This window comes from Musca domestica, unplaced genomic scaffold, assembly GCF_030504385.1.
Source record: "Musca domestica strain aabys unplaced genomic scaffold, Musca_domestica.polishedcontigs.V.1.1 39, whole genome shotgun sequence".
Taxonomy (NCBI): Eukaryota; Metazoa; Arthropoda; class Insecta; order Diptera; family Muscidae; genus Musca; species Musca domestica.
Window position 1 is genome coordinate 4,097,195 of NW_026712326.1, and position 60,948 is coordinate 4,158,142.

Consider the following 60,948-nt stretch of genomic DNA (forward strand, 5'->3'; position numbering starts at 1 on the left):
ACACTTCGGATTGTTTTTCGGGCTACCTTTCTATATCCCGTTAGCACTCTTTTCGGTTCGCCTCATATACGTTGTCTTCACTCTGGCCGTCGGTGTAGAACTCTTAATTCGTGATCATAATTCATTTCTGGTCGTTTAAAAACACTAACAACTTTTCGTCTATAAATACACCCATAAGAACGCATATAAAGGTTTATCCCTTTCCCCTTATACTCAGCTTTTAGGACTCGGCTCGTCCATAATTCCATCATTCCGCTCGACTACAAGGTCTTCTTCGGCTCGTCTATAAAGACTTCCTTTGGCTCGCCTAAAAGGACTGTCATTTACTCGTATATAAGGAATGCCAATTACATCTTGTTGTCTGCAAAGGCTTTCGTTTTTCAGAGACAACATAATTTAATGTTTTGCCTATCTAATATTGGAATTTTAATGCCACACTTTATATACTTTCAAATATCGGTTACATCCATTTTTATTCGAAAATTTCCTTCTCAACCACAATACGCTCCAAAAATTTGCGACATTTACTAAGTCAATGTATGTATTTTTCCGCTGTTTTTTTCTCCTTTTTTTTCATTTTTTATTATTTCTAATACCGTCTGGCTGTTTGTCTAGCAAACAAAATCATCATCATCATCATCAATGCCACCGCCATCATCACCACCACGATATATTCATGGAATTATAAAATAAAAGTATAGCAGAAAAAAAAAACAACACAATAAACAAACACAACCACATCGTGATCGCAGAATCACACAGACAGCCAGTACACATATTAGAAGGACGACCACATTCACTTGCACAATACCATTTTTTTTTTATTCGAGTCAAGCTATTTGTTCATCTGTCTGTCTGTCTAGCTGTTGTGGAATGCCAAATGCCGGTATAAACATCATATGGTCTAGCGAGACTACTCCCCGACAATTTATTTGCTTCAATACCCCACCCCCTCCTCTCCTAATGCAATAAAATAAATTTAGAAAAAATCTAATCGAACTGTTGATTTTCCAGTAGCTTTCACTGTCTGTTGGTGTTTTTCTCTTTTTTTTTTTGGTTGTTGTTGCTATTTGTCCTCCACATTTCAGGGAAAAAAAAGGAAAACAATTTTTTTTTCGTGATAAACAACATTAGGATTTTACTATGTCAGCGGTGGCATTTTTGGCGATTCTTTTTTTATTTTATTTAGTTGTTGTGTTATGGTATTGGAGTTATGGGGATTCCTGCGATTAGAATGTTAGGAAATTGAAATATATTTATGAATGAGGAAAACGTTTAGAAATTTTATTTGATTGAAATATAATAAAAAAATATGTTATATTAAAGATTACGACTAAAGGGGACTAGAAAAAGGGAAAAGGGAAAAGAAATATTTCGAATCGTACATGACTGGGAAACCTTTCTATAAAAAATATAAAAAGGAATTGTTTATATTCTCAAGCAAAAGTGCGAAAAGGTGCCTTGGAATAACCTCTGTGACCTCTAATTTGTTTTCAGAGGAAGGACGGAAAATGTTATGACCTAGAAATTAATGAGGCCTTCTGAGATATATAAAATAGAGATTATATTTGAGGAAGGGAAAATGATTTTAGATTTTCATGTCTATAACCAACAAATCATTGTAGTTTCTTGGGCGGACATCCTTATGTCCTTATGTCATGCTTATGTAGGAGAAACTATATCTACAGAGAAGTGGAACTTTCATATCACAGGCAAGTGGGAAAATCTCAGCTTGAAATACTTTTGATGTTAGGAAGCAGGAACCGATAAAGGAATCAGAGCGATTCAATGTTTATTGCTGGTATGGGGAGTCGAGCCATTTTTGTTAAGCCTCCGGCTCTTTCAAAATACCAAAATAATGGAGATTGCTATTTCTATTGCATATACCGAACTACAATCCAAACATTTTGCGGAAATGAATCCTGAATCCTCGGAGATACTTAGTTTCCATAATAACGATGCTACTACAAATAATTGACCTATATTGACAATTTTCATAAAAAATAATAGCTTACCTACTAAAATCCCATCCGCTTAGAAGGTCACCTGAAGTTACAATTATATAAGGGTTTAGCGGAACGTGGGCCGATGCAGCATTATTTCAATACCAAACATCCCATACAATACGAATTGCTAACCCAAATTTCAAAGCTCCACATAAAATAAATCCAATAGTACAAAGACTGTCGATTAACCGATTTAAGCTGATCAAAAATGTGCACATATACAGGGTGATATAAAAAAACTGCAACAAAGTCAAATGCCATAATTCCTACATTTTTTAAACTTTATTGAATGAAAGCAAAAAATGTCGGAAATATCATCAAATTATAGAATATATTTAGATTTGTGCCATTTGGTCACCTTTGGCACGAATTATGGCCTTCAAATGGCCAATGAAACCGTCACACGCTGCGATATTTTGGTCCATTCCCGGCGAAGCGCTTGCTTGAAGTGATCGACACTTTGGTATTTTCTGGTGCCAACCTTGCTTTCCAAACTACTCCAGACACAATAGTCCAACGGATTGGTATCCGGAGATTTTGATGGCCATTGTTCGCTGGAAATGAAGCGAGGAACCTCATTTTGTAACCATTCTAGGGTGGCGCCTGCTGAGTGCGATGGTGCTGAGTCCTGTTGGAATATCCAAGGTCTGCGGCCAAAATGTTTGCTTACCCATGGCTTTAATACACCCTCCAGAATATTTTCGCGATAATTTCGGCATTTATTCTGATGCCACGGTCGCTTAAAACGAGCGGAGATCGACCATCGGCTGTTATGACCTCCCACACCATCTCCATGGCCGGCGCTTGAGTTCTGGTGGCCAGCTGAAGGTGCACATTTTCAGCTGACCTCTTTGGCAAGTAAACACGATCATTCTGTTTGTTTACAAACTGCTGGACAACTAATGTTTTCTCATCGGAGAAAACCAAATTAGGCAGTTCAACACTTTCCGCCAAGCGAAGCAACTCTTTAGCTCTTTTGAGTCTATTTGCTTTCTGTTGCGGTGTAAGCTCTTCTTGCACTTTTCTGGAATTTCAATGGCTTTACCCCGAGCTCTTTTTTTCAATATTTGCCGAATGGAATATTGCGGCCACTGCGATGCGGGTTTCAATCAAGTCGCTTCTTTACTTTTCGAACCATTTCTGCTGATGTTGCTGTTTTCTTCCGTCCACTTCATTGACGTCGGGCTACGCTACCAGTATCACGGTAACGAGTGATGTACGAGACAAAAAAGATTTATTCACATTTAAATGCTGGAGTGCCCTAACGATAGCCACTTGCGGTTTTCCAGCCAAATTTGAAGAAATCACACTACCACGCTTGCATACCATCACAAATACCTTTTTTTCTGGAAAATTCTCACTAAAATGCTTTTGTACGCTTGTAAACAATATAATGAGCTGTCACTGGAACGATTTTAACAGCTGGCGGACGAGTGGCTTAGAAATGACAGCAGTTTGAAGTTGGTTGCAGTTTTCTCATCTCACCCTGTATGATACTCTACACCACTATGCGTATTTAGTTCCTTTTTTGAAAGCATATTCCTTTAAGCAGTTACAATATGAAGACAGAGGGATGAAATGTCGTCGAGAAGGATTATATTAAAATAGTAAGGTGAGGTCAAAAGCCGAGCTGTTCCGACTATATGATACCCTACACCACTATGCATATTTAGCAGAATTCCCGTAACAAAAAAGTTTATATCGGGAATTTATGTGAAACTGTGCACCTTCGGTTGGCCACCAGAACTCAATCGCCGGCCAGGATGATTGTGTGGACAGTCGCTCTCCGCTCGTAATAATCGGCCGTGGCATAAAAATAAATGCTGAATGTTATCGCGAAAATATTCTGGAGGGTGTATTATAGCCTTGGGCATGCAAACATTTTGGCCGCAGGTCTTGGACATTCCTACAACACTCAGCACCATCGCACTCAGCACACTCCACCCAAGAATGATTACAAAATGAGGTTCCTCGCTTCATTTCCATCGCACAATGGCCACCAAAATCTTCGGATACCAATCCATTGGACTATTGTATCTGGAGTATTCTGGAAAGCAAGGTTGGCACTAAAAACTACCAAAGTGTCGATCACCTAAAGCAAGCGCTTCGCCGGGAACCTCTTGTTACCTCTTTTTACTGGTTTCCTGTTTAAGAAGATCATCCCTTTGCTAGTTTCTGGTTCGAGAGGAATAATAGATTCCCTAAGGCGCGAAGTCACACTAATTTCTTCCCGCCTGGCCTGGATATCGACAGGAGTCTAAAAACTCTTATAAAATTTGAAACTGTTTCTATGGTCTCTTCATTATTCATATCAATTGTGGTATCTCATCAAGAAAGCTTAAAAGATCTTAAACTTTAATAAGTGACCCTGATGCAATTTCAAATCAAACCTTTTTTTTTCATTTTTAAATAAAAATTCAGAAAAATTAAATTCATAGAGAAAATCACAAAGCATAGCCGAAAGAAGAGTGGAAATTAAAATAATGTTTTTTCGTCTGCTATCACATAACCCCTGAGTTTTTCCTAAGTTCAATGCAAGTGTAGTTGATTTTCTTCACAACACCAACCCATCCATACACAGAGACAGCAACTCCTTCCGGGTAGTTGTTGCTGGAGTCGCTCCACCATGTCTCACATCTAGTTTGCTATGGAATTTTGGTTTAACTGTATTTCATCCATACGGCATCCATTCATGTATGGATGAGTATCTAAATCGACGAAAAGAAAGCGGAAATATTTACTGAAATCGTGACTTTTTTTTGGTCCGCAAATGGTTCTCTCTTTCTCTCAGTTTCGGTCACTCAAATTCTCTCTGTTACTCTTTCTCTCTTTTGGCATAACTTTAGGCGATTTTTGTTTGAAGAGGAAGAAGGAATTCAAAACTAAACTAAAAAAAAATATCTCAAAATTCAGGCAAAAGGATGAGAAAGCGAGAGAGCCGTTTACAAATCAAGTAGAGTGGAGTAGATGAAGTCTGAACAGGGACGAACGAACGAACGAACGAACGAAAAAAATCCTGTACATTTTTTGATTTACTTTGCTTTTTTGCGATGTTTTTTTTTCAATTGCCATCTGGAGGTGTGGGGGTTAGTCGTAGTTGTAGGTGGGTTTGGTTGTTTTGGTGATGAGGTTGACGATAATGACGTTGCTAGAGTTGTGTGTGTGGTTGACTGCCTGTTTCATTGTCTGCTGTTGATGTTAGTGTTGGCGACAGCGGCGGCAGTGTTGTTGGTGGTGATTCTGTCTGTTGTTTTGTCTAAAACATGCTTTTTTAGTTATTTTTTACCCCAAAATCGTACGTATTTTTCGATGATGACGCGGAATTTATATCAAAAACAGACTAAAAAATACCAAATACATTTGCAAAGTATTTTTTTTTTTTTGTTCGTTACGTTTTGTTTCCTTTGTTGTTGCGTCTGTTGCCAGCGATAGATGAAATGTCAGAATAACGTAAAATTTCCGAGAGGGTTGAATTTTTTTCGCGAAATTTTGTCCATTCGTTGTGAATTTTCAATAAAAGAAAATTTGTCCAACCCTTGCCGTACATTTGCATAACAACAGTCGTTGTGTGTGTGTGTGTGCGTGTCTGCTCATCTGTCTAAGCGTTTTTGGCGTTTTGGCCTTTAAGGTTAGGGCTATTTATTTATTTCGGTTTCCGCCTTTGTAATTACATACACACACACACACTTAGCCAAAAGTAATTAAACATAAATTCAATGATTTTTGAGGCAATTTCTAAGGATATTTTTACATGAGCCAGAGCTGATTTAAGCATTTGGAGAAAGAATATTTATTTGATAAATCGAAAATTTTGATTTTTTAGATTGCCAAATTACATTTTGGATTCAGAGTCATCGTTTTTAACTTCTTTCATATTTTCAAAATCTTGGGTTTTTGGCATAAATTTTTATATTTTTTTATAAAAACTTTGCCAAGATCAGAGGTGCTTGTAATGTTTGATAGAGAATTTTGATATTTTGCAGAGGCATTAAAATAGCCTTTTGAAATTTTGGTATAGGTTAAAGGCACCAGGCATATGGACTAAACTGAGCAACAATCAGGAATAATTTTAAAAATATTAGAAACAGGCTTTTTGACCGACCATCTGCTAATTGTTTCGGAACTCACTGCACACAAATTCTGAGATTTTTTCATAGGTTTTTTAGAAATTATTTTCGATGACCCGCTGAACAGAAATTTTAAGATATATTTTAGAACATTTCCTGACCACTTGTCATGAATCGTTTGTAGAAAACTTTTTTCAATTACTCCCTAACGAAAAATCCTAGAAATTTTCAATAATTTTTTCTGAATATTATAGATTGTTTTTAAGAGCTTTCTTCTTAAAAAATATTTAATATAAAGAATAACTTTCCGCAAAGAAAATCGCGAATATCTTAAAAAATATCAAGGATGTCCTTATAATAGCAGATATTTAAAAAAATAAAAATATATTTTATCCTGACAAAACTTATTGAAAATCAATTTTATCAAGGACTTCTTGACGAGAATTATGGATTCATAATGAATTTTTTAGTGTTCTTCTGACCAAAAAATCTATAAAAATTTAAGAAAAACTTTCAAATATGCAAATCTAGTATATGTTTAAAGTAATTCTTTCTATGGCCTTCTGATTTCAATGATTTCCTGACTAGAGATCTTAGATTTTTAAAGAACACTTGTAAGGACCTCTGACCAAAAATCCTGTATTTTTAAAGGTTTTAAAGGATTTTTCACGAAACTATTTTCAAGGACAACCTGGACCAATTTAAAAAACATCTTAAAATCCTTGCTAATTCCTGTATTTTTAGGAAAACTTTTCTACAATTTTTTTGATCAAAAATTTTGGACTTCTTAAAAAAAAGAACCGCTTGGACTTTTCAAAAAAAAAAAAAAAAAAAAAATCAAGTAAAAAAGCGGCTGAGTACGGCCGGGCCTAACATTTAATACCCTCCACCATTTGGAAGGAACTTGAAATTTTTCAAAAAAAAAAATCCGGGGTCAATACAAAGACCTGCATATGATTTTTTTGTAATAGGCTGTAGTACCCATTACGAACTTCAAATATGAAATTTGTTAGAATTATGGCGAATAATGTCGCAAAAATCATGAAAATACTGAGTATAGGGTGGTATCGTCATATGGGGGCTATACGAACACGTGGACCTGCATACGAATTTTTTCTCCATAGGCTGTAGTAACCATTAAGATCTCCCAATACAAAATATAAAATAGTTCCGGTAAATAATGTCGTTGAAATCATGAAAATACCGAATATCGGGAGGTTCCGTTATAGTAGTACCCATTATGAACTTAGATATGAAATTTTGAAATTATTCCGGTAAATAATGTCGCTAAAATCATCAAAATGCCGAATATAGGGAGGTACCGTTGTATGGTGGCTATACGAAAACGTGGACCGACATGGTCCACAGGGGCAACCCTGTATATATATATATATATATATATATATATATATATATATATATACAGGGTTGCCCATATTCGACGGACCCATCTAGCAACGCCATAACTTTTGACAGAGATGACACATCGCTTAATGACATACAGCGTTTGAAGCGTCAGTCCAAGCTGATTTTTTTTGAAATAGTTGAAATTTACATTCAACAGAAGAAGTAAATTGTGAAAACTCAACGTGCTTTTAAAACATTAAAAAGTGTGAGAAGTGCGCCTTCTAAGAACACCACTAAGCTCTTTCTAATCCGAAGAGGCCATATAAAAGTCGACCAAGGCGATCGGCCGAGAATATCGCTGCGGTACGAGCCAGTCTTGAATATGTCCGTCCGTCGAATATGAGCAACCCTGTAGGATCTATTATGAATATTTCGAGAAGTAACAAACAACATTTTCAAAGCTAATATACCCTTCATAGAATGTTGGAGGGTATAATTAAAGAAGCACCTGGTAATTTTTTATCATGGGCGTCGAAAAAAGGATCTTAATTTTTTTTTTAATTTTTATGGATTGTTTTCAATTATCTATAATCCAAAATCGTGAGATTTTTATAGAAAAATTTCAAGGACATTCTCATCTAAACTCGTAGTTCTTTAAGGAAATGCATTCGACGTCTTTTTAGTAAAACTAAATAAATTAAAACTAACTAATTTTTAATAAAAAAAAAATAAAGCGCATATCTCGTTCAATTTTATTAATTTTTTTACAAATCCTTCTGGATTTTTAGGAAAACCTTTTATAGGATATTCTAACAAAAAGTCGTGGGTTTTGAACAAACTCGTTACAAGGATCCCTGACCACTACTAGTGAATATATTTAAGATTTTTCATGAATATGCATACCACAAACCATGTTTTTTAGAGAAATATTTTCAAGGACCTCTTGACCAAAAGTTTTGAGAAAATCTCCACCAAAACTGGTTGACTTAAAAAATTACAGAAAACGTGTTAAAGGACCTTCGGACAAAAAATCCAGGTGTTTACAAGAAAAAAAATTTGGAGGGCCTCATCTGAAACTCCTTAAAAAACAAGAACTTTCCGACTAATATTTATTGATTTTTTAAAGGATTTTTCCAAGGACCACAGATATTGGGTGAAAATTGCCAGATGCGTTCGTTCTAGGGTCAAACAAATGATCCAAGCTAAATTTAATCTTAATCGAACAAATAATGCAATCTGTATTTTACCAACAAAAATACATGAAGAGAAGGATGGACGAACATGTATACATTAACTTAGAATGTGATCCTATAGGGATCGTCAAGAGAAACTATGGTTCTATAACATTTCTTTTTGTCTGTTACAAAAAATATACACAAAGACACAAGTATGATGTCGGATTTAATTACTAATATTTTTAAGTAGATTTTAAAGGGCTTTTGTTCAACGCAGTTTTAACCGAAACTAGTCACTTAACAAAATATGGTGAATTTTTTACGAATTTTTATCGAGGACCTCCAGATCAAGAACCGTGGAGTTTTCTCAAGGATTCTCATACAAAAATCGTGTATTTCTTTAAAAAATATATTTGGAAAATGTTGGATTTTTTAGAGACCTCCTCAAAAAAAAAAAATGTGGAACTCTTAACTTTTTTTTTCGACTTCATACCCTAAAAATGGCCCAGATAGGACTTCCTGGGAAGAAAACATCCACCCTCTGGATTTCGATAAATAACGTTTCTCGTCTAGATACAATAACTTATTGTAGCTTACATGACTTAGTTCTCGTAATTTATACCGTAAAAATTTGTACGCCGCATGATACCATGGCGGATGATTGACGGCAGCAGTTATACGCTCTGTAAAACGGATGTTGAATATATGACTGCCGCAATTATAACTGTCTATTCTACATTTTCACTAAACAAAATATTAATTAATTTAAATTTCTTGTGATAAAACTATTATTTTCCAACTTCCACCTAGTGTTCCTTAAGCAAAAAAAATGAAAACTTAAAAACCGAAATCAAAACTATATAAGACTTTTAAATTTAAATAAAACTACAACAACAACAAAAAAATAAAAAAAGCAAAAATGAATGGCAACAACTTTGTGTCAAATCAAAATAAATAACAACAACAATAAATTTCCCACTGAAAATTACGAATTTAAAACAAAAGAAAATAAACAACAATAAATCCAACTAAAACCATGGAAGGACGTCTCATCGAATACCGTCCAATTGGCGGTGGTCTTGACTATCATCACAATTCACCATTGATTGGTGAAATACCACCGGGTGGTGAGTACTCACAGGCCGTGCACCGATCCATAGATCAGCTAAGAAATACCCTAAACGAACGTGTTACCTTAGGACCATTGAGCGTGTTTTCGAATACCGCCGATTTGAGAACCTCTGTTCTCAACTACACTCAACAGCCGGCACATCAGCAGCAGCAACAACAACAGCAGCAGCATCAACAGCAACAACATCAGCAGCAGCAACAACATCAGGCGCATTATCAAATCCAGGGGGCAGTATCGACCACCACCACACCGAATGGTTCAGTGGCCGAGGCGGTGTTGTTGCATCAAAAGTCCTTGTGTTTGGACACCAAATTGGCCGACTCGACTACTGGAGTGGTCAGTTCGACGGTCAGTTCTGGCGGTGGTGGTCGTGGTCGTAAATCGCGTATCTATCCGCCGAATCCTAATCAGCACATTGTTGTTACCAGCAATAGTGTGGACAATGGTGGAACACGCCACCACAATCGCCAGCAACAACAACAGCAGCAACAGACGAATGACAGCAACAATGGTATTTCCTCGTCCACATCGTCGCCGCATCATCCGATGCAATTGCAGGATATTAAGGATACCAAGGTATTGAGAAAAGAACTTTCAGTGTAGAAAGAGAGACAGAGAGAAGGGAGAGTAAGAATTTTCTCTCTCCCAAACATGTTACCAAAAGTTTTCATTTTCTTTTGAAGCTTAAATTAATTTTTTGATTAATTCCCAAATTTCTTCTCCCCCTCTTCTCATCCTTCCAGATCTTCACATCCAAAGCCGACCTGCAGCTGCACACCCAGATGCACATGCGCGAATCGAAACCCTACAAATGCACCCAATGCTCCAAGGCATTCGCCAATTCGTCATATCTGTCGCAGCACACGCGAATACATTTGGGCATCAAGCCGTATCGCTGTGAGATCTGCCAGCGCAAGTTCACCCAGCTGTCGCATCTGCAGCAGCACATTCGGACGCACACGGGTGACAAACCCTACAAGTGTCGACATCCCGGCTGTCAGAAGGCATTCTCCCAGCTCTCCAATCTTCAATCACACTCACGTTGCCACCAAACTGACAAACCATTCAAATGTAATTCGTGCTACAAATGCTTCTCCGACGAACCCTCACTCCTCGACCATATACCCAAGCACAAGGAGTCCAAGCATCTGAAGACGCACATCTGTCAGTACTGCGGGAAGTCGTACACCCAGGAGACATATCTGAATAAACATATGCAAAAGCATGCGGAGAGGACCGACAAGCGACCGCCCATTGTGGTCACAAATGCTGGCAACAATCCGGCTGGGGGAACCACACCGGCTGCCGGTGCTGCGGCAGGTGGAGCAGCTTCAACAACAACCAACAGCACCACCACCAACAACAACACAGGTAATAGTAATCCTGCAGTAGGTTCCAATCTCTCGTCTACTAATACTGGTTCGGTTACAACAGGTGTAGGCTCGGGCGGAGCGGCCAGCACAACCGCAGCAGCAGCAGGCATTGTTGCCGGGGTCCACAATCAACATAATCGCAACAACTTGACCTTACCTCCGGTAACAATAGCACCCACCGACAATTCGTATTGGCCCAAAGTTAGCCCTGACTCGGCAGCCAACTTGAATGATGTTATGCATCAACAGCAACAGCAGCAACAACAATCGCAGCAACATCACAACCAACATCCCCATCAGCAGCAGCAACAACAGCATCACAGCGGCCAACAGGGCGGTTCGTCACAACATCATCCGCAACAGCAAACAAATCCCCAACAACAGCAACCCTCCTCTCAGCAACAAGGTCACATGGACTATGGCAATCACCAGCAGCAGCAACAACAACAGCAGGCCGGCAATGCGGGACAATCGAATAATCCTCACAACGATCTGCAGGCTCATCATCGCATGAATGATAATGGTCGGGAGGACATTGGTAAGTATAGAGGTTTGATTCTTAAGCTATACGGTCGTACATAGTAAGGGGGTTTGAAAGATAAGTGTTACGGGCAAGTATAAGGCTGAGGTTGATTTTGATTTTTTTCGTGGTTCGATGAGAACTCCATTTTTCCAGCCAGGACTGCGGAGGCCATCCGTTTTTGACTCACATCGAATTATTATCTTTCTGAACGGTTCCGACTCCGGCTCATCTTCTCAAACAGAATCCTATTTATTATACAATTTGAAATATACATTAAAATGGTTATTCCGACTGAACTCTTTGGTCCGGCAGGTCTACGAATATATCGAATATGTGTCTTTCAATGCACCAACAGTTGGAGGCTAGCGTTTTAGTTTCACATCCTTCAACTACAGCCAAAGTACTTTGTGAGGATGTGATTAAATTATAAAGAATTGCATATTGCAAGAATCCGTCTAAGATATTGAAAGGTTTGGCAGGACGAATTTAATTTAACGAATATCAATTCAGTCGATAACTGGTGTCAAAATCTATATATTTTTAAAACCCCGAAATGTTTACAGCTTTCTGAAACAGTCAGAACACCGAAAATCAGGAGGCATTGATACTTAAAGTAAAACCTTAACATCGACCGATGTAGCCAATTTTCAACAACAATCATCCCAGACAGTACAAAGAAGGCCTTGTAGATTTTAATTGACAATTGGTTTTATCGACTCAGTGATTGGCATGATTTTCTGAATCATCAATGCGCATTTCGAGATGACAATTTATATTTTTCCTACAAATCTTGTCTTATTTTTCTATCTAATTTTTATGCCTAGGTCTGTAGAACTCAAGGAGTTACAGCTGTTTATACCCTCAGCCATATGGCTACAGATTTGATACGGCCAAAACGTGCCTCATCGAAATAACGGTTTTATACCCTAAGTCTCGTTGGACCAAATCCGTTTCAGGACAATTGGAGTCGATCTAGGAACCTATCTGGCTGGCTTGTCTGTCTGCCTAACTTGGTACATCGTAATGTTATTGTTAACCTTAGATCGAGTTCGGAGACTGCACATATCGGTCTACCTCTTCTGGTACAAATATTTTGTGCAAACTTTTCATATCCCAATATTTTTGTCAGTTCTAGGAAATTCTGATTGTATTTAAATTTCACACATCCCATTACATAGTACGAAGAGTATATACACAGGGTGAGATAAAAAAATGCAAAAAGTCAAACGCCACATTTTTTCATTTTTTTAATGTTATTGAATGAGAGCAAAAAATGTCGGAAATAGCATCAAATTTTAGAATAAGTTTAGATTTGATCGAATTGATCATGTTTGGCACGAATTATGGCCTTCAATGGCCAATGAAACCGTCACTCGCTACCAGAATATTGTTCTGGGATATTTTGATCCATTCCCGGCGAAGCGCTGCTTGAGATGATCGACACTTAGGTATTTTTAGTGAAAACCTTGTTTTCCAAAATACTCCAGACACAATGGTCCAAGGATTGGTATCCGGAGATTTTAGTGTGGTCATTTTGCGCTGGAAATGAACCGAGGAACCTCATTTTGTAACCATTCTTGGGTAACGCGTGCAGAGTGCGATAGTGCTGAGTCCTGTTGGAATATCAGAGGTGTGCGGACAAAATTTTTGCGTACCCAAGGCTTTCTTACACCTTCAGAATATTGTCGCGAAAATATTCGGCATTTATTCTCTTGCCACGGTTGATTAATACGAGCGGAGAGCGACCATCGGCTATTAGGGCGGCCCATACCATCACCATGACCGGCGCTTGAGTTCTGGTGGCCAATCGAAGGTGCATACTTTCAGCTGATCTCTTTGGCAATTAAACAAGATCACTTGTTTGTGTACAAACTGCTGGACAACGAAAGTTTTCTCGTCAAATTCTCATCGGAGAAAACCACTTTCGGCCAAGCGAATCAACTCATTAGCTCTTTTGAGTCTAATTTATTTCTGTTCTGTAACGGTGTCAGTTCTTGCACTTTTTGGAAACCCAATGGCTTTACCCCGAGCTCATTTTTTCAATATTAGCCGAATGAAATATTGCGATATTTTCAGCTCACGAGCCATTTTTCGGCCACTGCGACGTGGGTTTCGATCAAGTCGCTTCTTTACTTTTCAAACCATTGCTGCTGATGTTGCTGTTTTCTTCCGTCCACTTCCTTAACGTCGGGCGACGCTACCAGCATCACGGTAACGAGCGATGGCACGGGACACAATAGATTTATTCACATTTAAGTGCTCACTACCCACATTGGAGTGCTCTAACGATAGTCACTTGTGGTTTTCCAGCCAAATATAAAGAAATCACACTATCACGCTTGAATTACATCACGAATAACTTTGTTCTGAAAAATTCTCACCAAAATGCTTTTATGCGCTTGTAAACAATATAATGAGCTGTCAGTGGAATAATTTGAGCAGCTGCTGCGGCCTTAGAAATGACAGCAGTCTGAAGTTGGTTGCAGTTATTCATCTCACCCTGTACGTCTAAGTTCTAAGTTCGGAATTGTTTCGTATTATATGCTCGCAACAGGTATTACCGTCTGTTACAGAAATTTATTTATGCTGGTTCACGTCGGAAACGGTATCTCAGTGCAATCGGTATTTTGATGATTTTAGCGACATTATTCACCCGAATTGTCTCAAATTTCGTATTTTGAATATCGTAATAGATTATGACAAAAACTCCCAATATAATAACGGCAACTTCCTATATTCGGTTATGTATGATTATAGCAATGTTTTTCCTGCCAAATTATTGCTTTTCCACTTTTTATGTATCACTTAATATGCCTATCTGAACACATGATAACTCTCGAATGGAGTATTCCACTTATATTATTTTGCAGATCTAAATATTTGAATCAACCTTAGAGCCCATGAGAAAATGGAACCAATAAGTTCATTATTTCTGGTACCGCAGTTCTTATTGGAATCCCTGGTTAAAAGATTTGATTGACAAAAGGGGGCTTCGAAGTTTATGCTGACAATTAATGGACTCCGGATGAATATTTCGAGATTTTGCAAACGAAAGAACAAAATTAATACTCCCGAGTTTATGGTCAAGAGTTGTTGTTGACCGGGTCAATATTAACCTCCCCTGAGTTTTTTTTAAGTCTCAACTTCAATGTATTTACTGTAGGCTGTGTTCTTATAGAATTACCATTGACTGTTGTTTATGATCGTTTGACGCCGCCTATCATTGAAACCATCCTTATCGCCACATTCTACTCCATTATATCACATTTTTAAGGGTCAATACCATATCTGATATAAATCGGCATTAGGAAAACAACTGACTTTAACCTAAATTGTTAATGACTTGTTAGACATTTATTTAATACGTATAACTAGCGATGTATATTTCTCATATTTTCAAATTCTTATTGCTCTTCTCTTACAGTCTCCACACCTTCCACCGTTGGACCCTACGATGCGTCGAGCATTACCAAAACCACCACCAACTCAGCATTTACACCGATCAACTCTATGCCTCCGCACTTGAATACCCTCTCGCATCATGCCATGGCTCAGCGTCCGTATCTCTACGATGCGATCAGTTTTCAGAATAAAAACGTCAACCAAAACAATGCCTCGAATGCATTTCCAAATCAGCTGATTTCGCTGCATCAGATACGCAACTATGCCCATCAGCCGGCTGGTCTGACAATGGCCGGTGAACATTTGTTGGGTGTTAGTGTGGGTCCCGGCAAGGATAAGGGATAGCTATATTTTTAAGGCGAGTAAGTTAATATAATTAAAAAATAAATGAAAGAAAACAAAAAGAAAAATATTATAAATTATAATATAATTAAAGAAGAAAAAAGAAGTGTAGAATGATGTATGATTTATTTGTTTAAATTTTTCTTTATGCTTTATTTTTTTGTATTCTTTTTAAGTTTTTAGTTCATAAATATTATTTAGTTTTGTTTTTTTAGGTTAGTATAAGTTGAGTTCTAAAAGACACCAAAAATGTTCGTTTAATGAGCTTGATTGTGAAATGTAGTTAAGAGTTTATAACAGCAATGCTGTCAGTAATTTTTTCCAGGAAACAACATTCAATATTTTTTTATATCTAATCAATGCATATCCTACATGGGAAAACCTTAAAACTAATTCTCGCGAGTTCTTTTCCCGACGCCATTTTTGGCAAGAAATCGCTTACTTCAGAATGGATTAGTAATTAAAAAATTGATTTTCATTTATTTCCTTTGTGTATTTGAGATTTTCATTTTTTCCTGTCCATATTTTAATACTGTTTGTATAGGGTTTTCAATAGGTACTAAACCAATTTTCCGAAAATCATAAACATAACGTCCAATATATTGTATGTTTTGTCGAATTCCGTAAATATTTCATAAATCATGTTTTTGGTTAGCAAGCGGCATCTTCCCCTTCACTAATTCGGTCAATACGTCTTTTAAAACGTTTGCTGGCAACCTTTTTACGTCACGTCAACATAGATCTACACATTTCCATAGCTGACAGACGAACATCATCGGTCTTTATTAGCGACGTCTACAATCGATACTGAGAGGCAAAATCCCTGGTAAATACATTCCGTTTAACACAACTTCGAACAATTGCAAGACCCCCGAAACACTATGAATGCGCTCTCAGCAAAAACTTCAGAGCTGTATGGGCCGAATAACCCATCAATCTATCTTCGACTTTAACTACAACCTCAGCCATATGCCTACAGAAGGTATACATCATTTTATACGGCCACAATGTGCTTCATCGAAATAACGGTTTTAGACCCTAGGTCCCTTTAGACCAAGTCTGTTTCAGGACATTTGGAGTCGATCTAAAGCTCTCCGGCCGTCGGTCTGTCTGGCTGGTTGATGAGCACGATAACTATCGAAGGGAGTACCCCATTTGGTCTAAACTTGGTAATATTATTGTTAAACTTTGATCGAGTTCGGAGATGGGCAATATCGATCCACTCTTTCTGGTACCTCCCCCACAAAAGGGTAAAAAATTTTTAATAATTATAACTCTTGTAAAATGTAATTCAAGAGTCCGAGCATCTTAAAAATACACTCATCGCAATAATTTTATTAACCCATGGTCTGATGTGAAGATGGAATATATAGGTCTACTCCTCCTGGTACCTCCCCCACAAAGGGTCAAAATGTTGAATATTCACGAAGAAACACGAAATTAACATCCGATTCCATTAAAACTTGGTACATCTCAATATTTCTGTCAACACAAAATCTGTCATAATGAAGGTAGAGATTGGACCATTCCTTCTGGTACCTCCCCCATAAAATACATCGGCCCATTCCTTCTCATACCTCCCACACAACGGGCCAGAGTTTTGAATAACCACGACGCTCTTAAAAGACGAAATAAGCATCCCATTTTTTCAAACGTTGCACATCCTAATATTTCCATCAACACAAGATCTAGTACGAAAATGGGATACATCCGCCTACTCCTTCTGGTAGCTCCCCCACAAAGGGTCAACATTTCGAATAATTATAACTCTCGGAAAATGTGAAGTAAGAGCCCGATTATCTTCAAGTTTTGCACATCTCAAAGATGGGATATATCGGTCCACTCCTTTTGGTACCTCCCTTACAATGAGTCAAAATTTTGAATCATTATATCTCTCATAAACTAAACATGTGGTACCTCCCCACAAAGAGTCACAATTGCCAGTATTTATACATTCCACAACTTGCGAAACAAATCAGCGATTCTTTTCAAACTTGATATATTTAAATATCTCTCTCTCTCTCTCTCTCTCTCTCTCTCTCTCTCTCTCTCTCTCTCTGATGTGAATAAGGGATCTGTGGGCCCACGCTTTATAGTACTTTCCCCACAAAAGTTTAACATTTTGATTATCATTTATTGCCATAAAATTGGAAATAAAATTTCATTCTTCTTTAAAATTTTCACATACCAATATTTTTATCAGTATTAGATGAAGTGGAATACTTCGGTCCGATATATATGATACCTCACACATATCTCAACATTTTCTAAAAATTATCACATATTTCATATTAAGTCTAAATCTGGCACGTTGTAATATTTATATCTGACTTAGGTCAGATACGAAATGGAAAATATTGACACGCTCTGCATACAGCACCATCCCATGAAGGGTCAATATGTTAAGAATCATAACGTAAGTTAAAATTTATTTTCATAAACGGACATTGGCGGAGGTTATACTTCTTTCGACAAAACCGACTGATACTTCTCAACTAGCTTTTTTTCTGTCTACTTACTGGTAGTGCAGTGAGTGTATAGTTTACATTATTTTTGGCTTACTGGCAATACGGAGGATATGTGGCAAGTTGTGCTCCCAGTATGTAAGAAAGACTTTGCAGAGAATCAAATTTCAATTTTGAGTTCGCAATAGGAACTACATCTTATGAGTAAAATTAGATTATAGATTATAGCCCCAATATACTGGTACATTCTTATTTTCTGTATTTGCACGATTTTTGTCACTTGTTAGAGGAATTGTTTCAAATTTGATACTTAGAAATCGCAATAGGTATTACCGAAAATTACCTGTAAATATCGACATATTCGTATAGCCCCCATATAAAGTTATCACCCCAGTATTCGGAATTTTGATGATTTTAGAAACGGAATTATTTTAAAGTTGGGATCTGGTGTTGACCATTGTTTATATATTTCTGATCGAAAGTTGTCTATATAGGCCAATATTTTCCTATCGGTCGAATGTGCCAAAATTTAGGTCATTTGGACTGATATTGGCCATTTGGTGCACAACTAACCCAAAATGGGTTGAAGATATATCTAAATTTGAACCGATTCTCACCAATTTCAATAGGGTTCGTCATTAGGCCAAACAAATATTGTTTGGAATTTCATCTCAATCGAATAATAAAAACGACCTGCATTTTGTTCACAAAAATACCTGCACAGACAGACGGACGGACGACTAGGCGGACTGATTTGCATAAATCGACGCAGAAATTGATTCTATAAATATCCTCAAAAGTAACTATGGGTCTATCCGCTTCTTTCTCTATGTTACAAACAAAAACATAATACCATATGTGGTATAGGGTATAAAAATTGTCAAACCACAAGGGCCTTTAATAGGGTGGTACTTTTACACGGGTGTATATTTAATGTTGAAAATTCTGCGGACGTTAAATACATTTAGAGAAAAATTGTATCAACATATCTTATTCTGTTCGTATGCTATAGTAATTTACACAAACGGAGTTGCATAAATTGACACTGAACTTTTCGATCAATAATTGGGGGTAAAATTATTATTATTTCTATGACAAAATTAATGCACACCCCCTACGACCTGATAATGGTGTTTTTATTATTTTTTGTAACACCTAAAATCCAATAAAATAGGACCTATACAAGAGTTTCTACTTCAAGTTCTAAAACCTCCATCCAAACTTTTATTGTAGGATCTTTGCCTTAAACTTCATATATAAAACTAAAAAATATTTAAATCTCAACTTCGGCTTGGCTTGAAGCTCAATTTAATATACATTATACCAAAACCCCTCTCTAAGAATTGTTGTATTGTCCAATTTACTAATGAATCTACCAAAAACTTAATCTATCTTGCTCCGCCTCCATAAATATTGCATGTGATTCGTTCAACTATTCCCATAAGAGAAAAGAATAATAAAATGTTTTTAATTGCACACGCAATATATTTTACCCGGCACAGCCTAAAAAGCCTAACCCTCTCCAAAACTTAAATGTTCTGCCACAACTAAAACAAAGAGAATTACAAATGACTGGTGGACGACTACTAATTAAACTCATGGTACTCAAAAGCGCACTGCTTTCACTCTAAAAGCTCCACACATTTTGTTTCAAAAGTACTAAAACATTTAGGGTCCAACGCAATGAAAGCTCAACATTTAACTCTTTCGCCAAAGTTTTGTTTGTTTAATTAACTTAGCTTAACCCTTTGCTATGTGGCTAGTAATTAACACAAAGCTCATAAAAGCTCATTCCACGAACATAGCACTTGTGTGTACAGTTCAACTTGACAGCAACAAGATTTTAAGTTCAAACTACATATATTTTTACATTCGTTCTGTACAGTATTAACAATTCGCGATAAGAATTGTTAACAAATTTAAATTAAATATTTTTTTTAATAAATTAATTTGTAAAATAATACCGTCCATTATGTTTAAACTATAAAATGATTATTTTTAGATTTTGTAAGTTTTCAGTTTATTAATTTCTTTACTACAACACAAAAAGAATATTGGGTGGAAATTAGGCAAGTGTATATCTTTCGGGATGGAAACTTAGATATCGTCTTAGTTTTCGTTTTTTTTATCCTCCACCATATGAAGGGTTTATTAAGTTCGTCATGCCGTTTGTAAATCATTTGGTATTTTGATCATTTTAGCCAAGTTTTTCAATGGAATTGTCTGAAAATTGACATAAGGAGTTCCCTTTGAGTACTTTACCCCCTGGAAGAGAATTGTCTATATAGGTCCACGTTTTTGTGTATCATTCATATAACTGTACTCCCAGATATGCAGTAATTACATGATTTTAGCTACATCATATATCGGAATTTTTTCAAATGCGTATTTGAAGCTCGTAATGGGTACTACAACCTATTTCTATACAGGTCCACCTTTTCGTATAGCCCCATATAAAGGTTTTCATTTGAGCGGTATTTTTAGACAGATTTTTATTTTTTGAAAAATTTTAAATTTCTTCCGAATGGTAGAGTGAATATTAGATTCTTTTAACTTGTTTTTACACATTCTTATTAAGAAAAGTGCTGAAGTACGGTTGGAACCACCCTTTTTAGCTGACCTTATTTTGCTCAGTTTATCCAAGGGCACTATTTTCAGAATAGAACTTAGTAAAGTAGTTTAATTTGGTATATTCGAACAGGATCCAATTTCAGAGGTTTTTAAAAATTTGGAAACGTTTAAAATCATTTAATGTAAATCCCTGAAAAAAACGAGATATTATAGAATTGCTTTTTGACCACCCTTTTTTATAATTGAATAACAATATGCGACAAAATTCAACTTCTTCAATAATTACAGGAAAAATCCAGCAGAGTATGAAAGTAGAGCTAGAAATAGAAGACACTTATATCGGGGTTTCGAAAGTTTAGGTGGTAAAGTAACCTAAATGGAGGGGACATTTTCCGACTTTTCTTTACTTTTGGGAATTGGAATCCGTGCATTTTAGAAAAAATATTGCAGAGGCAAATACGAGAAACATTTTTGGTGGGAATGTTTAACCCTCAAACAAACCAACAAAAGGGTCTTTCTTGTACTTTTTTCAAAATATGGTTAAAAACTCAATTTAAATATCCTAGAAGACATCAAAAGAATAAATCTTAACTAAACCCCAGGTTTTATATACAGGGTGAGATAAAAAACTGTAACAAAGTCAAAAGCCATAATTTTTACATTTTTTTTTTTAATTTTCAATGAAAGCAGAAAATATCGGAGAGAGCATCAAATATTTGAATAAGTTTAGATTTGTTCGAATTGGCCACCTTCAAAAATACTCCGACGGATTGGTATCCGGAGATTTTTGTGGCCATTGTGCGCTGGAAATGAAGCGAGGAACCTCATTTTGTAACCATTTTTGGGGGGCGCGTGCTGAGTGCGATAGTGCTGAGTCCTGTTGGAATTTCCACGGTCTGCGGCCAAGGCTTTAATACACCCTCCACAATATTTTCGCGATAATATTCGACATTTATGGCGATCGATCAAGTCCTTCTTTACTTTTCGAACCATTTCTGCTGATGTTGCTTTTTTCTTCCGTCAATTTCCATGACGTCGGGCTACGCTACCAGTATCACGGTAACGAGCGATGGTACACGACACAAAACATTTATTCACATTTAAATGCTGGAATGCTCTAACGATAGCCACTTTTGGTTTTCCAGCCAAATATAAAGAAATAACACTATCACGCTTGACTTCCATCGCGAATAACTTTTTTTCTGGAAAATTCTCACCAAAATGCAATTGTACGCTTGTAAACAATATAATGAGCTGTCACTGGAATAATTTTAACAGCTGTCGGACGACTCTGTACAGGCGTTTATGTAAGATTTTAACTCCTGACGTCTTCTAGGACCTACAGTATAATTTAATGGCAAGTCATTTTGTAGAATATATTGATTTTCAAAAAAGGTCCAAAAAGATCCATCAAAATGTCCACTAAAATCAGGGAATTCCAAGGTATTTTTTGTCTGCAGGCATTTCGTATATCCGTCACATAACAGTACCCCTCGATATTCGGCATTTTAATGATTTTAGTTACATTTTTCAGTGGAATTGTCTGAAAAGTTTAATTCGATTAAAAAATGTGGCAAAGAGTTATTTATAAGGTCCATAAAATTCATATATCCCCCTTTAACGGCTCCTTCCGATATTCCGTATTTTAATGATTTTAGCCACATTTTCCAATGGGATTTTCTGAAAATCCACATCAGGAGTTCCTTGTAAGTAATTTAACCCCTGGAAGATAATTATCTATATACGTCCACGATATCGTATAGCCCCTATATAACTGTACCGGTACGGTACCCGATATTCGGTATTTTGACAATTTTAGCCACATTTTTCAAGAGAATTGTCTGAAATTCTACACATGGAATTCTTTGCGAGTACTTTATCCCTAGATATAGATTTATCTTCACAACATCCATAAATCGGCATCTTCCGATATTCGGTATTTTTATAATTTAAACAGAGTTTTTAATAGATTTTATATTTTTGAAAATTTCGTAATTTGTTCCAAATGTTGGAGGGTATTCAAATTTCGGCCCGGCCGAACTTACTGCTTTTTTACTTGTTAGCTCTACTTTCATAATCTGCTGGATTTTCACCGCAATCGATTTTTGTGTTGCACAGTGTAATTTTTCACAATTTTTTTTTTCTTATTTTTTTAACTATTTGTAAATAATTTTAAAAGTAATCTTAGAATATTTTATTATTTTATACTATCTTAAACATATGTAATAAAAAAATAATCAAAAAATTACAAAAAATGAGACAAAAACCACACGTACACCCACACAAACAAACAACAACAATAATTGCTAATGACATGAATTTGAATAAATGTTCAATTTTTACATTTAGAATTTTAAAAATAACAAAAAAATAATTGAAACACAAGAATAAATTGAAAAAACAAGCTAATTTTAGGACATGTAATTTCTTAAAGAAATTAAAAAAAAAAAACTCAAAATATTTATATAATTTTTCTATTACAAAGCAAAAATTAATTATTATTATTAAACTACTTGTGTTTGGTGCGCAAAACATTAATGTAAAACATTTTGGCAATTTTTTGGACAAAAAAAAAACTAAAAGCAACTAAACTTGAAAAAAAAAATAATGAAATATATTTTTTCTATAATTTATCTAAGACTGAACTGAAATGCAAACACAAAAGTAACATATTATGTGAAAAAAACAAAACATTTTAAGGAGAAAAACAAAGAAAATGAAATGAAAAATGTAAAACTATTTTTTTTTCTTTTATTAGAAATTAAACCATACTAAAACAAAGAAAAAATTGATTCGAGAAAAAAAGAAATTATGTAAAAAAATAAAATTTTGAATATTAACACTCGCTTAACTAAAATTAAGACAAAATAGTTCGCTTATCATAATTAATTGTAATTTACTTTTTTAATGTATTAAACAAAAATAAACAATAAATTTAATAACAATTTATTCCAAAATAGATTTGGTTTTGTAATTTTCTTTTAAAATTTTAGCGAGAAAATATACAGGGTGACATAAAAAACTGCAACAATGTCAAATGACATAATTTTTATTTTTTTTTCTTTAATTTTATTGAATGAAAGCAAAAAATGTCGGAAATAGCATCAAATTTTAAAATAAGTTTATATTTTTTCGAATTGGTCACCTCTGGTGCGAATTATGGCTTTCAAACGGCCAATGAAACCGTCACACGCTGCCCGAAAGTTGCTCTGCTATTGCTATTTTGGCCCATTCCTGGTGAAGCGCTTGCTTGAGGTGATCGACGCTTTTGGTATTTTTTAGTGCCAACCTTGTTTTCCAAAATACTCCAGGCACAATAGTTCAACGGATTGGTATCCGAAGATTTTTGTGGCCATTCTGCGCTGGAAATGAAGCGAGGAAGCTCATATTGTTACCATTCTTGGGTGGCGCGTGCTGAGTGCAATGGTGCTGAGTCCTGTTGGAATATCCAAGGTCTGCGGCCAAAATGTTTGCGTGCCCAAGGCATTAATACACCCTACAGAATATCTTCGCGATTTTATTCGGCATTTATTCTGATGCAAAGGCCTATGATTAATACGAGCGGAAAACAACAATCGGCTGTTATGGCGTGCCACACCATCACCATGGACGGCGCTTGAGTTCTGGTGGCCAACCGAAGGTGCACATTTTAAGCTGACCACTTTGGCAAATAAACACGATCATTTTGTTTGTTTACAAGCTGCTGGACAACGAATGTTTTCTCAACGGAGAAAACCAAATTCGGCAGTTCACCACTTTCGGCCAAGCGAAGTAACTCTTAGCTCTTTTGAGTTTATTTTCTTTTTGTCGCGGTGTAAGTTCTTGTACTTTTTGGAATTTCAATGGCTTTACCCCGTGCTCATTTTTCAATATTGAGTGGAATATTGCGATGTGTTTAGCTCACGAGTCATTTTTCGGTCACTGCGACGCGGGTTTCGATCAAGTCGCTTCTTAATTTTTCGAATCATTTCTGCTGATGTTGCCTCCGTCTTTTCTTCCGTCCACTTCCATGACGTCGGGCTTCGCTACCAGTATCACGGTAACGAGCGACACAAAAGATTTACTCACATTTAAATGTTGGAGTGCTCTGACGATAGCCACTTGTGGTTTTCCAGCCAAATACAAATAAATCACACTATCACGCTTGAATTCCATCACGAAGAACTTTTTTTCTGGCAAATTCTCACTAAAATGCTTTTGTGAGCTTGTAAGCAATGTAATGAGCTGTCACTGGAATAATTTTAACAGCTGTCGGGCGAGTGGCTTAGAAATGACAGCAGTCTGAAGTTGGTTGCAGTTTTTTCATCTCACCCTATAATTTTCGAATTCTACAGCTTCATTTTTTCAAAGAGTTCTCGATTTGAGGGCGGGATTAAAATTCACCCGCAAGTTTAAGGCTTCCTTGGCCATAACGCTGATGAAATAAAATAATTTATTTATTTGTTTTTTTTTTTTTTTTTTTTTTTTTTGATTTTCGTGAAAACTAAAAATCTTTAAAATTTTCTTAAAAAATAAAAATAAATTAGGTAAGTGTTAATATTCATTTTTATATTCGAAGAAAACAAATCCACACAAAAATTGTAAAATACGTTTTTTTTTCATTTGCAGCAAAAAAAATAAGAACTCAATGTGTCCTAGATATGCATACTATTTGAATAATATTTAAAAATAAGCGTTGAAACCCAAAATCAATACAAGAAAAATATATTCATGATATGCAAACAAACAATATCTGAATTAAAGACAACAGAAATCAACTTTTAACCCACAACCGTTAAAACTAAAACACAAATAGAATCAATATCCAGAAAATAAGTTCACAATACAACTTATATTGAAATAGATGAGTAGCAAAGAAAAAACTGAAAAAAAAAATAGAAAACATCAAACAACCATTTTAAATAATTGTAATAAATATAGCAAAAAAAAGAAACCCCTAAATAAATTTGTGAAACATAAAAATACCATAGCATGATGCAGGAATTTGTACAAATGTTAATTTGTAAGTATCACATTTCAATCGATTTTTATACCCTACACCACATAGTGGTAAGGGTTTTATATCTTAACGCAATTGTTTGTAACATGGAGAAGAAAGTGAGATAGACCCATAGTTACCTTTGACGATCTTCATAGAATCACTTTCTGAGTCGATTTATGCACGTCAGTCCGTCCGTCCGTTCATGTATTCTTTTGAACAAAATGTAGGTCGCATTTATTATCCGACAGAGATTGAATCTTGCAAACAATATTTGTTTGGCTCAAGGACGAACCCTATTGAAATTGGTGATGATCGATTTATGTTTAGATATTGCTCCCATATATCTGCAACCGATTTCGGGTTAATTGTGCACCAAAGGCCAATATAAGTCCTAATGACCTGAATTTTTGTATATCCGACCGAATTCAGTCTAAAAGAAAGTACACCAAATTTGAAGAAAATCGGTCGAGGTATAGCTATTATATATGTTTCATCTGATTTGGAATTTTAAGTCTCACACATGCGTAATATGCACTCCACAAGAATGATATTTGGTACCGGACATCGGTTACTGCACGAAAATAAATCTGTCAAATCTCATCGAGATCGGTTCAGATTGGGATATATATCTCATATATATCTTTATCCGATTTCAGGTTTATTGTGCACCAAATATCAGCCCAAATAGACTGAACTTTGGTACTTCGACGGAATTTAGTCCAGAAGCTATTACTTCAAATTTTGGGGAAAATCGGTTCAGATATAGATATAGCTCCCATTAATGTGTTTCATCCGATTTGAGGTTTTAAGTCCCTCACATGCGTAATATGCATTCCACAACAATGATCTTTGGCACCAGATATCAGATACAGCTTTGAAATAAGTGTTCAAAATGTATACAACATTAACCGATCTCAGGTTTATTGTGCAGCAAATGGCTAATATCAGCCCAATCGGACTGAAATTTGGCACTTCCGACGGAATTCAATCCAGAAGCTAGTCCTTAAAATGTTGGTGGAAATCCGTTCAGATATAGATATAGCTCCCTTTAATATGTTTCATCCGATTTGAGGTTTTAAGTCGCTCACAAGCGTAATATGCATTCCACAACAAAGATTTTTTGAACCAAGTATCAGATATAGCTCTGAAATAAGTGTATCAAATTTTGTGAAGATCCGTTCAGAGTTTGATATAGCTCCAATATATATCTCCAACCGATTACGGGTTAATTGTGCACCTAATAGCTAATATTAGCCCAAATTACCTGCATTTTGGGATATCCGACCCATCAGTCAAGAAGCAAGTACAACAAATTTGGAGGAAAACGGTTCAGATATAGCTATAGTTCCCATATATATGTTTCATCCGATTTTGGTGTTTAAGTCCCTTACATTCGTAATATGCATGCGACAACAATGATATTTGGTACAAGAAATCTTATAGAGCTCGGAAATACCTCCGCTAAATTTTATCACAATTAGTTCAGTTTTGGATATAGCTCCCATATATATCTTTAACCGATTTCGGGTTAATTGTGAACCAAATGGCCAATATCTGTCAAAAAAAATCCTAAATAATGATCTACTTCAAATAAATCCTTTTGATACGGGAGCTCTACTAAATTTGCAAAATGGTGTAGGGTACCATATGGTCGGCCCCGTCTGTCTATTGACTTTTCCTGACTGGCTTTTGGATTAAAATTTTTTGAAATCCTTGCATTTTAGGTATATAGTGCCTTAAGCAATATTACCGATAACAGTATGTAAATCCTTTAGGTGAAAGAGGTCTTTTGGTCTAACCTAAAATGGGATCGTAGCAAGTTAAAATATTCCACAACATTTTTGTCATAAAATTCTTATATACGTCCTAGAACACATACGCCATCCTTCTAAATTTTAACAGAATTCATTTGACGTAAGACTTTGCGATGTAAATGTTCTAGTCCTTTATTTCATCATCATTGAGTTTTCTTTTTTTGAAATCTATGTCATATTTTCCTTCAACTTTTTTTTCGGTTTACCTGCCTTACAAAGAGTCAAAATTTTTAATAATCACTTCATGAAAACCCAACCTTTCAGGAATTGCTACACCAAAATGTGGATCGACTTCAATTCTTTTGTGGAAAGTTGGAGTATACCTTTAAGAGCCCCCCCAAAAAAAAATATTCTACGAAATTGGCGTTAAAAACCATGAGTTAAAATCTTAAAAATTCCTGAAATCAGTGGAACCAATAAATGTGAACATTTGCCAAAACATGGACCGATTTCGAAAGTATTTTGCACAGAAATTACGTTATCAATGGAAAGCAAGTAAAAACGCAGTTAATTCGGTTTGGCCAAACTTTCAAACGAATGTTTAAAATTTTAAAAAAAAAATCCGTTACAAATTCTGTTAAAATCTTCAAAATATCGCATATTAGAATTCGACGTTATATTCAGGTCTATACGGAGACGTGGACAAGCATAGGTTACTTTTGTCATAGGCGATTACAATATTTAAATACGAAACTTGAAAAAATAATGTAGCTAAAATCATCAAAATACCCAATATCGAGAGGTACCGTTATATGGGGGCTATACCAAAACGTGGACCTGCATAGACAAAGAACTTCAAATACGAAATGTCAAAAAATTTCGTTGAATATTGTAAATCATCAAAATATCGAATATAGGGAGGTACTGATATATGCGGCCTATACGAAAACCTGGACCTGAATAGACAATTTTCTGTCATTGACTGTAATTCCCATAACGAAATCTAAATACGAAATTTGATGCAACTCCGGTGAATAATGTCGCTAAAATCATCAAAATACCGAATATTGGGAGGTAGCGTTATATGAAGGCAATAATATAAATAAAATTTCGATTATCGGGGGGTACCATAATATGAGGACAATCCGATATCGTGGACCTTTATAGAAATTTCTCTTCCAGGGGATAAGTACTAGCAATTTTGATTTTATTGGGAACTGTAACGAAAACCTTCCGATTGCCGAAAGTAGGGAGTAAATGTAATATGGTGCCTATTCTAAAAAGGACCTACTTTGAATATTGTTTGCCAAGACTTGAATTTCACACTAAGAGATCAAAAATTACAGCTCGTTGTGTTATGGGGGCCATATCGGTTGGCCGACATGTTCCAACTTTATACCAAACATCCTAAGTATGAATGTGCAAACCTTTATAACTCTATCTTTATAGTTCGAGTTCTATTGTTCTTCCAAAAGACGGAAATGGCTAAATCGACATAGAATTTTTCTCTTATCACATTTATATACATTTTGAGATCTCCGAAGAATTTTTCAAGTTTCTTACAAAGGAAATAATGAATGGAATATACCCTCCATTTCATGGTGTAGGGTATAAAAATTAAAAGTAAATACGACAACTTTTACCTTTTTTAAATACATTTTTGGACATAGAATATAATAATTTTTTATTGCAACGGATATTTCGTTTTAAATTATTTGATCGTAGATGGATTTGAAGCATATGCTGCGTTTAAACAGAAAAAGTTTGAAATTATACTTATCTTTACAGCCATTAGTACAATATTCCTGCATTATCTGACATCCCACTTGTATATGAAAAAATTACAACAGCAACATCAATAATTTTAATTGATTTTTTTAATGTACATTTACTTAACAATTTATTACAAAATACACATTTTAAGGAATCTCATTAAGAATAGGAACAGGAAGCAAAATGAAACCGTAAAAACTACATTTTAATTATATGAAATAATTATAATTAATTTTTTCTTTCGTTTTAAATAAATAAATATTTTTTAATTATTAAAAATAATGTAATTATAAGTTATTTAAATATGTAGTATTAACTTAATCATAATAATAAATAAAATAAAAAAATATATGAAAACTAAGACAAAAAAACTTAAAATAAATAAAAGAAAAACCAAAAAAATACAGAAAAAATAATGAACAGAAAAAAGAATAATTATAAAACAGAAGGAAAAAAGTTAATTAAATAAATGTCTTAACTATTAATCTACAACAAAAAAGTGATGACGAGCACAAATGCAGTTTTATTTGGAACAAATTATTTTTTTAATACTTTTAAATGATATTTTGGTTAATCTTAAAGAACAACTCCTAGTTGGGAGTTGGCCACCTTGCACCCATGAAGATAAGAATCTACATGATTTTCATTATTAAGACTAGTTTTCCTTTCCTAATGAAATTCCAGAAATCTGAAATATTTTAAGGACAAAGGGGGACCAATTTTAATAATGGTGTAAGGACACAACTGACAAAAGATATGTCAGCTATCTCTCCAAAACTCCCAATGCATTCATATTTCTGCTCCATTCCTATTTCATTCACTCGCTCGTTCGCTCTCTCTCTCTCTCCCTCTCTCTTTACAATATGGTATCATAACGTTTAATCTCCTTCAGAATGAATGGTATAAATTTCTCAATACGTATATATTCGATACTTGTATTGATTTGTTGACTTCCAAAACTTGAACCTTCCATCCGCGATATCAGAAATTCCAAATATTCTCTCGAAGTATCTCGTATTACACCCCGCCCCACATTCAAATGTGGTTCGCTAAGCAGTAGTGGATGATTTTCAAGACTCGGTAGGCATACAGGTTTCACACGAGAGGAGAAAAGGAAATAATTTTCCACTACCAATATGGCAATTTGTTCAGTTGGTGGTATTGATGGATATGTGGTCCTGAAAAAGAGGGACAAAAGAAATCGGTTAAAAATATAAAAGAGTAGTGATATGTCTGACTGGCTGGCTGACCAAGAATCAAAGCCCAGACAAAACGGCGGAAGCTAAAATCTTTGCACGAGGGGTGTGATAAGGTAGGATTCTTTGGGAAAATGTACTGTAAAACGTGGATTTTTTAAAGAATTTTTAGAGCCTCCATAAAGGCCAGAAAACGTGGATTGTTAAAGAATTTTTTGAAACCTCCTAAAGGCCAGAAAACGTGGATTTTTTAAAGAATTTTTAGAGCCTCCATAAAGGCCAGAAAACGTGGATTTTTTAAAGAATTTTTAGAGCCTCCATAAAGGCCAGAAAACGTGGATTTTTTAAAGAATTTTTAGAGCCTCCATAAAGGCCAGAAAACGTGGATTTTTTAAAGAATTTTTAGAGCCTCCATAAAGGCCAGAAAACGTGGATTTTTTATAGAATTTTTAGAGCCTCCATAAAGGCCAGAAAACGTGGATTTTTTAAAGAATTTTTAGAGCCTCCATAAAGGCCAGAAAACTTGGATATTTTAAAGAATTTTTAGAGCCTCCATAAAGGCCAGAAAAATTGAATTTTTTAAAGAATTTTTTGAGCCTCCATAAAGGCCAGAAAACTTGGATATTTTAAAGAATTTTTAGAGCCTCCATAAAGGCCAGAAAACTTGGATTTTTTAAAGAATTTTTAGAGCCTCCATAAAGGCCAGAAAACTTGGATTTTTTAAAGAATTTTTACAGCCAGAAAACGTGGATTTTTTAAAGAATTTTAGAGTCTCCCTAAACGGCAGAATTTGGTCTATTTTAAAAAATTATAGAGTCTCCCTAAAAAGAAAGTGGATTTTTTTAAAGAATTTTAGAGGCTCAAGAACTTGGATTCTTAAAGAATTATAGAGTTTCACTAAAGGCTCAAGAACGTGGATTTTTTTAAAAAAATTAAGGTATCAGAAAACGGGGATTTTTAGAGGAATTTTTAGAATCCCCGAAAAAGTGGATTTTGAAAATCAACGAAAACGGGGATTTTTTAAAGAACTTTTAGAGCCTCCATAAAGGCCAGAAAACGTGGATTTTTTAAAGAATTTTTAGAGCCTCCCCAAGGCCCAGAAAACGTGGATTTTTTAAAGAATTTTTACAGCCTCCATAAAGGCCAGAAAACGTGGATTTTTTAGAGAATTTTTAGAGCCTCCATAAAGTTCAGAAAACGTGGATTTTTTAGAGAATTTTTAGAGCCTCCATAAAGGCCAAAAAACGTGGATTTTTAAAAGAATTTTTAGAGCCTCCCCAAGGCCCAGAAAACGTGGATTTTTTAAAGAATTTTTACAGCCTCCATAAAGGCCAGAAAACGTGAATTTTTTTAGAGAATTTTCCTAAAGACCGGAAAACGTGGATTTTTAAAAAATTGTTAAACCCTCCCTAAAGACCAGAAAACGTGGATTTTTAAAAAATTGTTAAACCCTCCATAAAGACCAGAAAACGTGAATTTTTAAAAAATTGTTAAACCCTCCCTAAAGACCAGAAAACGTGGATTTTTAAAAAATTGTTAAACCCTCCCTAAAGACCAGAAAACGTGGATTTTTAAAAAATTGTTAAACCCTCCCTAAAGACCAGAAAACGTGGATTTTTAAAAAATTGTTAAACCCTCCCTAAAGACCAGAAAACGTGGATTTTTAAAAAATTGTTAAACCCTCCCTAAAGACCAGAAAACGTGGATTTTTAAAAAATTGTTAAACCCTCCCTAAAGACCAGAAAACGTGGATTTTTAAAAAATTGTTAAACCCTCCCTAAAGACCAGAAAACGTGGATTTTTAAAAAATTGTTAAACCCTCCCTAAAGACCAGAAAATGTGGATTTTTAAAAAATTTTTAAACCCTCCCTAAAGACCAGAATACGTGGATTTTTAAAGAATCTCCTGAAGAACAGAAAATCTGACTTTTTCGCGATGTTCTTATTAGTTTACACAATTTCCGAGGCCTTCGTGAATTTTTATAGAATTTTTACAGTTACATTATGGTCTTGAATCTTAGAAGGTCTTAAAGTCTAATAAAACTCCAGAAACGTGGACTTTTAAAGGGAAAACTTTTTTTAGGAATTTTAAAGTCTCTCTAAGGCCGACGTGTGGATTCTTTTTTAAAGATTTGTATAGTCTCCTTGAAGACCTCATAAGTGGATTTTTTTGTTTTTAGAGTCTAAAGGCTTTGATGTCATTAAACATTCTTAGGGTCTTCTGAATTTTTTAAAAACATTTAAGAGCCGCCCCTAAAACGTAATTTTTTACAGTTTCCATGAAGGCTCGAAAATTTGGATTTTTTATTTGAGTTGCTACGATTCACTGAATAGAAATTCTTAATCATTTTTAAAAGTTAAATTTTTTACCAATATGATACATAGCCTTTAAGGCTGTATATCTGAGGGTAATAAAATGCCCCTATTTATATTTTTGACCCAAGGAACACAGGTCTTGGAATCTAAGATGGATGAAGAACTTTATTTAAAAAAAAATACTTACACTCTAACAGCAGATATATTGTGTACCATAACCCTTTGCGTCTCGCCCTCTCTATAGACGTTATTGTAATAACCTTCAACAACATTGTAGACCAAATGATCGGTGGTATATACCCCATCTCCTGACAATAAACAGTTACTAGCTAAAAATACACAAATTAATAATCGCGTTATATTTCGAATATATAAATTTAAAATATTTTACCTGATAACACAATTTTAGCTGAAACAATAACGCCGCTGCAAATCGGCAGATAGAGCGTTGAATAGGATCGCCGAAACACTGTCACATCCCAGGGCTTAATTGGATTGCGTTTCTCTTCCTCACTCAAGACCCCACAGCGTGGAATACACCTAAACTTTGGACGATTCCAGACACCATCAAAGTTGCAATACATGGTCATGCTGTCGATGAGATTGAGACGTTTTCGCATATAACCAGGCGAACAGAAAATCTTGGCCTCCGTACCAATTGGAGCGTTATGATAACAACTAACCGGAGTGTTATTGTACGAACATGATGCAACTGTGGAAATTCCACTCACCACAGAATTGGGAGTGCAAAAACGGGCGGGACCAGCAAATGAAGGTCTCATTGTCGAGGTGGGCAGGCGCGAGGTTTGAGTTGGTGTTGATGGCACAAAGAAAGGTCTAGATGTTGTTGGCGAGGTTTGAGTTGGTCTTGATGGCACAAAGACAGGCCTAGATGGTGTTGGCGAGGTTTGAATTGGTGTTGATGGCACAAAGAAAGGTCTAGATGTTGTTGGCGGTGTCCCCCTGCTAGTGACTCCTGACTCCTGAATTGGCGGAGCTTGAGTATATATTGGAATCCTGGACGTAACATAGTCTGGTCTTCTGGTACCTGGCACAGTTGTTTTAGTTCCATTTTGGGATTCTGTTGCATTCAACGCCGATACTCCACAATGACTGGGTATTTCATCGGAACCATCTAAACAATCTTTAATTCCGTTGCATCTTGCAATACCTGGCACGCAAGCACCATAACCACAACGGAACGTATAATCGGGACAATCGAAAATACTACATATTTCCATCGTTTCGTCACTGCCATCCTTGCAGTCGGCTATGCCATCACACATCGTATCTCGGGAAATACATTCTCCCGATTTACATTGCATGTGCGAGAATAACCTGGAAGGAGATTGAAACTTTTTAATATTGAAAGGTTAAAATATTTTAATTTTTACAAAATACTTGGAGTTTCGCTAAAGCCCACAAAACCGGACTTTTAAGGAATTTCTATAGACTATCTAAAGCCCCGAAAATGTGCATTTTTTTAAGATTTTTAGAGATTTTTTTATTTTTTTTTAAGATTCTGGCCTTTAGAGAAAACGTGGTTTTTTTGAAGAATTTTTAGAGACCCCTAAAGGCCAGAAAACTTGGACTTTCCAAAAAATTTTTAGAGACCCCTAAAGGCCAGAAAACTTGGATTTGTTCAAGAATGTTTAGAGACCCCTAAAGGCCAGAAAACGTGTATTTTTTGAAGAATTTTTAGAGACCCTTTAAGGCCAGAAAACGTTGATTTTTAAAGAGTTTTTAGATTTTTAATGAGTTTTTTTAACGGCCAAAAAAAGGTGGATTTTTAAGAAATTTTAGAGTCTATCTAAAGACCAGAAAACGTGAACTTTTAAATAATATTTAGAGACACCTTAAGGCCAGAAAACGTGGACTTTTAAACGAATTGTTAGAGACCCATAAAGGCCAAGAACGTTTTTTAAGAATTTTTAGAGACCCCTAAACGCTAAAAGTTTAAAGAACTTTTAGGTATTACTAAATGCCAGGAAAAGTGGATTTTTTTTAATAAAATTAGAGACACCTAAAGGCCAGAAAACGAGGATCTTTTAAAGAATTTTTAGAGATCACTAAATGCATAAAACGTGGATTTTTTTAAAGAATTTTCCGAGACCCCTAAAGACCAGAAAGCGTGGATTTTTAAAAAAATGTTAGAGAAACCTAAAGGCCATAAAACCTGGATTTTCTAAAGAATTTTCCGAGACCCCTAAAGACCAGAAATCTTGGATTTTCTAAAGAATTTGCCAAGACCCCTAAATACAATAAATAGTGGATTTTCCAAAAAAAATTAGAGACCCTAAATTTTTTTAAAGAATTTTCCGAGACCCTTAAAAGCCGAAAAACGTGGATTTTTAAAAAATGTTAGAGAAACATAAAGACCTTAAAACGTGAATTTTTTTAAAGAATTTTCCGATACCCGTAAAGACCAGAAATCTTGAATTTTCTAAAGAATTTTCCGAGACCCCTAAAGACGTAATTTTTTTTAAGAATTTTTAGAGACCCTTGAAGGCCAGAAAACGTGGATTTTTTTAAAGAGTTTTTATAGACCCCTAAAAGCCAAAAAACTTGGATTTTTTTAAAGAATTTCTAGAGACCCCTAAAGCCCAGAAAACCTGTATTATTTGAAGAATTTTTAGAGTCTATCTATAGCTCAGAAAACATGGATTATTTAAAGAATTCTTAGAGTCAATCTAAAAAAATTGAGTTTATCTAAAGCCCAAGAAACGTAGATTTTGGGGTGTCTCCACACATTTGGGAGCCGTTTAAAATTAAAAATAAAAATAAAAAATTGAAATATATCTATAGACTCAAACTCACCAACAACTTCCTCTTAGATCTTGGAACAAATCTGACGAACTATCGCACAGATAGCGTAATTCATCAGAACCATCAATACAATTTCGCACTCCATTGCAGCGATCATTTCCCGATATACAGCCACCGTAGGCACACTTGAAGGCATAATCCGGACAAGTACTGTCAAGACAATGTTCCATTGTCTCGTCGGATTTATCCTCACAATGTATCACACCATCGCACAACTCCTCAATGTGGATGCACTGGCCATTGTTACATTGCCAGCTGTACAGTGAATTTATCGAACATTCCGCTACAGAATCATTCGATGAGGACTGATTTGAGTAATCCAAATCTGAAGATGAGTCAACTAAAAAGAGAGGGAGAAAGGAGAAAAGTATTAGGTGCCTACAATTAATAAAAATTAAATTGCAGAATAATAACTTAAATAAATAAATTTTAATTCCTAAATGGTTTTAATTAAATGATTCTGTTACATCCTTTACCGATTATTTTTATTTACGTTGAAAAGTCTTCAAAATCATTTTCAAAACTTTAGGAAATTCCAAATTAAACACCCATTTATGAGTGTACACTAATAGTTTATCATTTTCCCCGGAATTCCTCTAAGAATCATAAGTGCAGTGCATAAGTGCGATAAACAAATGTGACGTCAATGGTTTGAATTGGACCTTCTGTGAATTGTTTATCGCCACAGGTGTTTTTTTGGATGATTAAAAATAAATATTTGCGGAAATGGTGCTATGAATAAGTGCATTTTTCCGTGTAAAATTCAAACACTACACTGCACAATAGAAAAAATAATTACATTATAATAATTATTGTTAAAGAGAGGCCAAAAAAATGAAAAACAGTGTTGCAAAAATATTTTTGACATATCCGACAAAAAGATGGAGTTTAAAAAACAAATCGAGAAGGTCCTAAAGTATTTTAGTATGGAGTGCCATCTTTTATAACCCACAAAAACTCTGGCTGTTTTTTGACGTTTTTGTTTTATTTAAAAATGGTGAAGATATTCATCCAATTTTGCGGTGATTGTTCTTTGATTCAATTTTCTGATTGGTTTGTTTTTAGTCTTTGTTGTTCTTTTTAAAAAGGGTTATTCTAGGGGGTTTTGTTATATTATAAGTGGGAGATAGAAGCTATGAAAACATTATTCAGTCTCTTTAAAAACCAGTGGCAAAGTTACTAGCCTCACCTCTAATTTTGAATGATGATACAACTTAGGAGACGATTTAGCCCTGTCCGTCCGCTTATCCGTCCGTATGTCTGTTAAGAAAAAAAATTTTGCGCAGATAAGTCTTTTGTCTGCAGGCACATTAAGTTCGAAGATGGCCTATACCGGTCCCACACATCGGTACTTCCGATATTCGGTATTTAATTTATTGAAGCCAAATTTTTCTATGGAAATGTCCGAAAATCCACACAAGAAGTCCTTTCTAAGCGGTAACGAGCGATGGTACGAGACACAAAAGATTTATTCACATTTAAATGCTGGAGTGCTCTAACGATAGCCACTTGTGGTTTTCCAGCCAAAAAAATCACACTATCATTTTTTTCTGGAAAATTCTTACCAAAATGCTTTGGTACGCTTGTAAACAATACAATGAACTGTCACTGGAATAATTTTAACAGCTATCGGACGAGTGGCTTAGAAATGACAGCAGTCTGAAATTGGTTGCCATTTTTTTTTTTCATCTCAACCTGTATGGGGGCTATACCAAAATGAGCACCTGCACAGACAATTTTCTGTCATAGACTGTAGTATCTATTACGAACTTCAAATACCAAATTTGAAACCATTCCTGTGATTAATGTCACTGAAATCATGAAAATACCGAATAACGGGAGGTGCCGTTATATGGGGCGAATACGAAGACGTGGACCTGCACAGACCATTTTCTGTCTTAGGCTGTACTATCCATAATGAAATACAAATACCAAATTTGAAACATTTTCGGTGAATATTGTCGCTAAATTTATTAAATACCGGATATCGGGAGGTGCCGTTATATGGAGGCTATACCAAAACGAGGACCTACATGGACTATTTTCAATACCAAAAGTCCTGCAGACATAATATACATTTGAGTAAAACTTTATCAACATACTTCATTTCGTGCGGAAGCTAGGCATCTCTAATTCGACATAGAATTTTATGCTGATCAAAAATATATATGCTGTTTCGAGATGTTACAAACGGAATGACAAACTTAATATACCCTCCATACTATGGTGGAGGGTATAAAAATGGAAACGATTCCGGTGAAAGAGGTGACACAAATAATTTAAATACCGAATATCAGGAGGTACATTTATATGGGATCCACACGAAAACTTGGACCTATACAGACGGTTTTCTGCAAAGATGTTTGCTACATATTGAGATCATAATTTGGCAATTTAGACCAAATTCGGGTTTCAACCAAGAGATCTTATATCTGCCAGTACAGTTATGTTGGGGATACCAAAAGTCCTGCATCAACCCGTTTTACAATTTTATCAAATGCATTGAGCATTTTTGGCGATATTTCCATTGAAAAATTCGTTTAGGGTCAATACCTACAGTTGACCGTTTCGATTATATGGGACTAATGTTGAAACGCAGACTGATATGGACATTTTTCGTAGATGAAAAACCTAAATTAGCCAAATACAGGCCATTGCCAGAAATTCAGGTCTACCAGACAGACGAATACTGTCAAATCGGCTTCAAATCTCCTAAAATGGATTTCGTGCACATGCTACACTGTGAACCACTCTACGTCGGGATTTTCGCAGCGTGAAATAATCACATATTTAAAAAAAATGCGAATGTAACAAAAATAATCTCATTTTGATTCCAATGTTATGTTTTGCTCTGATATTGACTGGGGATTTCCAAGCCGTTGTATTTCTTGCACTCCAAAAAAAAACCAATTTGTGTGAAATACAAGAACGTATGTCTTATCAGCTGCGGTCCCCAAACAAACATATTGCTCATTTAATCAAACAGGGTCACATCTCAAAAAATTCAGTTATATTCGCATTTTTGCTATGGGTAGAGATTTGACTTAACGAATTAAAAAAAATTATCGCAAAAAAAGTTATTTTTATTAATTTTTTTTGCAAATAGGTCACCAGATAAAGGTGCCAAATTTCATTGCAAGATCAAGCATGGCTTGAAGTATTTAAGTGCTGCATGAACGCAAAATACTGTTGATTTTTTCAAATTCCAACTAAAAAAGCCTGTAACTCCTTAAGTTTAACAGATAGCAACATGAACAATTGAGAATAAAATAATGCAAGATTCGTAGAAAAAATAGAAATTGAAAAAGAAAACATGTAAAAAAACAGCTAAGTTCGGAGGGGCCGAACTTTTTATACCCTCCACATTTGAAAAAAAATTAGAAAATTTTCAAAAGAATTCCGTCGGAAAATACCGCATAAAATGAAAACCATTTTATGGGGGCCTATACAAAGGCGTGGTCCTGCATAATAATTTTGTGTCATAGGCTGTAGTAACAGCTTCGAACTTTATATACGACATTTGAAACAATTCCGGAGTATAATATCGCAAAAATCATCAAATTACCGAATATTGGGAGGTAACGTTATATGGAAGCTATACGATATCGTAGACAATTCTCTTCCTGGGGATAAAGTACTCACAAGGAACTCCTTTTGTGGATTTTAAGACAATTCCAATGAAAAATTCGGCTGAAATCATCAAAATACCGAATATCGAGGGCCATACGATATCGTGTACCGATATAGATAATTCTCTTCCAATGGATAAAGTACTCACAAAGAACCACGTCTTTGTATAGCCCCCATATAACGGTACCTCCCTATATTCGGCAGTTTCAAGAATTTAGCGACATTATTCACCGGAGTTGTTTCAAATTTCGTATTTAGAGTTCGCAATGTGAACTACAGTCTATGACAGAAAATTGTCTATGTAGGTTCAGGCCTTCGTACAGGCCCCATGTATCAGTGCCTCCCGGAAGTTTCGTATTTGAATATTGTAATGGCTTACGACATAAGTTGCCTATGCAGGTCCACGACTTTGTATAGATCCCAATATATTGGCTATATTCGGTATTTTAAGAACTTTGAATACCCTCTACCATTTGGAACGAATTAGAAAATTTCAAAAAAATAAAATCCATTATAAATTCTGTTAAAATGTTTAATTAATCTAACATCGGAAGGTGCCGATATATGGGGGGACATACCATATTGTGGTCCTATATAGACAATTACCTTTCAGGGGTTAAAGTGCTCACAAAGAACTCCTTGTGTGGATTTTCAGACAATACCATAGGAAAATATGGCTAAAATCATAAAAATACCGAATATCGGGGGTACCGTTATATGGGGGATATACGATATCGTTAACCTATATAGAGAATTCTCTTCCAAGGGATAAAGTACTCACAAGGAACTCCTTGTGTGTATTATCGGAGAATTCCGTTCCGAATGTGGCTAAAATCATCAAAATAACGAATATCGAGGGGTACCGTTATATGGGGGCTATACGATATCGTGGATCTATATAAATAATTCTCTTCCGAGGTATAAAGAACCCACTAGGGACTCCTTGTGTGGAATTTCAGACAATTCCATTAAAAAATGTGACTAACATCATCAAAATACCGGATATCGGCTGGTACCATTATATGGGGGCTATACGATTTCGTGGACCGATATAGCCCATCTTCGAACTTGACCTGCCTGCAGACAAAAGAGGGATCTGTGCAAAATTTCAGCTTCCTATATTAATTCGGTTAGACTGTAGCGTGATTACAACAGACGGACGGACAGGGCTAAATCGTCTTAGAATTTTACGCTGATCAACAATATATATATTTTGTTGGGTCTAAAATGATTATTTCGATGAGTTACAAACGGAATGACGAACTTAATATACCCTCCATACTATGTATGCTGGAGGGTATAAAAATGGTGTCATGTACCACATTTGGATTATAAGGGGGGGGGGGGGGGGGTTTCGTTTCTAAAGAAGAGGTATTTGGTCATTTCCCAATTGTTAGTAAAACATGTTCCGCGAGCAATACTCAATTTCTATTTATTTTCAATTTTACGACTCTACTCTCTTAATCTCTTATATGGGATTATTGATATTCTTGCTCTATTCATATTAATCCTAGTGACAATGGTATTGCTAAACAATAACAAGAGAGAGAGAGAGAGATAAAATGCGCCACAAAGGGGGACGAATAAAAAGGAACAGTGTTTATGTGTGGGGTATGTTCAGTAAAAAGCTACAGTGATGCTGCTCTAGGATTTCTCACAAAAACTACTGAAATGTATGCCGTTGTGCATTTGTTTGTAATAGGGAGAAGGAAGCGAGATAGACCCATAGTAACTTTTGAGGAGCTTCATAGAATCACTTTCTGAGTGGATTTATGCATGTCAGACCGTCCGTCCATTCATGTATTCTTGTGAACAAAATGCAGGTGGCATTTAATACCCGACTGAGATGAAATTTTCCAATTATACAATTATTTTCCAATTATACAACTCCCACATATAATGATCCGATATCATGTTTATTGTGCACAAAATGGCTAATATTATTATATTGGTCGACTCAATTCATCCTAGAATCAAATATTTCAAATTCTGTGAAAATCAGTTTAGATTTGGATATAGCTCACATATTTATCTTCAACCGATTTCGGGTTAATTGAGCACCAACTTGCTAATATCTGTCCAACTGACCTGAGTTTTGGCACATCCGACCGAATTAATTATAAAAGCAAGTACATCAAATTTGTAGAATATCAGTTCAGATATAGCAATAGCTCCCATATATATTGTATCCTATTTGTTGTTACAGCTTACATTTCGGCCAAGTGAAGCAACTCTTTAGCTCTTTTGAGTCTATTTTCTTTTCGTTGCGGTGTAAGTTCGTGCCCTTTTTTGGAATTTCAATGGCTTTACCCAGAGCTCATTTTCCAATATTTGGCGAATAGAATATTGCGATATGTTCAGCTCACGAGCCATTTTTCGGCCACTGCAACGCGGGATTCGATCAAGTCGTTTTTTACTTTTCGAACCATTTTTGCTGATGTTGCTGTTTTCTTCCGTTCACTTTCTTGACGTCGGGATACGCTACCAGTATCACGGTAACGAGCGATTGCACGAGACACAAAAGATTTATTCACATTTAAATGTTGGAGTGCTCTAACGATAGCCACTTGTGGTTTTCCAGCCAAATATAAGGAAATCTTACTATCACGCTAGAATTCCATCACGAATAACTTTTTTTCTGGAAAATTGTCAACAAAATGCTTTTGTACGCTTGTAAACAATATGATGAGCTGTCACTGGAATAATTTTAACAGTCATTGGACGAGTGGCTTTGAATTGACAGCAGTCTGAAGTTGCTTGCAGTTGTTTCACCTCACCCTGTATTTACATTCACTACAAACTAAGTCTCATCTCGGTTAAACCCATCCAATTAACATCGTGCAAGTCTTACGTTATGCCCAGCAACGTAATACGAATTAGTGAGGGTAATTCGGATTTCTTGCTTATCACAAAACGTGTTGTTGTCGGTTTTGTTATTTTTTGTTTAATTGTTTTAGAATAGGTAATACGTCAATTTTGTGTTTCTGATAACAAATGATTTACGTTGAGAATGACAATAAATATTTTCTCGTCTAAAAAAATGAAAAATTATAGACATTCGGCGATTAAAAGAACAATAAATATGGAACTTAGATCCTTGTACTCCCAAAAACCCGAAAAGATTACGAAGTTAAGGGCTTTCCCATTCCTCTTTCTAATAAAAATCATCCCTAAGTGTCCTAACAAAGTATGTATATTCTTGATCAGCGTAAAATTCTAAGACGATTTAGCCATGTCCATGCGTCTGTTATAACCACGATAGAGTCAAAACGAATAAAGATAGAAAGCTACAATTTTGCACAGATCTGTCTTTTGTCTGCAGGCAGGTCAAGTTCAAAGATGGGTATAACGGTACCCGCCGATATTCGGTATTTTGATGATTTTAGTCACATTTTTCAACGGAATTATCTGAAAATCCACACAGGGAGTTCCTTGTGAGTACTCAATCCCCTGGAAGAGAATTGTCTATATAGGTCCACGATATCTTATAGCCCCCATATAACGGTACCCCCGTTATTCGGTACTTTGATGATTTTAGCCACATTTTTCAACGGAATTGTCTAAAAATACACAAAAGGAGTTCCTTGTAAATACATTACCCTCTGGAAGAGAATTGTCTATATAGGTCCACGTATATAATATATTCCCTATATAACCGTTCCTCTCGATATTCGATCGTATTTTGATGGTTTTGCAACGCTATTCACCTGAATTGTTTCAAATTTTGTATTTATAGTTCGTTACAGTTACTACAGGCTATGACACAATATAATGGTTTTCATTTGAGCGGTATTTTCCGACGAACTTTTTTTTTGAAAATTTTCAAGTTTCTTCCAAATGGTAGAGGGTATAAAAAGTTAGCTGCTTTTTTACTTGTTTTTTTTTTTTTTTTTTTTTGAAAATTTCCAAATTCGTTTCAAACGATGGAGGGAATTCAAAGTTTGTCCCGGCCGAACTTACTGCTTCTTTATTTGTTTCTTTGTTTTTTTTTTTATATAGAATTGAAATAGAGATTTCACTACTATGGTGACCTATATTTAAATTTGATGAGCAAATATTGTATATTTCACGTCATCCTTTAAAAAGTCTGCTTCGTGGGAGAACTTTTCATAAACTCGAATCAACTACGGCTTTAAACCTATAATGTGTTTTTAATATTTTTATACCCTACACCACAAGGTGGTTAGGGTGTTATGTCTTTGTGCATTTGTTTGTAACAGGCAAAAGGAAACGAGATAGACCCATAGTTCCTTTTGATGATCTGCATAGAATCACATTCTGAGTCGATTTATGCATGTCCGTCCATCCGTCTGTCCGTCTGTCCATGTATTTTTGTAAACAAAGTACAGGTCGCATTTAATGCCCTATTTTGTCGCATTTAATGCCCTAATATTGCACAAATCATTTGTTTGGCCCAAGGACGAACCCTATTGAAATTGGAGATAATCGGTCAAAATTTAGATATAGCTCCCATATATATCTTCGTCCGATTTGCCTTTTATTGTGCACCAAACGTGTAATATCAGCCCGAATTGTATGGAATTTTGCATATAGACCCAAATTAGGCCTGAAAATGCCGAATTTGATCGAAATTGGTTCAGATATAGCTATAGCTCCCATATATATTGTTCATCCGATTTGTTATTTTTGTCCTCCGCAGCCGTAATATGCACTCTGCAACAACAATATTTGGGGAAATATATCAAATACAGCTCCGAAATACATTTGCTAAATTTTATTGAGATCGGTTCAGATTTGGATATAGCTCCCATATATAACTTCGTCCGATTTACCTTTTATTGTGCACCAAACGTCTAATATTTGCCCAAATTGGATGAAAATTGGCACTTACGACCGAATTGAGACTAGAAGCTAGTATGTCAAATTTGGTGAAGATCGGTTCAGATATAGCTATAGCTCCCGTATATACTGTTCATCCGATTTGTCATATTTGTTACCCACAGCCGTAACAACGATATTCAGGGAAATATATTAAATACAGCTCAGAAATATCTTTGCAAAATTTTATCGAGATCGGTACCGATTTGGATATAGCTCACATATATATTTTCACCGATTTCAAATAAATTGTGCACCAAATGGGCAATACAAGTCCGAATTTAAAAGATACAAATGCTTCGGCATATTTAGTCCTTTGAACTTTAAATTATAATTATAATCAAAGCGTGTATGATTGAATTCTCCCATAAAAACTTTTAATTGTTATGCGCAGCTCTACTAAATTAGCAAAGTGGTGTAGGGTATCATAAAGTCGGCCCGCCCGACTTTAAGACTTTCTTTACAGGTTTTAATTAATATATTTATGAATTGCTGGCGTTTAGGTAAGATTCAGATTTTCTAAGACACATAGGGGAATTTTATGACAAATAATTTTGTAGAATATTTGGACTTGCTACGAAGGCATAAGAACCAAACAAAAATACCAAAACGATCGCTTTGTTGGCTCACTTGAAGGTTAAAATTTTCGAAAAATATAATCTTTGTGTTTGTATGTGCAATATTGCGGAAGATGCTTTATACCTACAGTAAATAGATTCCAAGGAATTTTAATTCAAAAATTTCAAACAAATATGGGATAGTGAAATGTATAAAATATTACATATACCCAGCCTGTAAACGTTCAGGTTGATAACCCCATTCTAAAATTGGGAGACTTGACCCCCCTCTATACTATATTCCTTATTTGGCGATGTAAACATTCAAAACGCCAATACACGTGTCTTCTATTTTTAGCTCTACTTTCACGATCTGCTGGGTTTTCCCTGTAATTATTTTATGTGTTGGACAGTGTTATCGACGATCTGCCACTTCAAGTCATTCTTTAGGGATGTTGCGATCTTATTGAAACTGGAAAGTTTTTTTTTTTTTGTTCCATCTAGATTGCAGGTATGTATAACAGGTTCGGCCGGCTCGAAACGAACACATTTATCGTACTATTCGGTCGTACCAAAACAAACGAAACACCAAGAAAAGTAACCTTGTTGTCATTTTGAACTGAATACTTACAAATTTCAGCATTGACCATCAGTTGGCAAGCCAGCAGAAACAAATGTACACAAATGCAATAGAATTTATTCATTTCTTTTTATTTTTCGGACCGATAATTTTGTATTGATATCTTCCACAATGATGTGCACAAAACAATTATAGGTTTTTTATTTATTTATTTTTTTGTAAAAAACAAGACACAATTAATTAAATATTACGCTGTTTTCGATTCGATTCGATTCGCTTTGTTTTGATTTCTTTTTGTTTGGTTCTCATTACGCGCTAACCGGTATGATGGAACTTGTACTTGCCGCCAGTGGCAACCGCATCGAGTGTAAAGTACTACTGAATGAATGGAATTCTTAACACACCGCTTTATGGAGGGAAAACATGTTTCTTTCGTCTCAGAGAATGTTTTTGAGAAACCCTCAGTTTGTTTAGTCTCTCGTAGAGGCAAGAGCTGCCGTTTATTGGAAGTTTTCTCTGTATTCTCTACTGTTGCAATACGCACACAGCAAGCTTTCTTCATGTTGTTGGGGATTTTTGTTAAAATGGGGAATATTTCGTTGACCCATCGCAAGCTGGAGGGTATATTTCGGAACTGGAAATTCTAAAATATTTTCAATTATAATCAGTTAGTAGGAGATCCATATACCCCGATACATATGAGATACATATACCCCGAACACTTGTTTAATTTAAGCGCGTTTGGGGACGCACCTTAAAAAATTGGACCTGTACAGGGTGACATGAAAAAATTGCAACCAACTTGAAACTGCTGTCATTGCAACCAACTTGAAATGCTGTCATTTGGCTGGAAAAGTACAAGTGGCTATCGTTAGAGCACTCCAGCATTTAAATGTGAAAAAATCTTTTGTGTCTTATACCATCGCTCGTTGCCGTAATACTGGTAGCGTAGCCCGATGTAGAGGAAGTGGACGAAAGAAAACAGCAACATCAGTAGAAATGGTTCGAAAAGTAAAGAAGCGACTTGATCGAAACCCACGTAGCAGTGACCGAAAAATGGCTCGTGAGCTGAACATATCGCTATATTCCATTCGGCAAATATTGAAAAATAAGTTCGATGCGAAGCCATTGAAATTCCAAAAAGTGCAACTGAAACAGAAAGAAACTAGACTAAAGAGTTGCTTGGGTTGGCCGAAAGTGTCAGTGGTGAACCTCCGAATTTGGTTTTCTCTGATGAGAAAACATTCGTTGTCCAGCAGTTTGGTTGGCCACCAAAACTCAAGCGCGGGCCATGGTGATGGCGTGGGCCGCCATAACAGCCGATAGTCGCTCTCCGCTCGTATTAATCGACCGTGGCTCGTATTAATCGACCGTGGCAACTGCTTGAACAACGACCCCTTTCTGACGTTCCCTTTCCGTCAAGGTACTTTACTCAGGCTCTTTATATACAAAACTGAAGAGATGTGACACTCACTTTTATGTATGCTCTCAGCTTTTCGTCTCTCTTCTTCCAATTTGCAGTTCTCTCGGTATTCACTTTGTCGGAAACTAATTACCAAAGATCTTAGTGGATAAGTACGACTCTCTGACAGTCACACTCTTTACCACAGGTCAAGGAAAATTTAATACCGACCACGAATTACCCCAAGATCACATTCGACAGCATGTTCATGTCATCCGCGCAAGCCACAGCTATCTGTAACAAGATGAACAAGTAGAAAAGCAGTAAGTTCGGCTGGGCCGAACTTTGAATACCCTCCACCATTTGGAACGAATTAGAAAATATTCAAAATAATAAAATCAATTGAAAATTCTGTTAAAATCTTTAAAATACCTAATATCGGAAGGTGCCGATATATGGGGGGATATACGCTATTGTGGACCTATATAGACAAATCTATATCTGGGGGTAAAGTACTCACAAGGAACTCCTTTTGTGGAATTTCAGACAATTCATTTGAAAAATGTGACAAAAACCATCAAAATACCGAATACCGTGGGGGTACCGTTATATGGGGGATATACGATATCGTGGACCTGTATAGACAATTCTCTCTCAGTGGGTGAAGTACTCACAAGGAACTACTTGTGTGGATTTTAAGACAATTCCATTGAAAACTGTAGCTAACATTATCAAAATACCGAATATCGGGGGGTACAGCTATATGGGGGATATACGATATCGTAGACCTATATAGAGAATTCTTTTTGAGGGGGTAAAATGCCCACAATGGACTCCTTTTGTGGAATTTCAGACAATTCCATTGAAAAATGTGGATAAAATCATCAAAATACCAAATATCGGGGGTACCGTTATATGAGGGCTATACGATATCGTAGACCTATATAGATAATTCTCTGCCGAAGTATAAAGTACCCACAAGGAACTACTTGTGTGGATTTTCAGACAATTCCATTGAAAAATGTGGCTAATATCATCAAAATACCGAATATCGGGGGTACCGTTATACGGGGGCTATACGATATCATGGACCTGCCTGCAGACAAAAGAGAGATTTGTGCAAAATTTTAGCTTCCTATCTTAATTCGTTTAGACTGTAGCGTGATTACAACATACGGACAGACGGACGGACAGGGCTAAATCATCTTAGAATTTTACGCTGATCAAGAATATATATACTTTGTTGGGTCTAAAATGATTATTTCGATGAGTTACAAACGGAATGACGAACTTAATATACCCTCCATACTTTTTTGGTGGAGGGTATAAAAATAGGAAGAAGTTCCTCAAAGCGCTAGCCTGCAGCTCTTGGAGTGGGGACAAGGAAACCTTGTTGACCTCTTATAATGTGATAGGTCGGCCTGTGGTATACTAGTGCTACGCAGTGGAAGCACATCCAGACCTGCCAGAATTCTGCCCTGAGAACTGCGACAGAGTGTCTCCTTATGACACCAAGGCGAAAGTCCTTCCCTTACGTCAACATAAGCATATGCTTTAGTTGCAGTATCTGGTGGATCCAACCCCACCCAGGCGTGTCAGGAAGGACATACTCGATCTAGAACATACTCGATCCAACGCTATAAGACAGAACCTCTAGATCAAAAAGCCTATCAGGCAGGTCTGAGTGGCATTCATACCGTTGCAGTCGCAGATGCCATCAGCAATTATAGGATGAATGTCGTCATCGGAGTCTACCCCCATATATTGCAGTGTAGTTTTGGCGTAATTTCGTTCAGGATGGTGCAGTCGTCTCAATTCGTATTGGGCACGAATTAACGAACATGTGCGTGACGTCTGTCCTGTGTATGATACAGGCCCGAACAATACGCTACACCTCTTTAATTGCACCGCCAAACTCACTCCAGAAGATCTCTGGTTACATCCCATTGAGGTTCAAGCTCCAGCTTGAACCAGACTAGCAGAATCTAAACATCTTCATGTATTACTTCTACAACAACAACAACTAAATTGACACCCAGTTTACGTCCTCGGGCACATTAACGATAAATCACACAGTTTGTTATTATATCCTCCACCTTGAAAAGGAGGGTACATTAATTTTGTCATTCCGTTTGTAACATCCCTAAATATTTGTCCACTTTTTCGAGCACTGCTGGTCGTATATCACGAACAATGCTGGCCTCCAAGGCGTCAATTGTTGCTGGTTTACCAGCATAAACCAGTGACTTCACGTAGCCCCACAGGAAATAATCGAGAGGTGTCAAATCGCACGACCTTGGAGGTCAATTGACAGGTCTATTTCTCGAAATCAACTTATAACTTATCGCCAAATTTTGATTTCAATAAGTCGATGATTGCGTTTGCCGTATGGCACGTAGCGCCATCCAGCTGATAGAACATCTCCTCAGGATCAATGTCATCCATATTTTTAAACAAAAAATCATTGATCATGGTGCTGCAACGATCTCCATTGACCGTAACGCGAGCTCCGGCCTCATTTTTGAAGAAATAAGGTCCGATGATGCCACCAGCGTGAAAATCGCACCATACGGTGCATTTTTCTGGATGTAATGGGGTCTGTAGGGTCTCTTGTGGATTGATCCCACTCCATATGTGGCAATTTTGCTTATTAACAAACCCGTCAAGCCAAAAATGCGCCTCATCGCTGAACACAATTTTGAGATAAAACAACGGGTCATTTATCAACTGCACTAGAGCCTGAGTAAATGTTGATAATTTCGTAGCGTTGTTCAAGCTTGAGTCTACTCATGATGATTTGTCAGAGTATACTGAAACAAATAAAAAAAAAAGTTTCATCAAAATTTAATTTTTTGTGTTAGGATGGTTGGTATTGAAAATCGGTCCATGTTTTGGTATAGCACTCATATAACGGTACCTCCCGATATTCGGTATTTTGATGATGTGTGTTACATTTCTTTACGGATTTGTCCAAAAATTGGTATTTGTAGTCCACAATGGGTTCTACCTCCGGTGGCGGCGCATAGTATATATAGGTCACGTCTTGTAATAGCCCCCATATAACGGTACCTCTCGATATTCAGTATTTTCATTATTTTTGCCACATTTTTCCAAGTTGTAATCAGGCTAGAGTAAAGATAGAAAGATAAAATTTTCTACAGATCAGTCTTTTGTCTGCAGGCAGGTCAAGTTCGAAGATAGGCTATATCGGTCCACGATGTCGTATAGCCCACATATAACTGTACCCCGATATTCGGTATTTTGATGATGTTAGCCACATTTTTCAATGAAATTGTCTGAAAATCCACACAAGTAATTCCTTGTGGGTACTTTATACCTCGGCAGAGAATTATCTATATAGGTCCACGATATCGTATAGCCTCCATATAACGTTACCCCCGATATTTGGTATTTTGATGATTTTATCCACATTTTTCAATGGAATTGTCTGAAATTCCACAAAAAGGAGTCCCTTGTGGGCATTTTACCTCCTCACAAAAGAATTGTCTATATAGGTCCACGATATCGTATAGCCCCCATATAACCATACCCTACCATATTCTGCATTTTGATGATTGTAGCCAAATTTTTCAATTAAATTGTCTGACAATCCACAAAAGAAGTTCCTTCTAAGTACTTTACCCTCTGGAAGAGTATTGTGTACATAGGTCCACGATATCGTATATCCATATAACGGTACCTCCCTATATTCGGTATTTTGATGATTTCAGCTACATTTGTCAATGAAATTTTCTGAAAATGTACACAAGAAGTTCTTTCTAAGTACTTTACCCCCTGGAAGAGAATTATCTACACAGGTTCACAATATCGTATAGCCTCCATACAAAAGTATCCCCCCCCCTTTATCGTATTTTGATTATTTTAGGGACATTATTCACCGGAATTGTTTCAAATTTGGTATTTGAAGTTTGTAATGGATACTACAGCCTAAGACAGAAAATTGTCTGCACAGGTTCACGTCTTCCTATAGCCCCCATATAACGGTACCTCCCGATATTCGGTATTTTGATGATTTTAGCGACATTATTCATCGGGTTTTTTCAAATTTCGTATTTATAATTCGTACAGATCATGACAAAAAATCGCGTATGCCAGCCCACGTCATCGGAGAGGTCCTCCCAAAGTTCGATATTTTGATGATTTTAGGGACATTATTTACAGGAGTTGTTTCAAATTTTCAAATCTATGCCCGAAAATTGTACAGGTCTTGGTATAGACCCTTACATCCTTATATTCGGTATTTTGACGATTTTAGGTACAATATTCGCCGAAATTCTTTCAAATTTCGTATTTGAAGTTCCTAATGAATACTACAGCCTGTGACATGAAATTATCTATGCAGGTACAGGTCTTCGTATAGCCCCCATATAACGGAACCTCCCTATCTTCAGCATTTTGATGATTTTAGCGACATTATTTTAATGACTTATGACAAAAGTTGCCAACGCAGGTCCACGTCTTCGTATAGACGCCAATATAACGGCTATATTCGGTATTAATAAGATTTTAACAGAATTTTTAACGGATTTTATATTTTTTAATTTCCAAATTCTTTGCAAATGGTGGATGGTATTCAAAGTTCGGCCGGGCCGAACTTCTTATGTTACATAAATTGTCTGAAATGGCCAATTCAAGTATACATTTTTGCAAAGAGTTCACCTTAAATTAAATGATAATAATTCCATAAATTGAAATATAAGGTATGAATCATATTGAACCTAAAAATAGAATAAATTATAAGTTCCTAAAGCTTTATTTATAAAAAAATAAAGAAACATTAAAAATTAAATAACCTATTAAACCGCTATTTTACAAATAATGTTAATAACTTTAAATTTGAAGATAAAATATTAACTTCTGGAGTAGGAAAAATTTATCAACCTAATATACTTCCTTATTTCTATAACTTAAAGTATACATATTTGCAAAAAGTTCGCCTTACTTAGAAATACTCTATACATACTCCACACAGTTCATAGTCCCAGCAGCTGTATTGATGCGTCTATCTATATTCTTCTACAATGATACTCTATAACGCTATCCATAATTAGCAGGGCTACCCGTCACAAATATGCATTTATACTTGAAATGTGTGTGAATTTATCGGATTCCGAGCGGTTTGAATTTAAAACTGGAAGGAACTACTATTTAGGAGCTATATCTTAATCTAAATCGATTTACCCTAAATATTTAAGGGGGATATTTAAGTTAGGTATGACCTCTCGTACCAAATATCATATTCAAAGTTATGAACGATTACGATTTTTTCTTTTATCTTCTCAATCGAGCAAAGCGCTCCAACAGAAATGCACACCTTGCCAACCCGTTCGTTTATTTCTAAACTTATTCTTCCACGCACATTGTTATTCTACAACAAACTTAAATCCTCTTCCATTTCCTTCCGGAATTTATTAAACAAATCGTCGAGCATATATTTGGCATTTGTCACCGCGATGTAACCTTCGCGGGCGCATCCATTTACTGTGCCCGGCGAAAAACTGATAATACCCAATAACGAGAATAATGCTTCTCCATAGATTTTTAGTTCCTGGGCAAAACCACTGCCGCTGTCACCGCGACAAACACCCTCGTCGTGACCGTTGTATAGACAAAATTTATCCGGCGAAAGAGTGGCACCAATCGAATCGTGCAATATACATTCATTATATCCTGCCGATGTCATAGTCACTTGTTCCAAACTGTTGTTCAGCTCATTATAACCGGTCACAATGCCCGTGATATTCGAAGGCACAAAATAACGGGTAAGGCCACCGGCAGGTTTATAACATATAGCCGATACATTTTCATTATAAATTAATGACAAATCCAATTTGATAACTGCAATATCGGCAAAGCTTCTATTTCGGGGGCCTTCAAATCTAAAAATATAGGAAATAAAAAATAAATAAATATATATAAATATATGAAATATATACAAAACCAGTAACAAAAGAATTAATTTGAAGTAGATCATACCACCGATCAACATTTGGCTTTAGAGCAGTTATAATTTGATTTCAGGGGGAACAAATATTAGGAGGCTATACAATTGCTATAAAGTGCATGATATCACTTCGAGAAGGATTATAATAAAAAAATACATCTCGGTGCCGAGTTCCACAAAATTCGCTTCATTTGGGCTGATATTAGCCATTAATTGCACAATAAACTTGAAATCGGTATTTCCAAGCTCTATAAGATATCTATATATATGGGAGCTAAAGCTTGTCTGAAAATTTTATACATTTGCTTCTAGGCTGAATTCGGTCGAATCGCCCAAATTTCAGGTCATTTGGACTGATAGGGACCATTTGGTGCACAATTAACCAGAAATCACCCGAATGGAGATACATATATGGGAGATATATCCAAATCTGAACCGATCTTAAAAAAAAATTGCCAGAGGTATTTCTGGGCTGCATCCGATATCTGGTACCAAATATCTTTAACGTGAAGTGCATATTACGAATGTGGAGAACTTAAAACCCCAAATCGGATGAAACATATATATGGGTGCTAAAGTTATATCTGAACCGAATTTTATATACTTGCTTCTCGACTAAATTCGGTTGGATGTACCAAAGTTCAGGTCATTTGGTTACGATATCGTAGACCTATACAGACAATTCTCTTTCAGGGGATAAGGAACTCATCAAAAACACCGTGTGTGCATTTTCAGACAATTCAATTGAAAAATGTCGCTAAAATCAGCAAAATACCGAATATCGGGGGGATTTACGATATCGTGAAACGATATAGCCCATCTTCGAACGATATAGCCCTTCTTGCACACAAACGACAGATCTGTGCAAAATTTTAGCTTCCTATCTTAATTCGTTTTGACTGGTGCGTGATTACAATAGACGGACGTACGGACAGATTTAGAATTTTACGCTGATCAAGAGAATATATACTTGCTTGGGTCTAAAATTATTAGTTATTATGTTATTATTAGTTCGATGAGTTAAAAACGGAATGAAGAACTTAATATACCCCCCCCCCCCCCCCCCCCCCATACTATGTATGGTGGAGGGTATAAAAAATAACGAACTTACCGCACACTTACCTCACGCTACATTTACATTCAAACTTATGGTATGCTCATGGGAAACTCCCTTATACCAAACATAGCGGATATTATTTTCGATACACTTTTAGATAACATAATTTGTGAACTTGACCAAAAATAACTTGGACGAAATTTTCTGCGATAATGAGTAGAATGTTGCAAATGAATGTCGCTCTACATTCATTTAACTCATACCATAATAAAATAAAATCGAAAATGCAGACTTTGATATGAAAATAATAGGAGAGCAGCAACATGAATAACAATGGAGCAGGATGCATGCTGAATTATTGCACAGCCAATAATTTAATTATCAAAAAACGCTGATCAGGAGGAGAAGAGAAAATGCGGAAAACAAGAGTAATAACATAGATACGAGGGCGATTCGGAAACTTCTTAGCCTATCAATGAAAGAGAATTGTAACATTTTTCCGATTCTTTTCCGAATTAGGAAAATAAGTCTGCACAAATTTCCGATTCTGATGTTGAATTCAGAACAACATTATGTGAGATTGAAAGTTTTTTCGGAAAAATATCGCAAAGAATATTACATTTCCCTAACGAATTCAATAAGAGTTTGAAAAAAAAAGAAACAAGTAATAAAGCAGCTGTAGTTCCCATTTAAATTAAATTCGAAATTTGCTACAATTACGGTGACTTATGTCGCAAAAATCATGAAAATGCCGAGTATGAGGAGGTACCGTTGTCTGCGGGATATACGAAGACGCGGACCTGAATACAATTTTTTTTTCATAGGCTGTAGTACCCATTACGAACTTCAAATACGAAATTCAAAATAATTCAGGTAAATAATGTCGCTGAAATCATCAAAATACCGAATATCGGGAGGTACCGTTATATGGGGGCTATACGAAGACGTGGACCCGCACAGACAATTTTCTGTCATAGGCTGTAGTATCCATTACGAACTTAAAATACCAAATTTGAAACATTTCCGGTGAGTAATGTCGCTAATATCATCAAAATACAGAATATCTTGGGGTACCGCTATACGACGATATGGACCTGCACAGACAATTTTCCATCATAGGCTGTAATATTCATTACGAACTTCAAATAACAAATTTGAAACAACTCCGGTAAATAATATCGCTGAAATCATCAAAAAACCTAATAGCGGGAGGTACCATTATATGAGGGCTACACGAAGACGTAGACCTGCACAGACAATTTTCTGTCATAGGCTGTAGTATCCACTACGAATTCCAAATACCAAATTTGAAACAATTTCGGCGAAAAATGGCGCTTAAATCATCCAAATATAGAAAATAGGGAAGTACTGTTATATGGGGGATATGCGATATCGTGGTCCTATATAGACACTTCTCTTCCAGGCAGTAAAGTGCTTGGAAGTAATTTCTAGTATGGATTTTTAGACTATTCCATTGAAAAATGTACTTAAAATCATCAAAAAAAGTTATTCGTGATGGAATTCAAACGTGATAGTGTGATTTCTTTTTATTTGGCTGGAAAACCCACAAATGGCTATCGTTAGAGCACTCTAGCATTTAAATGTGTCCATGATATTGGTAGCGCAGCCCGACGTCAAGGAAGTGGACGGAAGAAAATAGCAACATCAACAGAAATGGTTCGAAACGTAAAGAAGTGACTTGATCAAACCCGCGTCGCAGTGAGCTGAACATATCGCAAAATTGCATTCGGCAAATATTAAAAAATTAGCTCGGGGTAAAGCCATTGAAATTTTTAAAAAAAGGGCAAGAACTTACACCGCAACAGAAAGAAAATTGACTCAAAAAAGCTAAAGAGTTGCTTAGCTTGACCGAAAGTGGTGAACTGCTAAATTTGGTTTTCTCCGATGAGAAAACATTCGTTGTCCAGCAGTTTGTAAACAAACAAAATGATCGTCAGCTGAAAATGTGCACCTTCCGTTGGCCACCAGAACTCAAGCGGCGTCCATGGTGATGATGTGGCCCCCTATAACAGCCGGTGGTCGCTCTCCGCTTGAATTAATCGACCGTGGCATCAGAATTAATGCCGAATATTATAAATTAAATATTCGGGAGGGTGCATTAAAGCCTTGGGTACGCAAACATTTGGCCGCAGACCTTGGACATTCCAACAGGACTCAGCATCATCGCACTTAGCACGAGCTACCCAAGAAAGGTTACAAAATGAGGTTCCTCGCTTCATTTCCAGCCACCAATGGCCACCAAAATCTCCGGATACCAATCCGTGGGACTGTGGTATCTGGAGTATTTTGGAAAGCAAGGTTGGCACTAAAAAATACCAAATTGTCGATCACCTCAAGCAAGCGCTTCGCTGGGAATGGGCTAAAATACCGCAGAGCAACATTCGGGCAGCGTGTGACGGTTTTATTGGATGTTTGACATTTACCGACATTTTTTGCTTTCATTCAATAAAATTTAAAGAAAATATAAAATGACGGCGTTTGACTTTGATGCAGTTTTCTTATCTCACCCTGTACTTTTGAGTAAAATTTTATCAATCTACTTCCTTTCGTTCGGAAGCTAGAGCGATTTCCACAGACAGACGGACATCGCTAAATCGTCATAGAATTTTATGCTGATCAAGAAAATATAATTTGTGGGGTCTAAAATGTATGTTTGGAGGTGTTACAACGGAATGACAAACTTAATATACCCCCCATACTATGGTGGACGGACGGACAGGACTAAATCGTTAAAAAGGAAAAGAAAACACAGCTTTATCTCAGCACGCAAAACAGTTGGGCAGAACTGACTATTCATTTTGAGAGAGTAGTTGTCGAGCATTCGCAAGTGAATCAAATCACACTCATGCCTTCTCAAAACACAACAAACTCACATACCGATGACTGTGTGGATGTTTCTCCGACTTACATAACTCCATGAGTTCTTAGTTGAAATGTGTTTTTTTATGAAAGGCAAGAGATGATTGTAATTCTCATTCACTTGTGAATGCACGACACTTATGAGAACATGACATATATATACTTACCTCTCGGATACGTGAATAATCTGAGCATTTCTTATTTGTGGTTTACCCGTCTCAGGGTCATTGAAACCTCGTCGATATTTACCAGCAACAAATTGAAATTGATTTTGACTGAACAATTGCCTCAACTTGTTATCCCAAAAACAGTGAGCAGCTATAAATAAAAATAAAATATTGCTAATATGATGATAGAAATGCATGACATTGATGCCCCGCTCCTAACTTACCGGATAAAATAAGCCGTGGTGTGATTATGGAACCACCACAAATAAAAACCCACTCATTCTCTACTCGCTGATATATCGAAACATGCCATGGAACCTTATTGGGATCAGTTTGAATTCCACCCTTGGTCAGGGGATATATGCTCACCAACGGATGGCCGCAGTCCTGTATGCACGCTACTCGTACTTGATCAAATGTTCCATTGGGCAGGCATGTTAAATTCTGACGATTTGTGAGAAATTCTGTTTGCCAATTGAAATCTCTTTTGAAACCCGAAGCACAATTGATTTCGACTACACTGCCGATGGGTATACCAAATCTATGAAGAGAAGACTCTACAAATTGGCCATACGGTGCGAAGACATTATAAATTGTTGAGAGTCCTTCCAAGTGTTGGGAGTCGCAAACCACTAGTGAGAAAAATAAAAAAAATATTACAACAAATAACAATAGCGAATCACCACTATATTCATCTATTTTAAGAATCAGATAAAATTTTAATATAAAAATTTACTGTTTTAAAAAGCCAAACATTAACAAAAAAATGTGTGAAATAAAAAGTTATACAGGGTTGCCCATATTCGACAGACCTTTGGGCCAATCGACGAGGCTTGTCCGTTGGTAACATTCTTTAAATCAATTGAATTTTGTACGGGAACAAATGCAAATCAATGCGAATAATCCGTTGTAAAGTGGACCGAGCCATGCCCAACTGCTGAGAACGGCGTTTTTGGGGACCTCTCAACACTGGCTCGTACGGCAGCGATATTCTCGGCCGATCGCCTTGGTCGACTTTTATATGGCCTCTTCGGATTAGAAAGAGCCTTACCAGTCGAAAATTTTTCGTATAAACGTCTAATGGTGTTCTTAGAAGGCACACTTCTCACATTTTTTTAATGTTTTAAAATCACGTTGAATTGACTTCTTGTAAATTTCAACTATTTCAGAGTGCTCGCGTGGCGTGTATTGGTTCATGGTAAAAATCTGCTTGGACTGACGCTTCAAACGCGGTATGTCATCTCTGTCAAAAGTTATGGCATTGCCAGATGGGTCCGTCGAATATGGGCAACCCTGTATAGGAATTTACACTACTTTGGTATTTCTGCGCCACCCTGTATTGGGAGCTCAAACACGTAGCGACAACGCTCCTGCGGGTGGTACTGAGCGACTTCGTTTAGTTTTTGACACCAGGAAAGTCAGGAGTAGCAGGGCGCTTGAGAAAGAAAGAAAGAAGGAAGTCACTAAGACATCCATCCCGAGAACCGTTCTACTCCTCGACTCAACCAAGATAATTTCCCACTTATAATATATTCCTAGGGGAAACTGCTATAACCCCATATAAATAATCCCCCTCTCACTTTTATATCCTCGATGTCCGTCCCTCGAAACGAAATGACGTAGGTTGATAAAATTTTACTCAAATGTATTTTATGTCTGCAGGACTTTTGGTATTGAAAATGGGCCATGTAGGTCCACGTCTTCGTATAGCCCCCATATAACGGTACCTTCCAATATTCGGTATTTTGATGATTTTGGCGACATTATTCACCGGAATTGTTTCCAATTTGGTATTTGAAGAAGAAAATTGTCTGTGCAGGTCCACGTCTTCTTATAGCCCTCATATAACGGCTCCTCCCGATATTTAGTATTTTGATAATTTTAGCGACATTTTTTACCGGAATCGTTTCAAATTTGGTATTTGAAGTTCGAAATGGACACTACAGCCTATGCCAGAAAACTGTCTGTGGAGGTCTACGTCTTCGTATAGCTCCCATATAAGGTTACCTCCCGATATTCGGTATTTTTATTATTTTAGCGCCATTATTCACCGGAATTGTTTCAAATTTTGTATTTGAAGTTCGAAATGGACACTACAGCCTAGGACAGAAAATTGTCTGTGTAGGTCCACGTCTTCATATAGCCCCCATATAACGGTACCCCCAGATATTCGATGTTTTGATAATTTTAGCGACATTTTTTGCCGGAATCGTTTCAAATGTGATATTTGAAGTTCGAAATGGACACTACAGCCTAAGACAGAAAATTGTCTGTGCAAGTCCACGTCTTCGTAGAGCCCCCATATAACGGTAACTCCCGATATTCGATGTTTTGATAATTTTAGCGACATTTTTTACCGGAATCGTTTCAAATTTGATATTTGAAGTTCGAAATGGACACTACTCCTAAGCCAGAAAACTGTCTGTCTTCGTATAGCTGCTATATAACGTTACCTCCCGATATTCGGTATTTTTATTATTTTAGCGCCATTATTCACCGGAATTGTTTCAAATTTGGTATTTGAAGTTCGAAATAGATACTACACCCTAAGACAGAAAATTATCAGTGCAGGTCTACGTCTTCGTATAGCTCCCATATAACGGTAACTCCCGATATTCGATGTTTTGATAATTTTAGCGACATTATACATCGGAATTGCTTCAAATTTGGTACTTGAAGTTCGAAATAGATACTACACCCTAAGACAGAAAATTATCAGTGCAGGTCTTCGTCTTCGTATAGCTCCCATATAACGATACCTCCCGATATTCGGTATTTTGATGATTTTAGCGACATTATTCACCGAAATTATTTCAAATTTGCTATTTGAAGTTCGAAATAAATACTACAGCCTAAGACAGAAAATTGTCTGTGCAGGTCTACGTCTTCGTATAGCTCTCATATAACGATACCTCCCGATATTCGGTATTTTGGTGGTTTTAGCGACATTATTCACCGGAATTGCTTCAAATTTGGTATTTGAAGTTCGTAGTGAATCTTACAGCCTATGACAGAAAATTGTATGTGCAGGTCCACGTCTTCTTATAGCCCTCATATAACGGTACCTCCCGATATTCGGTATTTTGATGATTTTAGCGACATTTTCTACCGGAATCGTTTCAAATTCGATATTTGAAGTTCGTAATGGATACTACAGCCTAAGACAGAAAATTGTCTGTGCAGGTCCACGTCTTCTTATAGCCCTCATATAACGGCTCCTCCCGATATTCGGTATTTTTATTATTTTAGCGCCATTACTCACCGGAATTGTTTCAAATTTGATATTTGAAGTTCGAAATGGACACTACAGCCTAAGACAGAAAATTGTATCTGCAGGTCCACATATTCTTATAGACCTCGTATAACGGTACCTCCCGATATTCGGTATTTTGATGGTTTTAGCGACATTATTCACCGGAATCGTTTCAAATTTTATATTTGAAGTTCTTAGTGGATCACTACAGCCTAAGACAGAAAATTGTATCTGCAGGTCCACATATTCTTATAGACCTCGTATAACGGTACCTCCCGATATACGGTATTTTAATGGTTTTAGCGACATTATTCACCGGAATTGCTTCAAATTTGGTATTTGAAGTTCGAAATAGATACTACACCCTAAGACAGAAAATTATCAGTGCAGGTCTACGTCTTCGTGTAGCTTCCATATAACGATACCTCCCGATATTCGGTATTTTGACAATTTTAGCGACATTTTTTACCGGAATCGTTTCAAATTTGGTATTTGAAGTTCGTAATGTATGCTACAGCCTGTGACAAAAAATTTTCTATGCAGGTCCAGGTCTTCATATAGGCCCCATACATCAGTACCTCCCTATATGCTATATATTTATATATATTTAGATGATGTAGATGATTTTAGAGACATTGTTTACCGTTTATTTCATGTTTCGAATTTAAATATGGTAATGGGTTATGACAAACAAAGCTTATGTAGGTCCCTGTCGTATAGACCCCAATATATATATTCGGCATTTTTAAGATTTTATGATTTATTTCAACTTACCTTTGCATTTAGGAAATTCAGCTGAAAAGAATCCATCACCACACAATACACTCCCCAAGAAGGCTGTTAAATTATTCATTTTGCACTCCACGTGCACAACCTCACCTTCTTCGACAAAATCTCCTGGTTCCATTGTTTTGTTTCCGTGTGTATGACGTTTTACAACGATGTTTTGAAGAATAAATGGTATCTCACAGCGTTTTTTGCCGTTTTTAGATAAGACATGATATGGGCCAACAACTAAGACTGGAAAAACTATTTTTTTAGGAATGGAAAAAAATTGCATCTATTATATGTGTAATGCCGAAAAACTATAGCTACAATTTAATGTCTATTTAGCGATATCCGTCCGTCCATCTGTGGAAATCACTCTAGCTTCCGAACGAAATGAAGTAGGTTGATAAAATTTTACTCAAATGTATATTATGTCTGCAGGACTTTTGGTATTGAAAATGGGCCATATAGGTCCACGCTTTGGTATAGCCCCCATATAATGGTACCTCCCTATTTTCGGTATTTCGATTATTTTAACAACATTATTCACCTGAACTGTTTCAAATTTGGTATGTGGAGGTCCAGATCTACGTCTTCGTGTA

At 36.1% G+C, this 60,948-nt stretch overlaps 3 protein-coding genes across 3 annotated transcripts; 1 reads left to right on the forward strand and 2 right to left on the reverse strand.

Annotated features, from left to right (window-relative positions):
- Positions 1-9,631: 9,631 nt before the first annotated feature.
- On the forward strand, positions 9,632-15,382 carry LOC101896298 (zinc finger protein rotund). Its single transcript, XM_059126519.1, has 4 exons — positions 9,632-10,303; positions 10,471-11,047; positions 11,201-11,638; positions 15,048-15,382. Exons 1-4 carry the CDS (start codon positions 9,632-9,634, stop codon positions 15,368-15,370), a joined length of 2,010 nt encoding a protein of 669 aa, XP_058982502.1. The 3' UTR covers positions 15,371-15,382.
- A 13,938-nt stretch (positions 15,383-29,320) lies between these two features.
- LOC101896127 (modular serine protease) lies at positions 29,321-45,230 on the reverse strand. Its single transcript, XM_059126526.1, has 5 exons — positions 44,906-45,230; positions 35,240-35,588; positions 32,814-33,760; positions 32,610-32,751; positions 29,321-30,089 (listed from the first exon to the last, which is right to left on the reverse strand). The coding sequence occupies exons 1-5, from the start codon at positions 44,976-44,978 to the stop codon at positions 29,768-29,770; spliced, it is 1,833 nt and encodes a 610-aa protein (XP_058982509.1). The 5' UTR covers positions 44,979-45,230; the 3' UTR covers positions 29,321-29,767.
- Positions 45,231-51,645: 6,415 nt separating this feature from the next.
- On the reverse strand, positions 51,646-60,581 carry LOC131804102 (modular serine protease-like). The gene is made up of 4 exons (XM_059126469.1): positions 60,353-60,581; positions 56,550-56,957; positions 56,326-56,476; positions 51,646-52,156 (listed from the first exon to the last, which is right to left on the reverse strand). The coding sequence occupies exons 1-4, from the start codon at positions 60,483-60,485 to the stop codon at positions 51,646-51,648; spliced, it is 1,203 nt and encodes a 400-aa protein (XP_058982452.1). The 5' UTR covers positions 60,486-60,581.
- Between the last annotated feature and the right edge of the window lie 367 nt (positions 60,582-60,948).

Coding starts and splice junctions, on each gene's coding strand:
- LOC131804102 (XM_059126469.1), bottom strand. CDS start 60,485: ATGGAACCAGGAGATTTTGTCGAAGAAGGTGAGGTTGTGCACGTGGAG. Junction 56,958..60,352: donor TGAATTTCCTAAATGCAAAG/GTAAGTTGAAAT, acceptor TTTTCTCACTAG/TGGTTTGCGACTCCCAACAC. Junction 56,477..56,549: donor ACCACGGCTTATTTTATCCG/GTAAGTTAGGAG, acceptor TTTTATTTATAG/CTGCTCACTGTTTTTGGGAT.
- LOC101896298 (XM_059126519.1), top strand. CDS start 9,632: ATGGAAGGACGTCTCATCGAATACCGTCCAATTGGCGGTGGTCTTGAC. Junction 10,304..10,470: donor AGGATATTAAGGATACCAAG/GTATTGAGAAAA, acceptor TCATCCTTCCAG/ATCTTCACATCCAAAGCCGA. Junction 11,048..11,200: donor GGCTGCCGGTGCTGCGGCAG/GTGGAGCAGCTT, acceptor CAACCGCAGCAG/CAGCAGGCATTGTTGCCGGG.
- LOC101896127 (XM_059126526.1), bottom strand. CDS start 44,978: ATGAATAAATTCTATTGCATTTGTGTACATTTGTTTCTGCTGGCTTGC. Junction 35,589..44,905: donor GATGGTCAATGCTGAAATTT/GTAAGTATTCAG, acceptor CTCTCTTTTTAG/TTGACTCATCTTCAGATTTG. Junction 30,090..32,609: donor AATATATCTGCTGTTAGAGT/GTAAGTATTTTT, acceptor CCTCTTTTTCAG/GACCACATATCCATCAATAC.